Genomic DNA, 56,872 nt, shown 5'->3' with positions numbered 1-56,872 from the left:
GATCTTCTCTGGAAATCAGTATTTTGGTGTTTTTGTTTACTACCAGGGCCCAGGTCAGGCAGTACTGCTCTAGAAGATCCAGGCTCTGCTCTAGGCCATGTGCTGTGGGTGACAGCAGGCACAGGTCATCTGCGATAAGAAGGCATTTAACCTCTGAATTGTTCAGATTAATACCAGTGGCTCAGGATTTTTCTAGAAAAGTGGCCAATTAATTTATGTAAATGTTGTAGAGCACAGGGCTGACTGAGATTGCAACCCTGGCGATGGACCCACTCCTGGTTAAATAATTCTGTTATTTTCTTGCCCATTTTGATGCTGCACCTATTGATTTAATTATGTAATATGTCTTACCCCCTTCACCACTTTCAATAACCTCTCTCTTTCTGGGGGATTTGGTTGGAGCTAGTTTTACAATCTTCTCTACAACGTCCTCTCACTGTCAACTGTTTTTATTTTCAGAAAACTTAAATGTGTAAATATAAATATTTGTATGAACATGACAAGATTCAACAACTGAGACATAAACTGAACAAGCTCCTCAGAAGTGTGACAAACATAAATTGAATAATGTGTCCATTAACAAAGGGGGGGGGGGTCAAAATCAAAAGTAACAGTCAGTATCTGGTGTCGCCACCAGCTGCATTAAGTACTGCAGTGCATCTCCTCCTCATGGACTGCACCAGATGTGCCAGTTCTTGCTGTAAGATGTTACCCCACTCTTCCACCAAGTCACCTGCAAGTTCCCAGACATTTCTGGGGGGAATGGCCCTAGCCCTCACCCTCCGATACAACAGTTCCCAGACGTGCTCAATGGGATTGAGATTGCCTGCAATGACAACAAGCTCAGTCCGATGATGCTGTGACACACCGCCCCAGTCCATGACGGACCCTCCACCTCCAAATCGATCCCGCTTCAGAGTACAGGCCTCGGTGTAACGCTCATTCCTTCGGCGATAAATGCGAATCCGACCCCTGGTGAGACAAAACCGCGACTCGTCAGTGAAGAGCACTTTTTGCCAGTCCTGTCTGGTCCAAAGACGGTTGGTTTGTGCCCATAGGCGATGTCGTTGCCGGTGATGTCTGGTGATGACCTGCCTTACAACAGGCCTACAAGCCCTCAGTCCAGCCTCTCTCAGCCTATTGCGGACAGTCTGAGCACTGATGGAGGGATTGTGCGTTCCCGGTGTAACTCGGGCAGTTGTTGTTGCCATCCTGTACCTGTCCCGCAGTTGTGATATTCGGATGTACCGATCCTGTTCAGGTGTTGTTACACGTGGTCTGCCACTGCGAGGACGATCAGCTGTTCGTTCTGTCTCCCTGTAGCGCTGTCTTAGGCGTCTCACAGTACGGACATTACAATTTATTGCCATGTCCACATCTGCAGTCTTCATGTCTCCTTGCAGCATGCCTAAGGAAAGTTCCCTCAGATGAGTAGGGACCCAGGGTATCTTTCTTTTGGTGTTTTTCAGAGTCAGTAGAAAGGCCTCTTTAGTGTCCTAAGTTTTCATAACTTGTGATCTTAATTGCCTACCGTTTGTAAGCTGTTAGTGTTAGTGGTCCTTCTGTAGCTCAGTTGGTAGAGCATGGCGCTTGTAACGCCAGGGTAGTGGGTTCGATTCCCGGGACCACCCATACGTAGAATGTATGCACACATGACTGTAAGTCGCTTTGGATAAAAGCGTCTGCTAAATGGCATATATTATTATTTATTATTATTAACGATCGTTCCACAGGTGCATCTTCATTAACTGTTTATGGTTCATTGAACAAGCATGGGAAACAGTGTTTAAACCCTTTACAATGAAGATCTGTGAAGTTTTTTTTAATTTTTACAAATTATCTTTGAAAGACAAGGTCCTGAAAAAGGGACGTTTCTTTTTTTTCTGCGTTTAGTTCTCATAAGGTTCTCCAACTGTTCAACTAATGAATCGTTTTCGTCACAATTTGATGTACACTGTGACATGCTTTTATTGTATTATTTCAAATTATTGGTATTTCATTCACTTATTATTTTTGTTGTGTCAAAAGTAATAATTTGTATCAATTTCACTACTTTCTGTTCAAAAAGTAAGTGCTTCCGAAAAGACGTTTATTTTGAAATGCATGGAAAAAACCGTTGACGCCAGGTCCCGCGGTGATCTCGCGATAGACTTGGAACACGGCTTAAATCAAGGAAGTCGCGAGGTGGGTAGTTTACTTCATTCATGAACGTTGACATGTTGTCTGTAGTTATTAATATCACGATTATCTATTAAATAATATGTTTATGGTCTTTGAAAAATGCCTGCAATTTACATGTCATGTAAATCGCGCACAATTTGAAACATCAGGGATGGGCTAACGTTAATGCTTGGCGAGCTAGCTAGCTCGCACTGGGAAAGAAAACAGTCAGGACAGGCAACGACATCGTTACTAACGTTAGCTAGCGTAGATACTAGCTAGCTAGTCATGTTCGCTAGCTAGCTTTGCCTGAATTTGCTTTGAGAACCCAGTTATTTTCACCTGTCCGTGTGGTTCTTGTTTGTCGAACTGACAGTTGTTGTTGTCTTTTCCTGGACACGGACTGCTGGCATATTCAAAATATTTATGTTGATTTATGAGCAGGGAGGCACTTTAACGATGTTAGCCGACTGTCTGCCCAAATTAGTCAGATAGCTAGCTAATTACCATGAGCTAGCTAATCGGGGCCATCGTCTCGGTCTGCTCATTTTAAGTTTACTAGCTAGCTACCTATATGTCAGTAAAGTAATGACAAAAGCAAAAGGCTCAGGCCATGTTCAGTGTGAGCTTTTAGCAGGTCACAGGTGCTTTGGTTAAATTGAGCAAAACCATAGGGTGCCTTATTGTAAAATAAGTTGGCATAACTATAACGTTGTCACACTCAAAATAGTGTGACACATAACTTCCCCCTTGTTGACAATAAGTAGCTTTGTAGTTGGTCATTATATTTGGGAGACCTTAAACAACTTTGCTAGCTAGTGTTGCTATGCCAAACAACTGTTTTAAACTAAAGTATACGGTGTCAATCTTTCAAACAGTCAATTCCCTATCAGTGTCACTCACAATGTGGTCATATTTATGTCCTTCTCTCAGATGGAGAACTTTCATCTCTCACAGGGATAGTGCAGTCTCCCGTGCTGTCAAAGGATGCCGCTCATCGCCAGGAACACAAAGAACTCTGGGACACGGACTGCCTCTGTAACTTGCAACCCAGCCGGTTGCTGGGTGTTCAGAAGACGAGAGAAAAGATGCCCGTTGTCTTCATTGTCTGTGCCAGATAGTAGAGAGAAGCAGTGCGTCTAACCTCTGTGTTCGACGAACTCCCCAACCACAACGCCTTTAAAAACTAAACACACACACACACGCAAAAACAACCAAAAAAAACTATGAACTTTCTTACAGCCCTCGTGACGTTCGAGAACCTCCATGAGGTCCGGAGGTTGTGTCACTGGGGCCCAGTGATAGCCCTGACAGTCATCGGCGTGTGCTCCTCCATGGCCATATTAGACTCCATTATCTGGTACTGGCCATTGGACACCACGGGGGGGAGCTTCAACTTCATCATGCTCATCAACTGGTCCGTGCTCATTCTCTACAACTACTTCAACGCTATGTTCGTGGGCCCTGGTTACATCCCCCTTGGCTGGAAACCAGTAAGGAGCTAAGCTGAGAAATACATCTTTATTAATTACCCATTATACAGAGACAAGGGAAACGGATCATTTTGCTGCTACACAACAATGTGTTGATGAACAGAGTGGTCACTTAGCCTTATACCCTGGTCCTCCTGGAGAGCCAATTGGGTGCAGCCAGGCATTTGTTCCAGGCCAACACTAGGCCTTGATTGGTTCAATCCGGAGTGTGGGTGTTGGGTTAGAACAAAAGCCTGCTCATTCTGTGGGACCAAGGTAGGGATGGGCACGGTTAATTGAATATCCAAACGGACATTAGTGTTATATTATTTGAGTGAGTGTTCATTTTTGGAGAGAACATTTTAACAATGAAAAGCTTTGTCTAAATTAAATCATTCTTGTGGCATTTTTAATTTTTTAATTTAATAAAATGACAAACTTTTGAATGTAGTTTTTATAACGGTGCGTTGAGCTACTGCTGAGCATTTATCCCTCCAGGATGCCTTGACATTGGTATGATATATCCCCCACTTCAAATAGCATTACAGGCACTCACCTAATGGACTTTCCATTATACCCGACAAAGACAACCTTTTTGTAACAGAAACACTTCTATCATGGTGAAAATCGAACTTATTTTTCTCTGTTGCTTTTAGCTAAACTACCGGAGGAAAGCAGCATATCCCGTTTACCTCTGTCATGTGTATTTGCGTCATTCTGATTGGTCTAGAGTCAATAGCATTTAAAAAAGAAATACAATTTGTCTATCCGGATATCCGATAGAGTAGAAATTGAATGCATCAGGCCCTTGACGTGTGTTTTCTCCTCTTAAACAGGAGAAGGAAGAAGACACCAAGTACCTTCAGTTCTGCAGAATGTGCCAAGGCTACAAGGCCCCGAGATCCCACCATTGCCGCAAGTGCAACAGGTAGACTTGGCAACCCTGACTCTGTCTTGTCACTGCTACAAATGTGCTCTAGTTGTGCTTCTTTATAGCGTATGCTTACTTTTTTTTTTCAGGCAAGTCTCCCATTGACGTAAATGAATGATTTACTTGAACATTTTATTTGCCCACACTTAGCTCACCTATAATTCGGTCCCAAAATGATTGAATAGCACATGTTGGGCTTTAAAGCAAAAGGGTTTATTCACTTGGAAGCAAACCGGACGAAACAGGGAGGGACTAACTGGATCTTGGCCAGTAAGTTGCAAAACATTTTGCTACTGTTTGCTACGGTGTGCACTAATGAATAAACACCAGTATAGTTTAAGCCAATTTACTGAAATGTATGCACCCATCCATAAGTTCTTTATCTCTTAGTAGCGGTCTAAGCCTGAGCTCTACTAACTCACTTAAATATGGGGTGTGCTCAGCTGGGTGAAACAAAGGAGATTGCAGTTAGAGATTAAACACAGAATGGGCTCTGATTTTTACTACTCATACTTTCTACTAATGCTACGATTCATAATAAGGACATTGCTCTGTAACATCACATTTCTTCCTGCCAGTGCCATCAGCATGTCAATCATTCAAGCCTGTGTTTCACAATGCTGATATTCCACCCCTTCCACTTTTTCCTCCGCCTTTCTCCTCTTCCTTCTCGCCTCCACCCCTTTTTTAAGATCCACAATGAAAATAAGTCTGACTTTATTGTTTTTAATCCTCAATTACTTTTAATGTGTGTGTTGTATTCACATGGCTGAGACAGGTTCATATGCTTTTTAAAATTGATAAATCATTTCATTAATTTATTCATCCTCAGGTGTGTGATGAAGATGGATCACCACTGCCCGTGGATCAACAACTGCTGCGGCCACCAGAACCACGCCTACTTCACCAGTTTCCTGCTGTTGGCGCCTCTCGGCTGCTCGCACGCCGCTTTCATCTTCGTCATGACCATGTACACACAGCTCTACGAGAGGGTGAGGAGTCAGTGGCACACTTGCATTTGACCTCTTATCAATTCATCATTGTAGGCTGGTTTCCCAGACCCATAACCTCACCTTATTGCTGACTCGAACCATACTGTTTCGTTTGGATATATTACAGTACTTTTTATGCTTCCAGCAACTATGGTGGATATGTAACCAGGCCAGCACAGTACACTTTGGCTCAGTTTGACTTGACTCAGTAGTGTGAAAAGGGTACCAGATTAAGCCTACTCCTGGACTGAAAAGCATGCTCAATGGAGATTCTAAATTGTTAGTGTATTTTTGTCTAGTATTCTTTGGGTCCTAGAAAAGCTCAATATAAATACATTCTTATTAATTGTTATTATAGATATCCTTTGGTTGGAGTACCGTGAAGATCGACATGAGCGCCGTCAGACGGTTTCAACCCATCATGCCGTTCAGCGTACCCGCCTTCGCTGCCACTCTCTTTGCCTTAGGGCTGGCACTGGGCACCACCATAGCCGTTGGCATGTTGTTCTTCATACAGGTAACATGCTCATTGGGGCTAATAGAATACTGATGGTAATAGTATGCCCATTGTCCATATTCAGCTATTTTCCAGGTGCAGGGTAGACCCATATGAATGTCTAGTGGATTCACCTCTTGTAGATGACACTGTATACTTGAGTGTGTATTTAATTAAAGACATTCTCCGGAACTTTGGCGACTACTATGTATTTTTTGAAACTTTACTGTCTTACCTCAATTAGCCACGCAATCCCTAGTTTGAACTGTTTTTCTGGAAGCTATGCTGTGCCATTTTCCCTACATGTGCCATGGGCCAGCCCCCTAGAAATGTACGTTTTATCCAATGAGCTTCAGCCCCTCGCCATTGGAGTGACAGCTAGCAAGATGCACACACAGCAGATATAGGGAGAGAGAGAGCGATGACATGGTGCACATGTGAAGTAGTAGCAATTTACGAGGACCTTTTTTTTTGCTCGTGAGCGCTACTTTCAGAGCTGCTGGCTAAAAATGATACAAAATCTCTTTTAAGAGATGATGGTAGTACTTTTTGATAGGTGTTACACATGTTGCCCATGTTTCCCTCAAATAATTCCCACCAAACCTTTATTCTTCTCTCCACCCAAGATGAAAGTCATCCTTCGAAACAAGACCTCCGTTGAGGCCTGGATCGAGGAAAAGGTGAGTGTTTGTCATGGAATAAGCAGTTTGATTAGGTTTTGTACAACCACTGTACAACCTTACCTTGTTTGAAAATTACAACCTCATTACTCCTCGTCTCCTTTTTCTTCTGGACAAGTTTTTTTCCACCTGCTAGGCCATAACCTTCATGATCCCTGGTGCGAGTGTATTTGTCAACAGCCGTGCCACTTGTCCAAAAGGCAGGATAATCCAGGAGATCTCAGCTAATCTAATAGACTAGACATCAGTGTTATTCTAGTGGCCTCTTCGCCTGTCAAGGGCTTAGTACAGAAGAACTTAGCTAATGTGACACTAGGATTTTAAGATGGTAGGTAAACCCTAAGACAAACATTGGAGCCAGAAAGAACCATGTGAACTATTTCACTCTCTTTCTGTGTGTGTGTGTGTGTCTCATTATCAATTACTTGATTTATCTTACTCTTTTGCTCTCCCTCACTCTTTTTCACTCTTGTCTCACTCCCTTTCTCTTATCTCTTTCTCTCTTACTTTTTTAAATGTATTTTCTCTCACTCTATCATGCTCACTCACTAACTAAATGTTTCTCTCTCTCATGCTTTCTGTCGTTCCTGCCTCGTTTCTCTTTTTCCCATTCCGTCCCCTCCATCCTCAGGCCAAAGACAGAATTCAGTACTACCAAACGGGGGAAGAGTTTATCTTCCCCTACGACCTGGGCCGGCGCTGGGAGAACTTCAAACAGGTGTTCACCTGGTCAGGGAGCCCAGAGGGCGACGGCATTCAATGGCCCATCCACGCCAAGTGTCACCAGCACACCTTAACCGTAAGCGATAATGATGTTGATGTAATGTTGTCAATTAGCATTAGCGGACATTGGAATCCAATGTGACTGACAGACAGATGTGTGTGTAAATATACAGTGCAAGTCAAAAGTTTGGAGACACCGACTCATTCAAGGGTTTTTCTTTATTTTGACTGTTTTCTACATTGTAGAATAATAGTGAAGACATCAAAACTATGAAATAACACATATGGAATCATGTAGTAACCAAAAAAAGTGTTAAACAAATCAAAATATATTTTATATTTGAGACTCGTCATAGTAGCCACCCTTTGCCTTGATGACAGCTTTGCACACTGACTTGTTGGAAAGGTGGCATCCTATGACGTTGCCACGTTGAAAGTCACCGAGCTCTTCAGTAAGGTCATTCTACTGCCAATGTTTGTCTATGGAGATTGCATGGCTGTGTGCTCGATTTTATACACCTATCCACAATGGGTGTGGCTGAAATAAATATAGATAGATATAATACATTTTGTTGTTGTAAGTATGTGTGTGGTCCATCTGGTAATGAAATCCACCCTTCTGGTATTGCTAGCGCCATGCTCCAACCCAACTGATCCATCAGAACATGGGTTGTCACACTTAACAGACTTGAGATGTTTGGCATTTTCAATGATAAACCTTTATCTTGTGTTTGTTTGCTTTCTAGATTGAGCAACTGAAACAAAAAGCTGACAAGCGGGTGAGAAGTGTAAGTAGCTGACCTGTTCCTGTTCAGACAGCAATGGGTAGCATTGGTTCAAAGACACCTCGTATGTATTGATGGATGGTGAAATATTTGCAACCTCATCTACTTAGGTGAGTGTTTGTTTGCAGTGTCTTCAGTATTCCAGACAATATGTTATTCTATTTTCCCATTAATTCGGAAAACGTGTATAAACAGTGCATTCGGAAAGTATTCAGACCCCTTCCCCTTTTCCACATTTTGTTACGTTACAGCCTTATTCTAAAATGGATTCAATTAATGTTTTTCCTCATCAATCTAAACACGTTACCCCATAATGACAAAGTGAAAACAGGTTTTTAGAACATTTTTCAAATGTATAAAACAATATGTTTAAAAAACGTATTTACATAACTATTCAGACCCTTTGATATGAGACTCAAAATTGAGCTAAGGTGCATCCTGTTTCCATTGATCATCCCTGAGATGTTTCTACAACTTGATTGGAATCCACCTGTGGGAAATTCAATTGATTGGACATAATTTGGAAAGGCACACACCCGTCTATATAAGGTCCCACAGTTGACAGTGCATGTCAGATCAAAAACCAAGCTATGAGGTCGACGGAATTGTCCGTAGAGCTCTGAGACAGGATTGTGTCAAGGCACAGATCTGGGGAAGGGTACCAAAACATTTCTACAGCATTGTAGGTCCCCAAGAAGTTTGGAACCATCAAGACTCTTCCTAGAGCTGGCCACCCAGCCAAACTGAGCAATCGGAGGAGGAGGCCCTTGTTCAGGGAGGTGACCAAGAACTTGATGGTCACTCTTACAGAGCTTCAGAGTTCCTCCGTGGAGATGAGAGAAATGTTCAGAAGGACAACCATCTCTGCAGCACTCCACCAATCAGGCCTTAATGGTGGAGTGGCCAGACGGAAGCCACTCCTCAGTTAAAGGCACATGACAAATGTTTCGGGTAGCCTTCCACAAGCTTCCCACAATAAATTGGGTGAATTTAGGCCCATTCCTCCGGACCGAGCTGGTGTAACTGAGTCAGGTTTGTTGGCCTCCTTGCTCGCACATGCTTTTTCAGTTCTGCCCACAAATATTCTATAGGATTGAGGTCAGGGCTTTGTGATGGCCACTCCAATACCTTGACTTTGTTGTCCTGAAGCCATTTTGCCACAGATTTGGATGTATGCTTGGACTCATTGTCCATTTGGAAGACCCATTTGCGACCAAGCTTTAACTTCCTGACTGATGTCTCCTGACTGATGTCTTGAGATGTTGCTTCAATATATCCACCAAATTTTCCTTGCCTCATGATGCCATCTATTCTGTGAAGTGCACCAGTCCCTCCTGTAGCAAAGCATCCCCACAACAATATGCTGCTACCAACGTGCTTCACGGTTGGGATGGTGTTTTTCGGCTTGCAAGCCTCCCCATTTTCTTCCAAACATAATGATGGTCATTATGGCCAAACAGTTCTATTTATGTTTCATCAGACCAGAGGAGATTTCTCCAAAAGGTACGATCTTTGTCCCTATGTACAGTTGCAAATCGTATGTCTGGCTTTTTTATGGGGGTTTTGAAGCAGTGGCTTCTTCCTTGCTGAGTGGCCTTTCAGGTTATGTCAATATAGGACTCGTTTTACTGTGGATATAGATACTTTTGTGCCTGTTTCCTCCAGCATCTTCACAAGGTCCTTTTGCTGTTGTTTGGAATTGATTTGCACTTTTCACACCATGACGGCTGTGTGGTCCCATGGTGTTTATGCTGGCATACTATTATTTGTACAGATAAACGTGGTACCTTCAAGCATTTTGGAAATTGCTCCCAAGGATGAATCAGACTTGTGAAGGTCTACAATTTTTTTCTGAGGTCTTGGCTGATTTCTTTTGATTTTCCTATGATGTTAAGCAAAGAGGCACTGAGTTTGAAGGTAGGCCTTGAAATACATCCACAGGTACACCTCCAATTGACTCAAATTATGTCTATTAGCCTATCAGAAGCTTCTAAAGCCATGACATCATTGTCTGGAATTTTCCACGCTGTTTAAAGGCACAGTCAACCTAGTGTATGTAAACTTCTGACCCACTGGAATTGTGATACAGTGAAATAATCTGTCTGTAAACAATTGTTGGAAAAATTACTTGTGTCATGCACAAAGTAGATGTCCTAACCGACTTGCCAAAACTATAGTTTGTTAACAAGACATTTGTGGAGTGGTTGAAACACTTAGGTTGAAGTCATTAAAACTAGTTTATGTAAACTTCCGACTTCAGCTGTAAATGTAATATTTCTGTAGATTAAAAAAAAAAAATATATATAAATGTCTAAGAACCTGTTTTTGCTTTGTCATTATGTGGTATTGTGTGTGGATTGATGAGTGATTTTTTTTTCTCCCCCCAATCCATTTTAGAATAAGGCAGTAACGTAACAAAATGTGGAGAAAGGGAAGGGGTTTGAATAATTTCCGAATGCACTGTACCTTCCAAACGCCGACTACATTGGCATCCCTTTCTGAAGCTGCGTCTGCATCATATTTCTTTACAAATATGTCACTATAATCCACTTTTAAATGTTGACGTTGTTATGGATGTTATGGTCATGATGGTATAATAACCATATTATACCCTGTGGCTCGGCCAGCAGATTCAGTATCGGGTAGTGGAGGACTACAACGGAGCCTGCTGCCCACTGAGCAAGGGCCTCAACACCTTCTTCAGGACTCCCTGCACCGAGGAGCCCCGCATCGGCCTCCACAGGGGGGAGACCATCCTTGCCACCCGGGGGACCAAGTGAGTTTCTTTTGAGAACTATTCTGCTAGCATTTGGGTGGGGGATCAGTCTGCAGACTTTTTTTTTTGGGGTGGACAAATCTGCAAGTTTATTGCTGGAAACAATCTGCAGTTTGTTTGTGGGGAATGTATTTTCAGGCTTTGGGGGTTCCAATCTGCAGGGGTTTTGGGGAACCAATCTGCAGATTTTGAGGCGAACCACTAAAGTGAACTCCATGACCTCCATGGTCATACACATGTCTCTTCTGATTGGGGAAAACTAGTCTGATAGTTACCGTAGTCATGGTATTACTCATTGCCATAGCGATAGTACCATTTGGAAAAGTCCTGAGTGCCTCAATAGAGAAGAGAAATGGCAATTTTTTACGCCTTGGGGGTTATTAGCCTGTCCCTATAATTTAGTTATTTTTGAAGTTGGTTCTTACAGGCTCCATTTGCTGCCAAGTATTATGTTCGGGCTATTCCGAGCTTCTTTTTTTCAGCTGAGTGCTTTCCCACATGCCTGCCAGGTTGTCAGTTGATAAATTACTGTACCTGAATGGCCGGAGAATGTCAGAGAACTAATTGATTTCTCACTAATTGATTTTCAGAGAATTTCAGAACCATTAATTATTTTCTGTGCTTCTTCAGATGGTGGATGTATGGGGACAAAGTGCTGGATGACGAGCAGACTAAAGGTATGGCTCCGAACATGGAAGAATACCAGGTTTACTCCAAGCTTTCTCACCTGTGCACATTTTTTCAGCCATTTTGCAGAAGAGAATGGAAACTTCCAAACAGAGTTGTTACATAATCAAGATTTACTATCACACACTTTTTTAATGTGTGTGGTTCTGTATTTGCCCTTTTCTGGTTTCATCTTCCAGAGAGAAAAAAAATATAGCAAAAATGCAAGCGAATGACGTGAATCTGGCCCTCCCGACACTGCAGAATGACAATAATTACTGTTACTGTATATTTCTAACGTGATCTCTTTGGTTCTTCCTTCAGCTGGAGCTCGCCTGCGGGGTTGGTTTCCCCGCCGGTGTGTAGAGAAGTGCCATTACGACACAGCAGTGACTAGTGCAATGACCAGTGAGACCAGCAGTGAGGAGAAGAAAGTGAAATAAGTTTATGACATGAAGATTTGCCACAGGGCAGGTAGTGGTATGACGCCCAATTCCTGGAGGTCTGCATTGTCTCTTGTCTTTCTCCTTGGTAATACATAATACCATATGCCACTAAACAGATTATTTTTAATTCAAGCGAAGTACAGTGAGTGATGTGTATGTGATCCCTGTGGAAAGTGAACCCGCTACCTCGGTGCCACCAGCGCCATGCCCTTACCAACTGAGCCACCGAGGTCTTTGTGTGTCTTTCAATGGGTGAATCGTAATTGTATTTTTGCGCTCTGGGCTTTGAATACTGTTGAGACTCTCCCCCAGTCGCTCACCAACTAAGGAGTTCACAATTCCGGGATGTGTTATGATAGTCAATTACTTGGCAAAGTGACTTTCACCCTTCGTCTGTACTGATCTGGAAACGTAGGATCAATGAGAGCAATATGGTAAATGCTTACGGACTTTTTTCATTCACCTGTCAAAATCACATCAGTGCAGATAAGGAGAGGAAGCCACTTTAGCCTATTGAAATACATCCCTGCTTTCCCAGGTCAAAATCAGATACTAGTTACAAGGAAACATTTTCATTTTAGCAGACACTATAATCCAGAGCGATTTACAGGAGCAGTTAGGGTCAAGTGCATTGCTTAAAGGCACTGACAGTTTTCACCTAGTCAGCTCGGCGATTCAAACCAGCGACCTTTGGGTGACTGGCCCAACACTCTGAACCGCCAGGCTACCTGCATACGCCCCTGGCCTCCAGGAGTTTAGTTTGATACCGCTGCCATAGAAAGAGACAACTATAGTCTTAAACAATAGGGATTTCATTTGTTTAGGAGTTGGGCCTTTTACTTGAATCCTCTGTTTTATCATTTTTCCTGATGTCCTTTGCCGATTATACAATTATGCAAATTCCTCTGCCCAGCTTTAACCCAGGGCTTCGTCATGCACTTTCTTCTCTGTATTCTTTGTACAGCCAAAAGAAAATGCTAACTTTTGTTTTAATTTTTTGAATTGTTCTTATTATTTTTGTAAAACACTGTCACCCTCAAAGTGAATAAAAAAATGAAACATGTCCTTCCCTATAACAGCAGAGTGTCAGTTATCTTTTGAATTTCACACTCCATCATGAATGACCTTTGACTTTATTGTGTGAAACTGTTATTTTTAGGTATATTTACTGCTGTGTCGTGTGTGTGTGTGTGTGTGTGTGTGATGCAAACCTTCAGGGCCCCTAATAACAAAGCGTCTCAGCACAGGTCTAGTATCAGGACCCCTCTGTCCATATAATCGTATACATTATAGTTTGAAAGACTGATCATAGATCAAGATGTACTTTATTGTCCATTAATTTACAGATAATCATAATGTGTCTTCAGGCTCACAACCTAACCTTTAGGACACACGTATATCCGAAGGGGCTGGAAGCAATGAGCCTTATTGCAGGGCCCTTGAAGCAAATCTTTATTGCATCTGCATTGCTTGCTGTTTGAGGTTCAGGCTGGGTTTCTGTTTAAGCATTTAGTGACATCTGAGGTAAAAAAGGGCTTTATAAATAATACATTTGGGGGTTAAGTGTCTTGCTCAAGGGCACTTGTTGGTATCTAAGATGATGCCAGCTTACTCTGCACCAGATTTCCCTGTCTGAGCTGGGATTCAAACCAGTAACCCTCCAGTGGTTGAGATATTGTTGAACTGGTGACTTGGGCCCGTATTCCCAAAGTGTTTCAGTGTAGGAGTGCTGGAGGGGACGGCAGACTTTAGGAATACGGGCCCAGGTCACCATAATGGCATATCCATTATCAATTACATTTGCAGGGCTATTTATTATTGATAAATGGTTCTTTTGAGGACCCATAAAAATAGAATGATGTTTCTAGGAATTATATTTATATGGGAGTACCAGCTGCCCTTGAGGTGTATACAGTTCACAATGTTGCTTCATTCTGGAGTCAATATAAAAATCATCATTTCATTCCATGGATTCAATGTGAATGTCATTGAGAAATTCTCATTCCGAGCATATTCTTTGATGTAACTTTTTCCACTGTTACAGTAATTATCTGGTGTTTATTAAATTATGTGCTAACAATGGGTACTCTGATAGTGGTGGTGCGTGTTTTAATGAAACAAAAGTAATTACACATTTCCCATGTAAATTCTCTCTTCCATAAAATGTACAGTATTTATCGACTGAAAGGTCAACAGGAAGTGAAGCTGTTGCCCATCGGGCCCTACTTCATCCTCCTTCTACCCCTCAGACCAGTCACTCCATGCTAGCATAGAGACTGTCGATCTGCGGCTGGAAGAGCTTCTTGAGGTCGACCCTTTTGGCCTTCAGCGTAGGAGTGAGAAGGCCGTTCTCTATGCTGAACAACTCTGGGTGCATGTACAGGTCTTTCACCTGCACAACAAATAGAAACCGCATTAGGACACAATAGGAAAACATTTCAAAACATGTTGCAACAGATTCTTTAAGGTAGTCCCTCCCTGTTTTAAATGATTGTTCCTCCAATTGGTGCCTAATGAACATGACCCATGTTGTTGGGTCATTTCACTGTAAGAACTGAAATAATCCCTGTGTACAGTATTACTGCTCCAACAAGTGAATTTATTGATTACATGGAGACCACCGGCCATAAGGGTTTTTGTCCTTTGTCCCTAGTCTCCTCTAGTCTTGTCCTAATCTAGCCATAACTTTTTCTGCAACCTAGCTGGTCAACATACAATATGGCTGTTTGCTTAAAAATGTCTAACCAAGACTTCAAACAAATATGGGCAACAAAGTTTCATGGTTTGGCTCTTCTCAAACCCAATTCACATTGACATCAATCATATTTGTCTGTCTTTGCTCAGTAGTTCACCACCACCTTTAGCTAGTTCACACAGCAAATCCACAGCATTGACTGTTGCTGAGAGAATCTGAGAAAATCAGCTCAACACATTTAGGATGAACTGCAGTAAAGAGTATACAGTATGTTTAAAGTGGCATGTCGAGTGAAATAAAATCAAGAAGGGCAGGGAGCTTCTGAGTTAATGACAAGATTAATAAAGTGTCTAAGAGTAGGAGTGCTGATCTAGGATCAGTGGTTCTCAAACCTCTCCTCTGGGACCCCTACTCGTTTCACAATTGTGTTGTTGCTCTGAACTAGCTCACCTGATTCAGGTGTGCTAGCTCTGGAATAGCTCAAATGCATGGAACGGCAGGGGGGTGGGGGGGGAGAGAGGAGAGGTCTGAGAACCACTGTTTTTAGATCATCATGAAAAAGATGACATAGACAGGGGGGACTGATCTTAGATCAGCACACCTACTTTGCGCTTTATGAATATGGGCCCAGGTCTTAATGGGGATCGGTGAAAGCATGTTGAAGAGAAACGCTCACCTGTTCGAATGACTTCAGCCCTGCTTGCCGGCCCAGCTTGACCAGGTCAGCGATAATGGCCTTTTTGATTTTCTGCCGCAGGAAAAAAGGAGAGGTCAAACTTAGGCCATCATTCAGTGGTACGAAATAGATTTGCTTCAGTCAGGAGTGCATTGGAAAAATGTTCTTGTGAAGTACTTGGACTGTAGTAGCAGTTTTGTGTTTAGTGGCACCCAATGTATGGACAAGCATTTATACAATATTTGTATGTCCTTTGTATCTGTGCAAATGTATGAAGAGCATTATGGACAATCACACTTTTGTTTGATGAATGAATCCCAAGGTCATGTTCATTAGGGCACGCAACGGACAGTGTTTTAAAACATTTTGGAACAGAAAATGAAAATAAGTCTTATTGATTATTATAGGTAGTCCATCTCTGTTTCAGTCCATTTGCTTCCGTTTGGTGGCTAAGTAATGAACACGATGCTGGTGTGTTCAAATATTCTGACAACGTTATTAGTGGAAAGGTTCTGATAGAGCACTCACTTGGCTTTTGCACAGCTCCTCATGAGAACCCTGGACTCCTAGTTTTTGGGCGAAACCTGGCAGGACCTCTGGGTCAGGGACCACAATGGCTACCAAGCTGGCCTAGACAGACAGACACACACACACACACACACACACACACACACACACACACACACACACACACACACACACACACACACACACACACACACACACAGTCTAAGTATTGTATGCTGCTGAAATGTTTGTGCTTGGCATGTGTGCTTAAATGTGTGTATGTTTTTATGCTGTGCGTGTGTGTTGTACCTGAAGACTGTCTCCATGGACAAACACCTGGGCTACAGGTGCACTGCGGATGTACACGTTCTCTATCCTCTCCGGGGCGATGTACTCTCCCTGAGCCAGCTTGAAGATATTCTTCTTGCGGTCAACGATCTTCAAGGCTCCACTCTGCCATCATTTTGATCATTAGTATTTTCAACAAGATATACATTATCCTAACTTGTCAATCGGAAATCGCCAAGGAACTAGATTGTATCTTGAGTAATACAGTATGTCATCATGATTGCTCATATTATATTGTGAGCCTTATAAACAAAATATGCCTCTAGGATATAAGTATAGAGAGAGAACGAGAAAAGATCATTAATGAGTTACGTAAAAGTGTGTGTGTGCACATATATGTGTGTTTACCAGAGGAGGCTGGTGGGAGGAGCTGTAGGAGAACGGGCACATTGTAATGGCTGCAATGGAATATGTGCAATGGAGTCAAACAAATCAAACATGGAAACCACATGACTCCATTCCATTAATTCCATTCCAGTTGTTACAATGAGACCGTTCTCCTGTAGCTCCTACCACCAGCTTCCTCTGGTAAACAGACATACATATGCACACACACACATTCAGACACACGCATGCGTGTGTAATTACTGAAACCTAAGAGCAAGCTTAGACAGGTCCCTAATGGACATGCCATCTGTCTGTGTTGAGAAAGAAAGGGTCCCCTGGAGAAATTAAAAAGGGCCTACATTATGACAGAGCGAATCAATTAACTCAATTATCTTTATCTTACCCCCCCGACCCCCCCACCACCACCCTCTCTCTCTCTCCCCCTTCTTTTCTCAGATAATGAACGTCCCATGTTGAGGCTGGTGAGGCCACGGAGTGCAGAGGGAGAGATCGTTAACTAGGCTAATGGCCTTAGGGGGTTAGGACAGGTCCAACATCTGACGTCTGTAACATCTGTGACACAGCCCTCACAGGTGATAAAACTGACCCTGGGCCTATGTCAAGTCATGCAGCATTCATGTGCTACTCAGAATTGGGAAACTCACGATCCAACTGGGAAACTGAGTCTCCTACTCGTATTTCCCACTTGGAAGCTCATTAAGACCCGTTTTTGGCGTCAACAGCTCTGAGTTATGATGCGTTTTGGTGCATAACTCTCCAAGTTTCAGAGTTACCAATCATTTCGGTAGCACATGAATGCATCATCATTCACTGTTCTATATAGACCGGATTCCGACTTAGGAAATGACACCTTTCCCATGCCCTTCTGAGTAGTTTGTATTCAGACTTACCTTGTGAAGGTGCATAACGGGCTTTGTAGGAGTGGTTCCCTGGCGCGCACTGAATAAATTGAATTAACCCTTCGACATGCTGGCCAACAGATTTTTCTCATGGATTTTTCAATTCAGTACATTTATCTTAAACCGTCTCTTTAGATACGCTGTATCTTTTAGTTCGAATTCTATTGACAGACTCAATAGAATATATAGAAAGAATGGGTTCAGAAAATTAGGGATCAATGAAAGAAAGTCATCTAAATATATGCATATTCGTCTGTTTCAGCACCAATTGATAGATTTAAAAAATATTCTGAAAATAATAAAGGAAAATATATTAAAATATATTAAAATATGTTCTCAGGCACGACTCATCACAGAGTGCCTGGATACAGCCCTTAGCCGTGGTATATTGGCCATATACCACAAACCCCCGAGGTGCCTTATTGCTATTATAAACTGGTTACCAATGTAATTAGAGCACTAAAAATAAGTGTTTTGTCAAACCCGCGGTATAAAGTCTGATATACCACGCCTGTCAGCCAATCAGCATTCAGGGCTCGAACCACTCAGTTTATAATTAGGGTTAGGAAAGTATTTATGAATTATATAAAACAGGTTTGGGGAGCCTTTACACACAAAAGAAAGAAAACGGTGAGTTGATTAATGAAAAAATGATCCCATGATAATGTTGGAAGATTGGTGTACATAGAATTATAGTGTACAATAGCAGGCTATACCCTCGCCTATTGCCTGCACTAACCATGGAATTGTGTGATGACACAGTCATGGCACAGTGGCTGGTTCAAACTGTTATGGCTTGGTCTGCGCTTAGCTCCATTACAATTTAATTAGCCTACATGTCTTTAAAAAAAAATATCATTATCCACTGTTACTAATGATCCTCATCAACATTCACATGGCCGTTTACAGAGGAAGCAAATGAAGGTAAACAAAACAATGTAATGATGTTAATGTACAGTAGGCAATACCACCTGAAGGGATCAAACAGTACACAGGAAGCGGCGCAGGTCCTAATCCAGGCACTTGTCATCTCCCGTCTTGATTACTGCAACTCGCTGTTGGCTGGGCTCCCTGCCTGTGCCATTAAACCCCTACAACTCATCCAGAACGCCGCAGCCCGTCTGGTGTTCAACCTTCCCAAGTTCTCTCACGTCACCCCGCTCCTCCGCTCTCTCCACTGGCTTCCAGTTGAAGCTCGCATCCGCTACAAGACCATGGTGCTCGCCTACGGAGCTGTGAGGGGAACGGCACCTCACTACCTCCAGGCTCTGATCAGGCCCTACACCCAAACAAGGGCACTGCGTTCATCCACCTCTGGCCTGCTCGCCTCCCTACCACTGAGGAAGTACAGTTCCCGCTCAGCCCAGTCAAAACTGTTCGCTGCTCTGGCCCCCCAATGGTGGAACAAACTCCCTCACGACGCCAGGACAGCGGAGTCAATCACCACCTTCCGGAGACACCTGAAACCCCACCTCTTCAAGGAATACCTAGGATAGGGTAAGTAAGGGTAGGTAATCCTTCTCCCCCCCAACAAGATTTAGATGCAAGTGGCTGTTCCACTGGTTGTCATAAGGTGTATGCACCAATTTGTAAGTCGCTCTGGATAAGAGCGTCTGCTAAATGACTTAAATGTAATGTAATGTAAATGTTATTAGGCCTACTGACAGTCAGTACTGATAGTGGCTAATATTTAACATGATAGAAATAGGAAACGTGGTAGCTTATAAATACGACATTCAAGAGCGCCCCTCCTTGCAAGTTAAAAGGCCATACAACTGACATTTTTCGGAATGTTACAGCATTTAATAAACATTACTGTGGGAAAGTTGATATGTTTCAGTTTGCTGCCGTGTGACTGGATTCACATTTGTCTCCAGCGTTTACTAGGTCAAATATATCTAAAACAAGTGTCATTTATATTTACAATTTCCTTTTCCAAATGGATTACTCATATACCTGGCTCTTATCAATGGCACTTATCAAGTTGTAAATGACAGTGCATGGAGAATGGTGTTATTTCTATCTGAAAAAATCCACTTGGAACCACTTGGAACTGGTTTGTTTGCTAGACGTTATTCATGGTTTTCTTGCGTGTACAGGTGGTGGAATTTTTAAGGAATTACAGTGAGTGTAAAGTACTTGGTATTTTTTGGGGTATCGGTAATTTACTTTACTATTTATATTTTTGACAACTTTTACTTCACTACATTCTTAAAGACAATGATGTACTTTTTACTCCGTACATTTTCCTTGACTCCCAAAAGTACTCGTTACATTTGAATGCTTAGCAAGACAGGAAAATTGTCTGATTCACACACTTATCAAGAGAACATCCCTGGTCACCCCTACAGCCTCTGATCTGGTAGACTCACTCAACACATGCTTTTGTTTGTAAATTATGTCTGAGTGTTAGAGCATGCCCCTGGCTAACTGTTTGGTTTGGTTTATAAAAGGAATTGTTATTTATTTATACTTGTACTTTTACTTTTGATACTTAAGTATAATTTAGCGATTACATTTACTTTTGATACATAAGTATATTTAAAACCAAATACTTTTAGAATTTACCTTAAGAAGTATGTTACTGGGCGACTTTCATTTTCTACTTAATTTTCTAATAAGGTATCTTTACTTTTACTCAAGTAGGAAATTACTTTTTCCACCACTAGGGAATTAAGTCAAGATCAGAGACACTAGACACACCTCTGCCACACCTTCAATTATTCTCCACCCAAAAAGCCAGATTCTGACCAGAGTTATTCCCTTTTTATGCACTTTACTCTCTATGCGTATTCTGACCTTGAACTTAAGTATGTTTGAGTGGCAATCGAATAAATGAAGTGTGTGGCGGATTATATATTTTGATTTGTTTAACATTTTTTTGTTACTATATGATTCCATATTTGTTATTTCATAGCTGTGATGTCTTCACTATTATTCTACACTGTAGAAAATAGTAAAAATAATGAAAACCCTTGAATGAGTAGGTGTGTCCAATTTTTGACTGGTACTGTATAGGCTATAGCCTGTCATGTCTACCCCGCTCCAGTGCTCGATGTCTCCATTCTACTCACCACCGGGCCTGGCAACCCTCATTACGCACACCTGCGCTTCGTTATGAGCCACACCTGGACTCCATCACTACCCTGATTACTTCTCTTTATATAGCACTCCTTTTTTTTTTTATCACCCACCAGGCAATATTGTTTATGTTTTCCATGTTCGACAGTGTCTTTGGTTTGCATCCATCAATGTTCTTTGTAATTAACTCACTAACTGCACTTGTTTCCTGACTCCCTGCGATTACATTACAGAATCTTGCCTCTCAAAATGGAAGCAGCAGCCAACCGAGACATCTCCCAGATGGTCGACGAACAGGGAGACCTACTTCGCCGGCAGCACAATCAGCTAGCGCAACTAGGGAGGGTGGTGGATGAGGTCCTCTTAAGAGGCGTCACCCCCAACGAGCGGAGGATCCTCTACCATGAGTCGAGCCAGCCCATTCAGCAGTCTGCTCTGGTCAGTGATGCCCGTTTTTCCCTTCATGACAAATATGACGAGACTCCATTCAAATATCGTGGCTTCCTTCTCCAGTGCTCTCTCTATTTTCCTCAGCAAAAGGGTGCCCCCACTACCGAGCGGTCCAAGGTTGCCAAGGTTATTTCCCTGTTGACAGGGCATGCGTTTGGATCGAATACGGCCATCTGGGAGAGGGGAGAAGCTGGGTTCTTATGGGAGGTTCATGGTGCTGTTCAGAGGAGGCTTCGATTATCCACCGGAGGGCAGAGAGGGGGGATGAGCACCTACTCCAACTACGGCAGGAGGTCCAGACTGTTGCGGAGTTCGCACTCACCTTTCGTACATTGGCAGCATCCAGCAGATGGAATGACCCGTCGCTCCACACCTTATTCCGAAGAGGATTTGCGTGAAGAGGTCCAGACAAAGCTGGCATGCCGAGACGACACCCTCTCATTGGATGCACTCATCGCGATGACCATCCGTCTGGATAACCTCCTTTGGGAGCATTGGCACTCCATCGCCTCTCTCCCTCTTTCGTTGACGGATATGAGTTTAAGCCTGACCCCTTGGAGGTAGGGGCTACAACGCCTCCCCGCGGCTGAGTGACGCCGCCGGAAACAACTGGGGCTCTGTCCCTATTATGGCCAGGAGGGACACCAGCTTCAACGATGTCCGCTACATACTAACCCGTTCCATCAGGTTTCCGTCTTGGGATATGGGATCAGCCCACAGGGAGTGGTTATGGAGGAGAGGAAGGAAGATGGGTGGTCAGATCATGCATGGCCAGTCCCAACCACCATAAAGGGACAACACAGGTTTTTGGGGGTTGCCAACTTTTATTACCGCTTCATCAGGAACTTTAGCTCCATCGCCTCTCAACTCTCTCCTCAAAGGTGTTCCCCCGTAAGTTGGCATGGAATGCTGCAGACGGTGCTGAAACACCCAGACCCCTCGCTGCCCTTTGTAGTGGAGGTGGGCGTGGGGGCCATCCTGTCACAACGTCAAGGTAATCCACAAACTGTATCCATGTGCATGCTACTCTAAACTGTGTCGTCACACAGTTCCATGGTTAGTGCACGCAAGACGCGGATACAGCCTACTATTGTACATTTAATTTAATTATTTTTTAAATACACATTTTGTATCTACCAATTGCTGCTGAAAAGATGACGAATATGCATATATTTAGAGGTATTTCTTTGATTTATCCCTAATATTCTGAGTCTGTCAGCTAAAAGGTGCACTGTATTTAAAGATGGCTTAATATAAATGTACTGAAATTAAAAATCCATGAGAAAATCTGTTGGCCAGAACATAGGAGTGTTCTGGTTAATTGGTTGGTGGTTAATTAGTGGTTAATTACATTTATTCAGCGCATGCAAGGGATCCACACCTACAAAGCCCATTACGCACCTTCATAAGGTAAGTCTGAATACCAACTACAGAGAAGTGCATACTGTAGGAAAGGTTCTATTTACTAAGTCTGAATCAGGACCAAAACAAATAGCAGGTGAATAGCACACTATTACAGTACTCATAGAGAAAAGTGCACAAAAGGGAAATTACAGTACGTTCCATTTACCCTTCACTCCTGTCGGAATCGGGCCCCATGTCAGCCTGCAAAGCCAGTTCTGCTTACAAATAATGACAGTCTTGGGGTCTTGTTTTATAATGTCCTTAGACACAATTGTATGATCCAATCTGTGTATGTCCATGTTTTGGTTCATAACCATTGCACTTGAAAATGTGATTTATTGTTTTTAAAAAAATGCATTTAGACATTTTTGTAACTGAAATGTTGTATAAAAACGGTGTACATTTTATAAATCAAGACACTGTATATGACCTTGTACAACTACGACAATAAAATGGCCCTGCTGATGATGATGCAGACCCCAGTATAGAAATAGTGAAATCTTGACTCAGGTAATTCAATTCAGATGAATCTGCACTGCCCTTTGTCCTGCTTGTAATAATAGAATAGTTGGGTTTGGAAAGTATAATGATGCTGCACACAACCCCAGTAATTCACCCCACTGATTGCTTGTCTGGCTTTGAGTTGAATGAACAGGAGAGAGCCGGAAAGCTATTCTACTCGGTCCTGATATTAAACTCCTCTACCACTGTCATGGAAATTGATGTCGGATTGATTGTATGCGGAGATAAATTCAGGTTATTTTATTGTTCCTACGGTTCAGTTTGTATCTACGAGTATCTCACCGGTAGCCATTTGCCAATGTCTCCGGTGTGTAGCCAGCCATCTTTGTCCAGGGCCTCTGCTGTCTTCTCAGGGTCTTTTAGATATCCGATGAACACGTTTTTACCTTTGATACAGACCTGAGGAAATAGAAAAGTATGCATCAGTAAGTGAAGTGTTCTCCTTGTGTTCTAAGTACGGCCGGGGACCATGTGACCTGATCAGGCCATGTGACCTGACCAGGAAAAACTCCAGCTCCTAGTTCTAAGGCGGGCAAACCATAGCAACCAATTCAATCAAAAGGTTAAACTAAGAGAATATACATGTATAAAAATGAAAGTTAAAGCTGCAAAATGCAGAAATCACTCCCCCATTTACATGGATGCAATTAAAAAAATGTTTTTTCATAATTTCATTTGTTTGTGACTGAACAAACAATGTGTAGAGAATCATTGCAGAGGATCATCATAACATCTAAACTTCTTTTGAAATCTATTTTCAATAACCAAAAATATATCAGTTATTTGAGGCTGGTGTGCAAAACTGACAGTAAAAAGAAGCAACTTAACTCTTGTGTAGTCTTAACATTCTGTATACTCCCCTTGTCCTAAGGGTAAAAATTGACCCGCCTTCACTGAACCCCTAAAATAAAGCAGCGTCATTTTCATTTTTAACCCCAAATCAATTTTGCGTGAAGAAACAACCTGTCATTCATCACAAACTTTGTGACTATCTGAGTTTTCCCTCTTCACAATGCAGAAAGACTGCATTTGATCAGTGGACACCACTCGTTTGTATTACGACACACCTGTCATAATTGTTTTCTTTACTAAAGTAGAGGTTTATTATTATTGCTAAAGGTACTGCATAGGTGTAAACATACATGTTTTTTTAGCAAGAGATAGCATTTGTGTAGCAGAAATGTGCAGAAAGTCGTTTTGAATGCATTTTTATTGAAGGGAAACAAGTCTTGAACTTTTTTGGCAACATAGTGATATATTCTTATATACTGTGCAATGAGGAATACTAGTATTCTCCCATTTTTTTAACCATTGCCCCCACCCAAAAGGTGTATAAACAACAAAAATAAATAAGAATAAAATAAGACAATAGATACAAATAAAAAATGTGAAGAACATAAATCAATCAACTCTAATTAGCACATGCAGGACAGTATGCAAGTGGGTGTGCATGGACTTTGCAGATGTATTTCTCACATGTGAAGCACATAGTATTTGTTTTACTGTCCTTCTTTGGGGGGCTGAATTGGCATCTCCTCCTCTTGCCTGCCCCAGCTGCAGTGTCAGGTGGATCAGGACAAGATTCAGCCCCGTGAACAGCTTTCACAAGTGCTGCAGAGGCTTCTGTGCTTTGGAGGTGCTCCCTTCTTTGAATGTGTGGGGTTACAAGTGCCTTTCCCAGCTGTTCCAGGAACACCATCTTGTTCCGCTTATCAGGCATCCGGATAGGGTTGATCTTGTTCCATATCACGAAGGCATTGTATGAGGACACATCAATGATGTTATGGAAGATGACCAGGGGCCAGCAGGCAGTCATCCTCCTGCAGCTGTAAGTTCCAATCACCTTGTCCAGATTATCCATGCCTTCTTTTTTGTGGTTGCAGTCCAGGATGATGGCTGGCTTCCTGTCCTCGTGATCACTGATCTCAGCCGTTTTGTGCAGTGTGCTCACAAGGACCACATTCTTGTTCCTCTTTGGGAGGTAAGAAACTAGAGTGGTGGTGGGTGTGAAGGCAAACTTTGTTGAGAAGGCCTCTTTCCCCCTTGTTGCGAGGTGTGCAGGGGGAGCTCAGGCTTGTTCTTTCTAACTGTGCCAACCATGGCGATCTTCCTCTTCAGGAGCTGCTGGCTGAATTCAATCAGTAGCACACATATTCAAAATTTCTCGTGTGTGTATACAGTGCCTTGCGAAAGTATTCGGCCCCCTTGAACTTTGCGACCTTTTGCCACATTTCAGGCTTCAAACATAAAGATATAAAACTGTATTTTTTTGTGAAGAATCAACAACAAGTGGGACACAATCATGAAGTGGAACAACATTTATTGGATATTTCAAACTTTTTTAACATATCAAAAACTGAAAAATTGGGTGTGCAAAATTATTCAGCCCCTTTACTTTCAGTGCAGCAAACTCTCTCCAGAAGTTCAGTGAGGATCTCTGAATGATCCAATGTTGACCTAAATGACTAATGATGATAAATACAATCCACCTGTGTGTAATCAAGTCTCCGTATAAATGCACCTGCACTGTGATAGTCTCAGAGGTCCGTTAAAAGCGCAGAGAGCATCATGAAGAACAAGGAACACACCAGGCAGGTCCGAGATACTGTTGTGAAGAAGTTTAAAGCCGGATTTGGATACAAAAAGATTTCCCAAGCTTTAAACATCCCGAGGAGCACTGTGCAAGCGATGATATTGAAATGGAAGGAGTATCAGACCACTGCAAATCTACCAAGACCTGGCCGTCCCTCTAAACTTTCAGCTCATACAAGGAGAAGACTGATCAGAGATGCAGCCAAGAGGCCCATGATCACTCTGGATGAACTGCAGAGATCTACAGCTGAGGTGGGACACTCTGTCCATAGGACAACAATCAGTCGGATATTGCACAAATCTGGCCTTTATGGAAGAGTGGCAAGAAGAAAGCCATTTCTTAACCTCTTCAACCTATGGGGGCGCTATGTCATTATTGGATAAAAAAAACGTGCCCGTTTTAAGCGCAATATTTTGTCACAAAAAGATGCTCGAATATGCATAATTGCCAGCTTTGGAAAGTAAACACTGACGTTTTCAAAACTGCAAAGATATTATCTGTGAGTGCCCCAGAACTGATCTTTCAGGCGAAACCAAGATGAAACTTCAAACAGGAAATGAGCAGGATCTGACACTCTGTTTTACGATCGTCTCCTTATAAGGCTGTGAATATGCTGTGAATGAGCTTTTGCGCTCTGCCGTTCGTCCAAGATGTCTGCAGCATTGTGACGTGTTTGTAGGCATATCATTGGAAGATTGACCATAAGAGACTACATTTACCTGGTGTCCCGCCCGGTGTCCTGTGTCGAAATTATTGCGTAATCTGTAGGTCCATGCGCGTTCCATTTCTTCAGAAGAGAAAGTCAACTGCCACGAAGGATTTATCGTCGATAGATATGTGAAAAACACCTTGAGAATTGATTCTAAACATCGGTTTGCCATGTTTCTGTCGATATTATGGAGTTAATTTGGAAAAAAGTTTTAATGACTTAATTTTTTTCTTCTTTTTTTTTCTTACCCAAATGTGATGAACAAAACGGAGCGATTAGTCGACACAAATAATATTTTTTGTAAAAACGGAACATTTGCTATCTAACTGAGAGTCTCCTCATTGAAAACATCTGAAGTTCGTCAAAGGTAAATTATTTTATTTGAATCCTTTTCTGGTTTTTGTGAAAATGTTGCGTGCTGAAAGACAGGCATAATCCTATGCTAGGCTATCAATACTGTTACACAAATGCTTGTTTAGCTATGGTTCAAAAGCATATTTTGAAAATCTGAGATGACAGTGTTGTTAACAAAAGGCTAAGCTTGAGAGCAAATAGATTAATTTCATTTCATTTGCGATTTTCATGAATAGTTAACGTTGTGTTATGCTAATGAGCTTGCGGATAGATTTACACAGTCCTGGATACAGGTTTTTTTCGTAGCTAAACGTGACGCAGAAAACGGAGCGATTTGTCCTAAACAAATAATCTTTCAGGAAAAACGGAACATTTGCTATCTGAGAGTGTCCTCATTGAAAACATCCAAAGTTCTTAAAAGGTAAATGATTTTATTTGAATGCTTTTCTGGTTTTTGTGAAAATGTTGCCTGCTGAATGCTAACGCTAAATGCTACGCTAAATGCTATGCTAAATGCTACGCTAGCTATCAATACTGTTACACAAATGCTTGTTTTGCAATGGTTGAGAAGCATATTTTGAAAATCTGAGAGGACAGTGTTGTTAACAAAAGGCTAAGCTTGAGAGCAAATAGATGAATTTCATTTCATTTGCGATTTTCATGAATAGTTATGGTAATGATCTTGAGGTTGTAGTCACGATACCGGATCCGGGATGGCTCGACGCAAGAAGTTAAAGATATCCATAAAAAGTGTTGTTTAAAGTTTGCCACAAGCCACCTGGGAGACACACCAAACATGTGGAAGAAGGTGCTCTGGTCAGATGTAACCAAAATCGAACTTTTTGGCAACAATGCAAAATGTTATGTTTGGCGTAAAAGCAACACAGCTCATCACCCTGAACACACCATCCCCAATGTCAAACATGGTGGTGGCAGCATCATGGTTTGGGCCTGCTTTTCTTCAGCAGGGACAGGGAAGATGGTTAAAATTGATGGTAAGATGGATGGAGCCAAATACAGGACCATTCTGGAAGAACCTGATGGAGTCTGCAAAAGACCTGAGACTGGGACGGAGATTTGTCTTCCAACAAGACAATGATCCAAAACATAAAGCAAAATCTACAATGGAATGGTTCAAAAATAAACATATCCAGGTGTTAGAATGGCCAAGTCAAAGTCCAGACCTGAATCCAATCGAGAATCTGTGGAAAGAACTGAAAACTGCTGTTCACAAATGCTCTCCATCCAACCTCACTGAGCTCAAGCTGTTTTGCAAGGAGGAATGGGAAAAATTGTAGTCTCTCGATGTGCAAAACTGATAGAGACATACCCCAAGCGACTTACAGCTGTAATCGCAGCAAAAGGTGGCGCTACAAAGTATTAACTTAAGGGGGCTGAATAATTTTGCACGCCCAATTTTTCAGTTTTTGATTTGTTAAAAAAGTTTGAAATATCCAATAAATGTCGTTCCACTTCATGATTGTGTCCCACTTGTTGTTGATTCTTCACAAAAAAATACAGTTTTATATCTTTGTTTGAAGCCTGAAATGTGGCAAAAGGTCGCAAAGTTCAAGGGGGCCGAATACTTTCGCAAGGCACTGTATGTATAGTTTTTGTGGTGTGTAAATGATTTTATAACCACCAGGTCAAAAATGACCCTAAGACAATCTTTGTACCCTGGTGGTGTGCAGCTTTCATGGAAATATGAACAAAGGCGATGTTTCACTTTTTCTAATGTTTGGGTCACTTTTGGAAAAGTCATTACATTTCAAGTTTAAAAAATATATTTTAGGGGGTTTTCGCCGCTGTTAAACATAGTGGCAGGTCATTTTTGACCCTTAAGACAACACAAGGGTTAAGAACAGTAAGTAAAGACATAGCGCACAAAGAACAGACCTGCCACTTTTCAGACTTGCTTTCAAAGAGAATGACAGATCTATAACTCACATGTGTATGCAAATTTGGTCGCGTCGCCCAAAAAGCTACAGATTGTGCCTTTGAGCTAATTTTCTACAAATTAAAAAGTCTGGGGAAATCAGGGAAAGACCATGCGCCCCCCCCATGCTTTTGAATGACCCCTGACATTGCTACATTCTCCAAAAATGATAGCCAGATTATTCTGGACATTTACTAAATAACCAGATTGTTTTATGGTTTGAAGAAAACAACACCCAAGGCAAGTTGAAAAATTTGCTTTGACATTTTTTTGGTTTTTCCATACATTGCAGCATGGCTAGGTAGTGACAACCACTTACCTCCCCTTCACCATTGGAAGCAAAGTAGTTCATCTCTTCAACATCAACCAGTTTCACAATGTTACAAGGTATAGGAGCTCCAACATGCCCTGAGGAAAAAAACACCTGTTTTATAATTTGGGTGATTATATAAGGTCAACTATTTTGAGAAGGAAGTAAGAAGAAAGGATGCAAGTGTTCTCAACTTAAAGGGATAGTTCAACCAAATTACAAATTTACATTGGGGTTGGTACAAGTGGCGAGGTAAACAAACATAAAGAATGGATTGCAGTCTCTCCTTGTCCATAGACTGCTTTTAGTGTAAGGAAACAAAAGACTAGACATTTCGGTGAACTATTCTTTTAATTTAGCATCCTCTGTGAGGTTGTAAATATTTGTAGTGACATACCAGAAGTGGCGTCTCCCGGCATAGTGAAGGAGCAGGCGGCAGTACACTCTGTTTGGCCGTACGCCTCGAAAATCTGGAGAACCAATCAGAACCGAGAGATCAGTAGGGTCAATGAGATCTGGTTGTCACAGCGACACGGACAGATCAATACATTTGAGGCCATCTCTGCTCTCCAAACAAAAGCACACAGCCTCAGTTGCTCAGTGCTATTACAAGATCCACAATGGCACAGGATTGGTTTTGTTATATAATAATGACAAACTTATGGTCTTTACAGAAAATATAATGGAAGTCGCACACTTCTCTCCTTGCAGGGATTCCGATGAAGACATCAAAAGTTCAAGGTGTGCAACGGTGATTTCTATTTTACAAATGTATCCTTGTTTGGTCAAGGGTATGTTCTTTTTTTCATTGATTCTTTATAATACGGTCTTGTTATTATCCAAAGTGACCTACCTCAGCATGTTAATTCAATAGAAATTACCCATATATGTAGGAATCAAACTGGCAACTCGGGTATTGTTAACACCTTCCAGTGGCATGTGTACACAGTAATAAAATAAAATAAAATAAAATTGTACTTTGTAGCAGATGTTAGTGCGAGTGTAGCGAAATGCTTGTGCTTCTAGTTCCGACAATGCAGTAATAACCAACAAGTAATCTAGCTAACAATTCCAAAACGACTACCTTATAGACACAAGTGTAAGGGGATAAAGAATATGTACATAAAGATATATGAATGAGTGATAGTACAGAGCGGCATAGGCAAGATACAGTAGATGGTATTGAGTGCAGTATATACATATGAGATGAGTATGTAAACAAAGTGGCATAGTTAAAGTGGCTAGTGATACATGTATTACATAAGGATGCAGTAGATGATAGAGAGTACAGTATATACGTATACATATGAGATGAATAATGTAGGGTATGTAAACATTATATTAGGTAGCATTGTTTAAAGTGGCTTGTGATATATTTTACATCATTTCCCATCAATTCCCATTATTAAAGTGGCTGGAGTTGAGTCAGTGTGTTGGCAGCAGCCACTCAATGTTAGTGGTGGCTGTTTAACAGTCTGATGGCCTTGAGATAGAAGCTGTTTTTCAGTCTCTCGGTCCCAGCTTTGATGCACCTGTACTGACCTCGCCTTCTGGATGATAGCGGGGTGAACAGGCAGTGGCTCGGGTGGTTGTTGTCCTTGATGATCTTTATGGCCTTCCTGTGACATCGGGTGGTGTAGGTGTCCTGGAGGGCAGGCAGTTTGCCCCCCGTGATGCGTTGTGCAGACCTCACTACCCTCTGAAGAGCCTTACGGTTGTGGGCAGAGCAGTTGCCGTACCAGGCGATGATACAGCCCGACAGGATGCTCTCGATTGTGCATCTGTAGAAGTTTGTGAGTGCTTTTGGTGACAAGCCAAATTTCTTCAGCCTCCTGAGGTTGAAGAGGCGCTGCTGCGCCTTCTTCACGATGCTGTCTGTGTGGGTGGACCAATTCAGTTTGTCTGTGATGTGTACGCAGAGGACCATAATACTTACTACCCTCTCCACTACTGTTCCATCGATGTGGATAGGGGGGTGTTCCCTCTGCTGTTTCCTGAAGTCCACAATCATCTCCTTAGTTTTGTTGACGTTGAGTGTGAGGTTATTTTCCTGACACCACACTCCGAGGGCCCTCACCTCCTCCCTGTAGGCCGTCTCGTCGTTGTTGGTAATCAAGCCTACCACTGTTGTGTCGTCCGCAACAATATGATCATTGACGGAGGTGTCTCACTAAAGAGTTTTGGAAACCCATAAGTCCTGTTCACACCGCACTTCAATCACAATCACAGAGCTCCAATGTCATCTAATATGAATATTCTACTCCAAAAAGTGACCCCTGGGTTTCAGTTAGCCCAGGGTTAACACATGCTTGTTTAAAAAGAGCGCAAGCTAGGGTAAAGGATAGCCATGGGCCAAGAACATGCAGTGTGAAAAGCCCTTTTGAGTGGTAGAAAAATAATGGATGGGTAGATGGTAGCTCTATGGTAGATAATAGATGGGTAGATGGTGCTAAAGTACCTGACACCCCAGAGATGCCCGTAGGAAGTTGAGAACGGAGGGAGAGATGGGCGCTGCTCCCGTCACCATCACTCGCACACGTCCCCCCAACGACTCCTGCAGAGAACCGACACGACACGTTCTAGATTGTCGAGCATTCTGTACCATAACAACCTCCCAATTCACAGCCCCTGCAGTGGAACATTCTTTTTCTCCCCTGTTGCCTTTTTAGGCACAGGAAATGGTTTACATGAAGCCTCCAAGGATTGTTGGCACAACATTGGCAATAGCATTATTGACCTCCTTGAACACGATGACTCACTCCTACTTGGAGAGTACAATACCTGAACTTTGTGGAAGATAAGCTTGTCCCATATACTGTCTTTTCTGATGACACCCTCCTTAACTTCGGCAAGCTTTCTGTCAATGGCAAAATTCAGGAGCCATTTTTTGAAGGGGGTCTGGGCTCCACTTTGGACCTACAGTAGAAAGAGAAAGGATACTCATTTTGGTCTCATATTATATAGATAGTCCTCTTTGGTATTTTATTTGGATCCCCATTAGCTTATTCAAAAGCAGCCGTTAATCTTCCCGGGGTCCACATGAAACATGACATAATACAGAACATTAATAGTCAAGAACAGCTCAAGGACAGAACGACATCAATTTTGAATGGTCTGTAGATGTTCAAACTATCTATTACAGCTCTCAACTGTAACTCTGTAACTGTAACTGTAACTCTGTAACTGTAACTCTGTAACTCTATTGACATGCAACAATTTGCTGTGGGTAAGGTTTAGGTAAAGCGCTGAGATTAGTGGTGGGGTTAGTGTACAGTATGAGTGCACACTTCAGGAGAAGGACCGCAGACTAATAACTCACTTTGTCATATACGCGGTTCAGAAGTCGCGGCACCACGGGGAAGACGGTGGGCTGCAGGTTCTTCATGTCGTCTGGCAGTAGTTTAATGTCTCCCTGAAAGAATCCAACCCTGGCCCCAGCACCATACATCACTGTCTGGGACAGAACACAAGCACTTCTAGACTAGCACCCATCAGTCTCAATACTCAACTCAGAGAACTCAATGTCCTCTGCTCCCATAAGTGAAAAATGTAAGAGATACATGTCACTTGTCAATAGAAAACATTTCTTTTGTAACAAGAAAGAAGAATTTGTTCCTCATTGACTTGCCTGGATAAAATACTAAATAAATACATTGAAAAAAGCAATTATTTGTCATAAAGTATTTGTCATGGATTCCATGCTAAAGCTGGAGGTACTCAAAGATAATGTTGAGTTAATGCAATACCAGTTTTCAGTTAGACTGTGAACTCACCTGTACAACCCTCTCAAACATGTGTGCCAGAGGCAGGAAGGAGATGGACACATCCTGAGTAGTAGGAACCACGGAAATCTGTGAGGGACACAAGTTGATTCAGAAGGTTATGATTACATGACTACAAATCTCGGCAATCCAGAACCAAATCCCGTGTGAATGCTTGCCTCTCTTTTTGCCATTCACAAGAAGCTACATTATTATAAGATCTCGCTCTTTCTCTTTTTCTCCCACACACATATGCAACCAATCCAGAGAGGTTAGAAAAAGTATCTAGATAGTATCTAGATCCTCTATGAGGCTGTGGAGGGATCCATCTTGTGGATTTAAAAGAAAACATGAATCATCAGCGTACAATGACGGCTTTGTTTTTAAGCCCTGGATTTGTAGCCCCTTGATATTATTGCTAGATCTGATTTTAATAACCAACCTTGTTTTGAGTGAGAAAGTTACAGACTCACAAATATAAAAGAGATGCTAACCTCTCACCTTTACAATTACAGGGTAAGCATTTTTTGGGGGGGGGACTAAAACTTTTGTGCAAAAAGTGCTGTTATTTCTAAACTGTTCACTCGATATGGATGAAAATACCCTCAAATTAAAGCTGACAGTCTGCACTTTAAACTCATAGTCATTGTATCATTTCAAATCCAGTGCTGATGTACAGGGCCAAAATAACAACATGTGCCACTGTCCCAATACTTTTGGAGCTCACTGTATATGTTATTGAATTACTTTATGGGATTCTAGATTTTATTCTATGGGTAAGATACCGTTCCTACAGGGTAAAACCTGGACCTAGGCAGTGTTTATATGTCAGTTCCTGATGGAGTATGCATACCTCAAAGGTTTTAATCACACCTGCTGCATCTGAGACCACATTTTCATGAGTCAGCATGGCTCCCTTAGGGTCACCTGAAACCAATAACTAATATTTGGAGGGTGTTCACATGATATACAAGAGAGAGAGACACACACACACACACACACACACACACACACACACACACACACACACACACACACACACACACACACACACACACACACACACACACACACACACACACACACACACACACACACACACACACACACACACACACACACACACACACAAAGTACAGTATGGTCAACCTGTAGTTCCACTGGTAAAACATATGATGCTGAGGTCCTCTGGCTTTGGTGGCTGTAGGAGAGGCAAAAACACACATTTATTGTAGTATTTATTCATACAATGTTGGCAGAAAATAACTATTTTGAAATCAAAAGCAGGTGGCTTAAATACAGCTAAATATTTCTAAGATTTTCTTTTTAGACTGGATAAAAAATATACAAGTAACATATTGTATGAATTTGACTTACAACTGGCTTGTGTAGATGGTCCTTCCCCAGAGCCTAGAAAATATTTAGGATTCAATTGATTTATCTAAAACAGTTTTTCGGCAATGTTTGAAAAGAGGACAGCATTTGCTCTCCATTGGGCATGGCCACTGAAATACTAGGGACTAATACTTGATTAACTACCCGTGAGCATTGTTTACCAAACCTCTTCTTGAGTACTCCCAGACAGTTCCACAAATTGTATGCATTTCAGCATGGTCTTGCATTGCGCTGGTATAAGACTATGGAATTTCAGTACCAGCACACTTGATTCAACTCATCAACTAATAACCATGCACTTCATTAGTTGAGGTGTGCTTGAACTGGAACAGGTCAAATAAGAGGAACTGAGTAGAAGGATGTGAGGAGGGATTTACAAAACACTGCCCTAGAGAGTAGCGATTACCACTATAACTTTCTTGACCCATTACAGTTGGGACCTCATTAAGAAAATACAGGATTAGAGATAAGACAGCTTAAGTTGGCAATGTAAGTCCTGCAGTATTATCCCCCAAATGGTTGTTAGGATCAGCTTTACATTCCCAACTCCTATCTATGATTAAGGTCAATTTGTTCTCTGAGCATGGGTAAAATACAGCTGGACTTATCATAGACCCTTGAGGAACCCCTGGGGAGAAACAAAAAATAATAATAATACAAATTCTGTAGGAAAATAGTCAGTTGTGCATTTGAAGCCTCAGTCACTGTCAGAGCCAGAGCCGTGGTTGGAGGCACCTGATGAAGACCCCAAGGGTCGAAAAGCTTCGAAGCATAGATTAAAGTGTGCAATCTTTACTTGACAAATATTTTGTTCCCGAGCACCTGCTCAATGCCAATGTGTGTAAATGTTTATTTTCTTATACATCCCTATATACTGTCATACAGTGCAGTACCTCCACTTCCTTCAGGGACAGAATGTCCACCCCACACTTTGCGCCCCGTGCGGTCAGCTCGGTGTCAAAGGCATCCATGAGGATAATGGTTTTGAGCTCAGGCGTCTCTCCCTTCTCACAGTTTTCCAGCAGTGTCTCGGCTTTGTTCTGTTTGTCACACAGCACTGTGGAGATGTCCGCTGAAATCACAAACAATCAGTTGAAAATGTGGCAGCTGGAACATGTATGTACAGTGGGTATCATAAGTATTCACCCCCCTTGGATGTTTATACATTTTGTTGCGTTACAAAGTGGGATTGAAATGAATTTAATTTTTTTTTTTTTGTCATTGACCATACAAAACACTATGTAATGTCAAAAATTATAATAAAAATAAAACACTAATATAGCTTGATTAGTATATTCATCCCCTGAGTTAATATACTGTTGTTAGATACATCGTTGGTAGCGATTACAGCTTTGGGTCTTTTGGGGTAAGTCTCTAAGAGCTCTGCACACCTGGACTGTGCAATATTTGCCCATTATTATTTTCAAAATTCTTCAAGCTCTGTTAGTCTTGCAAGCAGATTTAAGTCACAACTTTAATTTGGCCACTCAAGAACAGTCACTGTCTTCTTGGTAAGCAACTCCAGTGTAGATGTGGCCTTGCATTATAAGTTATTGTCCTACTCAAAGGTGAATTCCTCTCCCAGTATCTGGTGTAAAGCAGTCTGAAGCAAGTTTTCCTCTAGGATTTTGCCTGTGCTTAGCTAAATCCCATTTAGTTTCATCCTGAAAAACTCCCCAGGTTTTGCTAATGTCAAGCATACCCATACCATGATGCAGCCACCACTATTCTTGAAAATATGGAGAGTGTTGTATTGGATTTGACAAAAACATTTTGTATTCAGGACAAAGTTTAGGTTCAAAAGGCTTCTTAACAGCTTCTACCCTCAAGCCATAAGATTCCTGAACAGCTAATCAAATGGCTACCTGGACTTTTTGCATTGTCCACCCTGCTGCTGCTACTCTCTGTTTATTATCCATGCATAGTCAATTTACCTCTACCTACATGTGCATATTACCTCAATTACAGTGACTAACCTGTGCCCCCGCAGATTGACTCTCTACCGGTACCCCCTGTATATAGCTTTTCTACTGTTATTTTATTGTTGCTCCTTAATTATTTGTTATTTTCTATTTTTTAAATGTTATATTATTATTATTTTTTACTTCAGTTTATTTGAGTAAATACTTTAACACTTCTTTTTCTTAAAACTGCATTGTTGGTTAAGGGTAACATGTGTGCTGAGAGTCAGGAAGTAAGTTCAGGGAGTGAGTGTTTTAATAAATAAACATAACATAATACCAAACACAAACAATGCACAGACATGACATTGGAACAGAAACAATAATGCCTGGGGGAGGAACCAAAGGGAGTGACATATATAGGGAAGGTAATCAGGGAGGTGATGGAGTTCAGGTGAGTCTGATGACGCGCAGGTGCGTGTAACGATGGTGACAGGTGTGCTCCATAATGAGCAGCCTGGTGACCTAAAGGCCGGAGCATACATGACAGTAAGCATTTCACTGTAAGGTCTACTACACCTGTTGTATTCGGCGCATGTGACAAATACAATTTGGTTTGACATTTAATGTCTGCATTTTTACCCATCTACCAATAGGTGTCGTTCTTTGTGAGGATTTGGGAAAACCTCCCTGGTCTTTGTGGTTGAATCTGTGTTAGAAATTCAGTGCGCGACTGAGGGACCTTGCAGATAATTGTATGTGTGGGCATAAAGAGGAGGTAGTCATTCACAAATCTTTGTGGTTGAATCTGTGTTAGAAATTCCGTGCTCGACTGAGGGACCGTGCAGATAATTGTATGTGTGGGGCATAAAGAGGAGGTAGTCATTCACAAATCATGTTAAACACTATTATTGCCCACAAAGGGAGTCCATGAAACTTATGTGACTTGTGTAGCACATTTTTACTTATTTAGACTTGCCACAATGAAGGGGTTGAATACTTATTGAATCAAGACATTTCAGTTTTTTTCTTTTTTCTTAATTTGTACGCATGCATGCATGTATGTATTCATACTGGGTTGCAACAGGTCCATGGATCTTGAGTTTGCCAAATGTGGCACAACCCTTTTGCCACATTTTTTATAGCATTACATTTGTTTATAAATGATTTCTAAAGCATCTATGTGAGAGTTATAAATGGTTTATGAAGGCTTGCACTATACTAGCAGTGGCATAGAGGGAGGAGGTGGAGTTAACAAGTGAGAGAGGAAAAATAAGAAGAAGATTAGTCAAGTAAAATATAGTGGACTTGGGAACAAGCCTTGTGGAACCCCTAGGGAATGACAGGCCTAAACCTGTCCTCATTAACACTGTTAATGAAGTGCAGTACATGGTGGAGAAGGCCCAATTACCTTTCTTAATAATGAACTCCAGTGCCTCATGTCCCAGGGTGTCGTACAGGGGCACCGCCACCATGGAATAGGTGTAGCAGGCCAGCTCACTGATAATCCACTGGACCAAAGAACAAGCAGGGAGCAATAATAAGCCGCAAAGGGTCAATGTTCAATGGATCAACACTCATGTGCACAGCTCATGTCTTGCCCATTTCTTTTTGTTGTTAAAATTTTACCCCGTTTTCGTGGTATCCAATTGTTTTAGTAGCTACTATCTTGTCTCATCGCTACAACTCCTGTACGGGCGAGACGAAGGATGAAAGTCATGCGTCCTCTGATACACAACCCAACCAAGCCGCACTGCTTCTTAACACAGCGCGCATCCAACCCGGAAGCCAGCCGCACCAATGTGTCGGAGGAAACACCGTGCACCTGGCAACCCTGGTTAGCGCACACTGCGCCCGGCCCACCACAGGAGTCGCTGGTGCGCGATGAGACAAGGATATCCCTACCAGCCAACCCCTCCCTAACCCGGACGATGCTAGGCCAATCTGGTGGCACAGCTGGCACTGCAGTACAGCGCCCTTAACCACTGCGCCACCTGGGAGGCCTTGTCTTGCCCATTTCGAATACAATACCAATTCGGATTTTTCAAACAGTTCAATAACTGCAACTTCTGTATGCATCAATATGACAGTGATAGATGAAATATACTAAACCTAGAAAAAATGTCTCACCTCTGGTCTGTTCTGAGCAAAGATACCAATGAAGGTATCAGGGGTCGGCTTCAGGCCCCTATGGATCAGCCCTGACCCAAGGTGCTCAGCCCGATTGGACACCTGTGGTGGAAGGCATTACATTAAAGGTCAAAGTCAAGGATGTTACGGTGTCTATACATACAGAGCTTGATCAAATGCACGAAGAATGCACTACGCATCCGTCTGTCCATCAAAAGTTCTAATTACGGACAAGTCACTGTCATGACTACCTCTGATAAAGCAATAACAAGTCTCCCAGGAAAGCAATAACAACAATCAAACAACCCAGATAAGCACTACAAATGAACATATGTATTATTAACATTAACATATGTAGCCTAAAAAACAAGGTTAATGAAAACGATAACTTGCTAGAAACAGAACGCATTCATATACTGGCTCTCTCTGAAATTCAGTTAGATAATTATTTTGATGATACAGTGGTAGCAATATATGGTTATAACATCAACAGTTGAGACAGGGATGACAATGGGGGAGGTGTTGCCTGTTCAGGGGCAGAACAACAGATTTGTACCTTGTCAGCTCAGGGGTTTGAACTTGCAACCTTGCAGTTACTAGTACAACGCTCCAACCACTGCTACCCTGCCGCCCCATGTAGTGATCATAATATTGTAGCCATATCTAGGCTACAATAAAAAAAAAATAGAAAACATGTCCAAAGGCTGGGCCTAATATAGTGTACAGTGGGGCAAAAAAGTATTTAGTCAGCCACCAATTGTGCAAGTTCTCCCACTTAAAAAGATGAGAAAGGCCTGTAATTTTCATCATAGGTACACTTCAACTGTGACAGACAAAATGAGAAAACAAATCCTGAAAATCACATTGTAGGATTTTTTATGAATTTATTTGCAAATTATGGTGGAAAATAAGTATCTGGTCACCTACAAATAAGCAAGATGTCTGTCTCTCACAGACCTGTAACTTCTTCTTTAAGAGGCTCCTCTGTCCTCCACTCATTACTGCCACCTGTTAATGCCACCTGTTTGAACTTGTTATCAGTATAAAAGACACCTGTCCACAACCTTAACAAATACTTTGTTATATACCCTTTGTTAGCAATGACAGAGGTCAAACGTTTTCTGTAAGTCTTCACAAGGTTTTCACACACTGTTGCTGGTATTTTGGCCCATTCCTACAATCAGATCTCCTCTAGAGCAGTGATATTTTGGGGCTGTTGCTGGGCAACACAGACTTTCAACTGCCTCCAAAGATTTTCTATGGGGTTGAGATCTGGAGACAGGCTAGGCCACTCCAGGACATTGAAATGTTTCTTACGAAGCCACTCCTCGTTGCCCGGGCGGTGTGTTTGGGATCATTGTCATGCTGAAAGACCCAGCCACGTTTCATCTTCAATGCCCTTGCTGATGGAAGGAGGTTTTCACTCAAAATCTCACGATACATGGCTCCATTCATTCTTTCCTTTACACGGATCAGTCGTCCTGGTCCCTTTGCAGAAAAACAGCCCCAAAGCATGATGTTTCCACCTGCCATGCTTCACAGTAGGTATGGTGTTCTTTGGATGCAACTCAGCATTCTTTGTCCTCCAAACACAGAGAGTTGAGTTTTTACCAAAATGTTATATTTTGGTTTCATCTGACCATATGGCATTCTCCCAATCTTCTTCTGGATCATCCAAATGCTCTCTAGCAAACTTCAGATGGGCCTGGACATGTACTGGCTTAAGCAGGGGGACACGTCTGGCACTGCAGGATTTGAGTCCCTGGCGGAGTAGTGTGCTACTGATGGTAGGCTTTGTTACTTTGGTCCCAGCTCTCTGCAGGTCATTCACTAGGCCCCCCCGTGTGGTTCTGGGATTTTTGCTCACCGTTCTTGTGATCATTTTGACCCCACGGGGTGAGATCTTGCGTGGAGCCCCAGATCGAGGGAGATTATCAGTGGTCTTGTATGTCTTCCATTTCCTAATAATTGCTCCCACAGTTGATTTCTTCAAACCAAGCTGCTTACCTATTGCAGATGCAGTCTTCCCAGCCTGGTGCAGGTCTACAATTTTGTTTCTGGTGTCCTTTGACAGCTATTTGGTCTTGGCCATAGTGGAGTTTGGAGTATGACTGTTTGAGGTTGTGGACAGGTTTCTTTTATACTGATTACAAGTTCAAACAGGTGGCGTTAATACAGGTAATGAGTGGAGGACAGAGGAGCCTCTTAAAGAAGAAGTTACAGGTCTGTGAGAGACAGACATCTTGCTTGTTTGTAGGTGACCAAATACTTATTTTCCACCATAATTTGCAAATAAATTCATTAAAAATCCTACAATGTGATTTCTGGATATTTTTTCTCATTTTGTCTGTCATAGTTGAAGTGTACCTATCATGAAAATTATACAGGCCTCTCTTATATTTTTAAGTGGGAGAACTTGCACAATTGGTGGCTGACTAAATACTTTTTTGCCCCACTGTATAAGATATCATACAAGAGGCTTTGTACTGATTCCTTTGTTGAAGACGCTGCACTTAACACATTTATGAAATTGCTTACTACAGTTACTAATAAGCGTGTACCCATTAAGAACATTACTGTAAAAACTGTTAAATCCCGGGTGAATCGATGAGAAATTTAGAAAATGTGTAGTTAAGAGGGATGAGGCAAAATGATTGGCAAATCAGTCTGGCTGCACAGCTGATCGATGAACATGCTGTAAATTGAAAAATCATTTAACTAAACTATACGTTTTGTAGCACCTTAAAATACATTTTGGCCAAGAAAGGCAACCTCAGCTCCATCCTTTATTGAATCAGATGGTTCATTCACCACAAAACCCAATGATATTGGCAACTACTTTAATGATTTTTTTCATTGGCAAGATTTGCAAATTTAGGTTTGACATGCCAATAACAAACTCTGAACCTATACATCCATTCATAATTGACCAAATTATGAAAGACAAGCACTGTAATTTTGAATTCTGTAAAGTGAGTGTGGAATAGGTGAAGAAGTTATATTGTTGTCTATCAACAATGACAAGCCACCTGGGTCTCACAACTTGGATGGAAAAGTACTGAGAATGATAGCGGACTATATTGCCACTCCTATCTCTTCAATCTAAGCCTACAGGAAAGTGTGTGCCCTCAGGCCTGGAAGGAAACAAAAGTAATTCCGCTACCCAAGAATAGCTAAGCACCCTTTACAGCCGACCAATCAGCCAGCTACCAACCTTTACTAAACCTTTGGAAAGAATTGTGTTTGACCAGATATAATGCTATTTTACAGTAAACTAATTCACAATGGACTTTCGCAATGCTTATAAGGAAGGGCACTCAACATGTACGGCACTTACACAAATAACTGATGATTGGCTGAAAGAAATTGATAAGAAGAAGCTTGTGGGAGCTGTGTTAGCATTTGACATTATCGATCATAATCTGCTGCTGTAAAAACATATTATTATGGCTTTATATCCCCTGCTGTATCGTGGATCAAGAATGACCCATCGAACAGAAAAGTTAGTGTTCTTTAATGGAAGCTTTTCCAACATAATCAAGGTAGAGTATGGCATTCCCCAAGGAAGTTTTCTAGGCCCCTCACTTTTTTCAATCTTTACTAATGACCGGCCACAGTGAGTAAAGGCTGTGTATATATGTATGCTGATAGCACAACATTATACACATCAGCTACAACAGCAAGTGAAATCACTGCAATCCTTAACAAAGACATGTAGTCAGTTTTTAGAAAAGATGGCAAGTAACAAGCTACTACTAAATATTTAAAAAACTAAATGTTTTGTATTTTGGACAGACATTTCACTAAACTCTAACCCTCATCTAAATCTTGTAATGAATAATGTGGAATTTCAGCAAGTTGAGGAGACTAAATGGCTTGGTGTCATCCTGAATTGTAAACTGTCATTTTCAAAACATATTGATGCAACGTTAGCTAAGATGGGGAGAGGTCTGTCCACAATAAAGCACTGCTCTGCTTTCTGTGACATTGCTATCATCAAAACAAGTCCTACAGGCCCGAGTTTTGTCGCACTTGGACTACTGCTCAGTCATATTGGCAAGTGCCACAAAGAGAGACATAGGCAAACTACAGTTGGCCCAGAACAGAGCAGCAAGACTGCCCCTTAAATGTATGCAGAGAGCTAATATCAATGCCATGGATGTCAAAATGCTCAAAGTAGAGGAAAGATTGACTGCATCACTAGTCGTTTTTGTCTCTTTTACGCTGCTGCTACTGTCTGTTGTTATCTATGCATTGTCACTTTAATAACTACCTACAAGTACATATTACCTCAATTACCTCGACTAACGGGTGCCCCCACACATTTACTCTGTACCAGTAACCTCTGTACATTGCCTCGCTATTGCGATTTTACTGCTGCTGTTTAATTATTTGTTCTTTTTATTGGCCAGTCTGAGATATGGCTTTTTCTTTGCAACTCTGCCTAGAAGGCCAGCATCCCAGAGTCACTGCATCCCAGAGTCACCTCTTCACTGTTGTGGGTACTATTTAATGAAGCTGCCAGTTGAGTACATGTGAGGCATCTGTTTCTCAAACTAGACACTCTAATGTACTTGTCCTCTTGCTCAGTTGTGCGCCGGGGCCTCCCACTCCTCTTTCTATTCTGGTTAGAGCCAGTATGCACTGTTCTGTGAAGGGAGTAGTACACAGCGTTGTACCAGATCTCCAGTTTCTTGGCAATTTCTCACATGGAATAGCCTTAATTTCTCAGAACAAGAATAGTCTGACGAGTTTTAGAAGAAAGTGCTTTATTTCTAGCCATTTTGAGCCTGTAATTTTTTTAATTTAAATTTTACCTTTATTTAACCAGGCAAGTCAGTTAAGAACACATTCTTATTTTCAATGACGGCCTGGGAACAGTGGGTTAACTGCCTGTTCAGGGGCAGAACGACTGATTTGTACCTTGTCAGCTCGGGGGTTTGAACTCGCAACCTTCCGGTTACTAGTCCAACGCTCTAACCACTAGACTACGCTGTCGTAATAGAACACACAAATGCTGATGCTCCAGATACTAGTCTAAAGGCCAGTTTAACTGCTGCTTTAATCAGCACAATAGTGTTGTGCTAACATAATTGCTTCTAATGATCAACTAGCCTTTTAAAATCATAAACTTTGATTAGCTTACACAACGTGCTATTGGAACACAGGAGTGATGGTTGCTGATAATGGGCCTCTGTACACCTATGTAGATATTCCATAACAAATCTGCCGTTTCCAGCTACAATAGTCATTTACAACATTAACAATGTCTACACTGTATTTCTGATCAATTTGTTGTTATTTTAATGGACCAAAAATGGCTTTTCTTTCAAAAACAAGGAAGTTTCTAAGTGACCCCAAACGTTTGAACGGTAGTGTACATTGTAATATTGTTGTATGGTGGTATTATAAATGTTGTATTGTAGATATGTAGTGGTGTAATAATGTTATATGATGTAAGGTTTTTGTGTGATGTAAGTGCCTTAATGTGTTAGGATAGGACCTAACACATTGGGATACCAAATAAATACACATACAAACACAAATTGATGTAAAAGCATGAACCACTTAGAAAAGCCATTGGCTCGTTCAATATTTTTTCCAAAATGTTGTATACAAAATCTTTTCTGAATTCAGACCCAGAGAAACGCTGGCCTATGTAAGTAATATCAGTGATAGTGTCATACCTGTTTGTATTTCAGCCACTGGTACGGTTGCCCTGGTTTCCTGTAGCCTAGACAGGGTCCATTACCTGTAAAGGAGATATGGATTTGATCTCCTCATTATGATAACCACACAATCTCACTGACCTTGCTACACTCAGTCAGACAGGAATACTACTATGTATTCTAATGTTGATTCCAAAAACCTCTTTTTTATTCTTAGTGCAGACACAAGATATATGTGACAGAAGGAGATATGGTGGTGACCTGAGACTTGTAGTCCCCTCTGGAAAACTTCGTACAGTGTTCTGGCGTCGTCATGAAAATACGACATCAGGTTGTCATCTTCTTGCAGGGCACTTTTCCTCGCTCCATCCTGGACATGAGGGAGAGCAATGACATATAAGGGAAGACACATTGAAAAGCAATGAGGAAAATTGCAATTGGAATCTGTTTATGACTTCCTGATTTGACTGAAATTAAATGGAATTGACCCTCAACCATGTGATCCCAATCCTCTCAGATACAGGAATGCCTAGGGTGTAGGTAGAGGCTAGGGGTCAATTTGGAATTCAGCCGGAGAGTGTCCTTACCTTGACTCCTACGGTCTGGCAGTTGAGGTCTGCAGGCATAGTGAGGGGTTTAGGCCTGGTGTTGAGGTAGACCAGGGCAGCCCCCATCAAGGCAAACAGGGAGACGATGGCCGAGGTGGGCAGAGGGCTAAACAGGAAGTTGAGGAGGAAGTCCATGTTCAAATCTGACGAGAGAAAGGAAGTGCTGTTACCAATACACAATATTAACACTATAACTTGTATACACTTATATTGGCAGTAGGTAGCCTAGCGGTTAAGAGCGTCGGGCCAGTAACTGAAATATTGTGGGTTCGAATCCTGAGCCGACTATGTGAAATGTGTCCAAATAAATGGGGATACTGTCACGTTCACTGTCTTCATAGATGAGCCAAGGTGCAGCGTGCATGTAATTCCACATATTTTAATAAAGTGAAACTTTCACAAAAAAAACAGGTAAACAGAAACCGAACTTGACGCAACCGTGGCGCACACACACACACACACACGCGCACACGCGCACACGCACACACGCACGCACATGCACATGCACGCAACCAAACAAAGACAAGATCCCACAACTGAAGGTGGGAAAAAGGGCTGCCTAAGTATGATTCCCAATCAGAGACAACGATAGACAGCTGCCTCTGATTGGGAATCATAGTAGGCCAACAAGGAAAAAGAAAACATAGATATACAAAAACTAGAGTACCCACCCTAGTCACACCCTGACCTAACGAAAATATAGAGAATAAACAAGGATTTCTAAAATCAGATCGTGACAGATACTTCATAAATGCACATACAAACACATACAAAAAGTGAAGGCACTTAACCCTAATTGCTCCTGTCTGCTAAATGACTCAAATGTACACATTGTATTGTCTAGCTGAGATATGTAGTGATTTCATTGGAATATGACAAATGTATTTTGTGCAGGGTACATGTACATGTATTACATCATGTATGATGTTCAGTATCAGTCAAAAGTTTGGACACACCGACTCATTCAAGAGTTTCTTTATTTTTACTATTTTCTACATTGTGGAATAATAGTGAAGACATCAAAACTATGAAATTGTCACGAGTCCGACCGAGGGTGGTTTCCCTTCCCGGTCGGGTGGCGCTTGGCGGTCATCGTCACCGGCCTATTAGCTGCCACTGATTGTCTTTCCTCCCCCTCCTTGTATGTTTATTGGTAGCACCTGTTTGTGATGATTAGTTTGTCTTTATTAGACAGCCGGCCCGCCTGGTTGTTGTGCGGGATTATTCATTGTAACCTTCGGCTCTGTAGTAGAGGAACGTGTTAGTTCCTGGTCGTGCATTTTTTCAGTAGAGGAACGTGTTAGTTCCTGGTCGTGCATTTTTTCAGTAGTCATTTTTCATTCCCTGTGTTTTGGGGCCGTTATTATTGTGAGCACCCTGTGGTGCATTGGTGCAATTTAAGAGCACAGCATTGTACTCTCTGTCTCCTGCGTTTGACTCCACACCCACGACACCCAGAGTATTATAGAAATAATACATATGGACTCACGTAGTAACCAAAAAAGTGTTAAACAAATCAAAATATATTTTATATTTCAGATTATTCAAAGTAGCCACCCTTTGCCTTAATGAGTAGTTTTGTTAGTTTTGCACACTCATGCCATTCTGTCAACCAGCTTCACCTGGAATGATTAGTTCCCACATATGCTGAGCACTTGTTGGCTGCTTTTCCTTCACTCTGCGGTCCAACTCATCCCAAACCATCATAATTGGGTTGAGGTCGGGTGATTGTGGAGTCCAGGTCATCTGATGCAGCACTCCATCACTCTCCATCTTGGTCAAATAGCCCTTACACAGCCTGGAGATGTGTTAGGTCATTGTCCTGTTGAAAAACAAATGATAATCCCACTAAACTCAAACCAGATTGGATGGCGTATCGCTGCAGAATGCTGTGGTAGCCATGCTGGTTAAGTATGCCTTGAATTCTACAGACAGTGTCACCAGCAAAGCACCATCACAATCATCCGTTCACCTACTCTGTGTCTCACAAAGACACCAAAAATATCAAATTTGGACTCATCAGTCCAAAGGACAGATTTCCACCAGTCTAATGTCCTTTGCCCATGCTTCTTGGCCCAAGCAAGTCTCTTCTTATTATTGGTGTCCTTTAGTAGTGGTTTCTTTGCAGCAATTCAACCATGAAGGCCTGATTCACACAGTCTCCTGTGAACAGTTGATGTTGAGTTGTGTCTGTTACTTGAACTCTGTGAAGCACTTATTTTGGATGCAATTTCTGAGGCTGGTAACTCTAATAAACGTATATTCTGCAGCAGAGGTAACTGGGTCTTCCTTTCCTGTGGTGGTCCTCATGAGAGCCAGTTTCATCATAGTGCTTGATGGTTTTTCCGATTGCACTTGAAGAAACGTAAAAAGTTCTTGAAATTTCAGCATTGACTGACCTTCATGTCTTAAAGTAATAATGGACTGTTGTTTCTTTTTGATTATTTGAGCTGTTCTTGACATAATATGGACTTTAACCAAATAGGGCTATCTTCTGTATACCACCCCTACCTTGTCACAACACAACTGATTGGCTCAAACGCCTTAAAAACCTCTTATGGATAGGGGAAATGTAGAGCGCCAGATTCAAATAAAATGCTATAAAATTCAAACTTTCATTAAATCACACATGTAAGATACTCAATTAAAGCTACACTCATTCTGAATCCAGCCAACATGTCATATTTCAAAAATGCTTTTCGGCGAAAGCATAAGAAGCTATTATCTGATATCTGCACAAGCAGCAAACAAAGGAGCTAGCGTAGCAGGCGCTACACAAAACGCTGAAATAAAATATTAAATATGCATTACCTTTGACGAGCTTCTTTTGTTGGCACTCCAATATGTCCCATAAACATCACAATTGGTCCTTTTGTACGATTAATTCCGTCCATATATTTCGAAAATGTCCATTTATAAAGCGTGTTTGATCCAGAAAAAAACAGCTTACAAAAACACAACGTCACTACAAAATATTTCAAAAGTTGCCTATAAACTTTGCCAAAATATTTCAAACCGCTTTTGTAATACAACGTTCTGTATTTTTAAACGTTAATAATCGATCAAATTGTAGACAGGGCAATCTGTATTCAATACATGAACGAAAAGAAACCAGCTCTGCTTTTCACGTCTTGCGCAACTCACAAAAGTGTCCCTAGTTCCGAGTTGGCCTACTTCTTCATAGAACAAAGGAATAACCTCAACTATATTCCAAAGACTGGCGACATCGTGTGGAAGCGATTGGAACTGAAAATGGGTTCCTATTAAATATCCAATAGCAAAGACAATATAGTGAACAGAGGGGGGAATCTGAACAGTTAGTCCTCGGGGTTTTGCCTGCTACATATGTTCTGTTATACTCACAGACATGATTCAAACAGTTTTAAAAACTTCAGTGTTTTCTATCCAAATCTACGAATAATATGCATATCTTATATTATTGGCATGAGTAGCAGAAAGTTGACATTGGGCACGCTATTTATCCAAAAGTGAAAATTCTGCCCCCTAGCTTTAAGAGGTTATTAAGAAGGAAATACATTAAACAAGGCACACCTGTTAATTGAAATGCTTTTCAGGTGACTACCAGGTGACTACCTCATGAAGCTGGTTGAGAGAATGACAAGAGTGGACAAAGCTGTCATCAAGGCAAAGGGTGGCTACTATGAAGAATCTCAAATATAAAATGTATTTTGATTTGTTTAACACTTTTTTGGTTACTACATGATTCCATATGTATTATATCATAGTTTTGATGCCTTCACTATTATTCTACAATGTAGAAAATAGTACAAATAAAGAAAAACCCATGAATGAGTAGATGTGTCCACACTTTTTGACTGGATAAATGTGTGTGTGTTACCATTAAATGAGGTCAAAGTCAGTGTATATTACTGTAGCGTTATCTGCAATGACATTTGCCCCATATACATTTACTGTTAGAGTAATTCTCAACGTAGTGGTCTACTCGGTACATTGTAGAATGTTGTTTACCTAGGTTTACCCATTTCCGCAATCTCCTTCAATTCAATGCTTGCCTCTAACAATTCTCAATGTCAATATTTGTCTTTGTGGGTGTGTTTGTGTGCACGCTTGTGTGTGTATTCAACACTGACTGTATTTCAGTAAGAGGAGAAACGAAGGAAGAATTAAGCGATTTATGCTAACAGATTGGCCCTCTGAAACGCCTGCATAGGGAACAGTGAAGGACATTGATAAGACTTTATGGTCATCTACAGTCCAAAGTCAGAACTTCAAAGGCACTTGGGAGGTCGGACCCACTGGACGCATAAAGATTTGGATTTTGATAAGATTTTGATACTGTTGATAATACCATTGACCATATATATCTCCAGGAGTATACTCCCCCTCTTGAGATCAAATGTAGAGGGTGTACCACAGGGATTCTGTTTACCTGATGATACGTGGATTTTCTACGTTTTCACATAGCATGCCATTTTGTTTGACTCTATTTCCATCTATTCTCTCTCTCTATTTGGTCCTTTTACGCATACTACGATTACAATAATGCATCACTTGATATCACAGTTTTTCTTAATCTGATCAATGGTCAAAATGGTGCATTGTGGTTAATACTATCCATCTGACATGCCGTTTATGCAAATAAAGGGGCAAATACAAAGACTCGATTAGCCCATCAACATCACTAGCCAATAGAGTACACCCAGTTTTTAACAGTTTTAACTGTGCAAAACCATAGTCAGGACTACATATATGTATACTCAAACAGTCTAAAACCATTTAGCGAGGCTAACTCTGCTAACATGTTTTCTTTAAACTTAGTTGAAGCATGTTGCAGTTGAATTCATCATACTAACAGTGTGTCAATACTTAGTCGAACATCTTCAGATCACCTGAGAGGGGTTATGCAAATAAAATGTTAACGACATGCTTGTTTGACCAATGACAACAGTCTAACCCCTACACCTAACAAGCACACAAAACATGACATGAAGCACTGCCACCCTACCTGTCTTTCTCCCAGGTATCTCTCAGTTTCTCTGCCGTCCTTTACAATTTCACCGTCTGGTCTTTGGGGGCTCCACTCACTGATGACAGGTGTGTGTTTATGTGTGTGTCTGGGACCAAGCCTCGTCCACTGGTCTGCTTGCTGACACTCGGGCGAGTGAGGAAGTCATAACCAAAGCTCCAATAAACCTGAGCTGAAAGCAAGTGACCTTTGAACCTTGGCCACTATCTTTCAAACTGATAACTGAAAATGAGCAAAGACATCAACGTATGGCGCTACAGAGGGTAGTGCGTACGGCCCAATACATCACTGGGGCCAAGCTTCCTACTATCCAGGACCTATATACTAGGCGATGTCAGAGGAAGGCAAAAAAATGTGTCAACGACTCCAGTCACCCAAGTCATAGACTGTTCTCTCTACTACCGCACGGAAAGCGGTACCGGAGTGCCAAGTCTAGGTCCGAAAGGCTCCTTAACAGCTTCAAACCCCAAACCATAAGACTGTTGAACAATTAATCAAATGACCACCCGGACTATTTGCATTGACACCACCCCCTTTGTTTTTACACTGCTGCTACTCGCTATTTATAGTCACTTAGTCACTTTACATGTACAAATTACCTTGACTGAATTACCTTTACCCCTGCACATTGACTCGGTACTGGTACCCCCTGTACATAGCCTCATTATTGTTATAGATTTTTTAAAAACTTTAGTTAATATTTTCTCAACTCTATTTTCTTAAAACTGCCTTGTTGGTTAAGGGCTTGTGAGTAAGCATTTCACTGTAAGGTCTAATACCTGTTGTATTCGGCGCATGTGACAAATAAAAATGGATTTGATTTGATTTGAATTGGTCATTGGGTGAAAGGTTGTCATCTAGGTGCAGCTTCTAGCCAAGATCTTATCATCTGGCTCCTCTCCTTCTCATTCAATTTTTGGTACCATTGCTAATACATTTTATACAATATGTCGGCCTAATGTATAAAATATGCTTTCCAATAACAGATAACTTACTGGATTGGTCACTAGGTTAAAGGTTGCACAGGCTTCTAGCCAAGTTCATAAAATCTCCTCCTCTGTATCCTGCTCCTCACCTAACCTTTCCATACCAATATCTCAAATAACCCAAAAAATCCATACCTTACTTAATACTCTGTATAGGCAACACATGTCTTTATCGACTGGGGAAGCAAGGTCATGTACATGTGTTATTGACTTGAAAAAAACTTGATAATCTGTTGCGATTGAGCTAATCTTGATACAGTACTGCACTGCCTATGTGTGTTGTGTTTTTGACCTCAAAGGTCAAACTACTGTAAAATGAAATTCTATGATAAACTAACAACAATCATGTGATTTAGTATGAAAATCTTTTGTATTTGGCCAAATTCTGTGGGTTTACCACATGGTGTAAGCATTCAATACACATACCCAGGCTACCTCTTTTGATTTAATTATTTATGCTAGCCAGACAGCAATGATGCTATCAATGCATAGCTAGGTGGATCAGGGTTTCTCCAGAAGGACACTAGAATGACTGGGGTTATGGTAGTATTGTTTTGAAATGCTAGCTTATCAGAAGATCCAAGGCAATATGTTCACATATACAATGCCATCAAAAAGTATTCACACCCCTTGACTTTTTCCACATTTTGTTGTGTTACAAAGTGGGATTAAAATGTATTTAATTGTCATTTTTGGTCAACGATCTACACAGCTGCCAAAGGGGTAAATCTCTAATAGCTTTGCGCACCTGGATTGTACAATTTTGGCCATTATTCTTTAAAAATTGGCTTCAAGCTCTGGCAAGTTGGTTGTTGATCGTAGCTAGAAAGCCATTTTCAAGTCTTGGCATCCATTTTCAAGCCGATTTAAGTCAGAACTTTAAACAGGCCACTCAGGAACATTCAATGTCACCTTGGTAAGCAACTTTAGTGTAGATTTACCCTTGTGTTTTAGGTTATTGTCCTGCTGAAAGATGAATTCGTATCCCAGTGTATGTTGGAAAGAAGACTGAACCAGGTTTTCCTCTAGGATTTTGCCTGTTCTTAGCTGTTTTCTGTTTATTTTTACCCCCAAAAACTCCCTAGTCCTTGAAGATGACAAGCATACTCATAACATGATACAGCCACCACCATGATAGATAATATGAAGAGTGGTACTCAGTGATTTGCCCAGAACATAACTTTTTGTATTCAGGACAAAAAGTTAATTTCTTTGCCACATTTTTTACAGTATTACTTAATAAGTGCCTAGTTAAAAACAGGATGCATGTTTTTGAATATTTTTATTCTGGACATAACTACAATGTTGTTGATCCATCCTCAGTTTTCTCATATCACAACCACTAAACCCTGTAACTGTTTTAAAATCACAATTGTGCTCATGGTGAAATCCCTAAGCAGTTTCCTTCTTCTTCGGTTACTGAGTTAGGAAGGACGCCTGTATCTTTGTAGTGATTGGGTGTACTGATACACCATCCAAAGCCTAATTAAGAACTTAACCATGCTCAAAGGGATTTTTAAAATATTTTTTACACATCTACCAATCGGTGTCCTTCTTTGCGAGGCGTTGAAAAACCTCCCTGGTCTTTGTAGTTGAATCTATTTTAGAAATGCATTACTCGATTGAGGGTCCTTACAGATAATTGTATGTGTAGGGTAGAGAGATGGGGTTGTCAGCCAAAAATCATGTTTAACACTTGTTATGTGATTTGTTTAAGGACTTTCTTACTCCTGAACTTATTTAGGCTTGCCATAACAAAGGGGTTGAATACTTATTGACTCTTAATTTTTTTAATTTTTAATTAATTTCAAACATTTTATACAAACAAAATTACATTTTGACATTATGAGTTATTGTGTATAAATCATTGACTCTAAATCTCAATTAATACATTTTAAATCCAGGCTGTGACACAACACAAAGTAAAGTGGTATGAATACTTTCTGAAGGCGCTGTATAAGCTACTTGCCAGCATCAACACTAGGAAATTCTCGATTCTAGTGTTAGCTAAACAGGATAGTGTTCATGGTGGGGCTAACGAGGGGGAATCTGTGGGGATTAAGGCACACCAACTTCAATCAGCATCACCTGTATTCTGTTCTATTCACCTTTGGTCATTAGCACATGGTTAACACATTGTTAGTGCGACACAGCATGACCCTGGAAACACAATAGTTGTCACCTTAGTCATCAGCACAGGAAGTGCCACCATGATAATTGATTCCTAGGTCAATTAAAAGGCGGAGGCTGCACTACCTGATTGAGCTGTCCCATCCCACGCCTCTTCCCTATAGCTAAAAATCCTTCAGATTCAGAGTGTTTAATAGTCACATGCACAGGGTTGCAGTTGTGATTTCAGGGTACAGTGGAAGTCTTTGGCGCCGAGCCCCAACATTATTTAAGTGAAATAAAATAATGAAAATAGAAAGAGAACAACAATATAAATATCACTATATACACTGAACAAAAATATAATTCTTAATTTGAATATGCACAGAGATGTCTCAAGTTTTGAGGGAGCGTGCAATTAGCATGCTGACTGAAGGTATGTCCACCAGAGCTGTTGCCAGAGAATGAGAATGCTAATTTCTCTACCATAAGCTGCTTCCAACGTTGTTGAAGATAATATGGCAGTACGTCCAACTGGCCTCACAAACGCAGGCCACATGTATAGTGTTGCGTGGGCGAGCGGTTTGATGATGTCAACGTTGTGAACAGAGGTGCCCCATGGTGGGGTTATGGTATATGCAGGCATAAGCTATGGACAACGAACACAAATGCATTTTATTGATATCAATTTGAATTCACAGAGATACCATGACGAGATCCTGAGGCTCATTGCCGTGCCATTCATCTGCCGCCATCACCTCATGTTTCAGCATGATGATGCACATCTGAAAATGTCCCAGTTCTTCTGTGGCCTGCATACTCACCAGACATGCCACCCATTGAGCATGTTTGGGATGCTCTGGATTGACATGTACAACAGCGTGTTCCTGTTCCCGCCAATATCCAGTAACTTCGCACAGCCATTGAAGAGGAGTGGGACAACATTAAACTGGCCACAATCAACAGCCTGATGAACTCTATGTAAAGGAGATATGTCGCGCTGCATGAGGCAAATGGTGGTTACACCAGATACTGACTGGTTTTCTGATACACACCTCTAATTTTTATTTTATTTTATTTTTTTACATATCTGTGTGACCAACAGATGCACGTCTGTATTCGAGGTCATGTGAAATCCATAGATTAGGGCCTAATGAATTTATTTCTATTGACTGATTTCCTTATATGAACTGTAACTCAGTAAAATCTTTGAAATTGTTGCATGTTGTGTTCATGTGTTTGCTCAGTATGCATCATAACTGTACAGTGATAAATAATTGTCCATTGGGGTGGAGGCTGAGTAAAGACTGTTTAGGGCAGGGCAAAGGCTGGCCCGAGGCCGTATGTGGCCTGTGACCTGATTCAATATGGCCCACGGAATCATGCTCAGATCACATAAAGAATTTGTGATAGTAAGGTTTAGAAAAACGTAAATGTTATTCAAATGAAAAGCCCAATGAATACTCACCGTTGTGTAATGATTTAACTCCCACCACTTGTGGGACATTTATTTTGAAGGCACGTATAAATAACAACTGCATGAGGACAGACAGTGACTGACAGGCTGACACACACATGTCACAGTTACGAAAAGTATCTAGCTCGAAATTGCGCAAAAATTGGTTTTTCAAAGATTTCAAAGAAAAGGAAAGTAGACAATGAATGTAGGGTGTTCCAGCAAGAGTGGACATCGAAATATTTCTTTATTGAAATATCAGGGAAAGCTGTGTGCTTAGTGTGCAAAGAGAGCATTGCTGTCTTGAAAGACTACAACTTGTCTTGACACTTCCAGATGAAGCATGCAGAGAAATATATGAATATGCCTTCTGAGCAGAGGGCAAGTGCATCGAAAGAGTTGCTTTCTCAGTTGCAAAAGCAGCAAGGACTTTTCACAAAACTGTATTCATCAAACGACGGAATTGCGAGAGCTAGCTATGTACTGTCCCACAAAATTGCTAAACATGGCAAGCCATTCGCTGAGGGCGAATTCATAAAATAATGTTTAATTGACTATGCAGCAATACTTTGCCCCGACAAGAAAGAGTTTGAAAATGAAAATGTTTCCCTGTCAAGATGAACATCGCAGAGAATCTGGAACAACAGTTGAAAGACAAGGTATTCACCTATTTCTCCTTGGCCTTGGATGAGATTAGTGATGCACGTGACATGGCGCAGTTGTTGATATTCTTACGAGACATAACCCCAGATTTTAAAATGACAGAGGAGCTTGCTTCAGTGCAGTCGATTGAAGAGCACAACCACAGATTTATTGGAGGAGGTTACTTAGTGTGTTGCGAAGCTGGGACTGAGTTTTGAAAAGTTATCCAGTGTGCCCACTGATGGGTGCCCAAACTTGACAGGAAAACACATTGGCCTTTTAAAAAGGATACAAGATCAAGTAGCTGAGCTGAACCCAGATCAGAAAATTATATTCCTGCATTGCATTATGCATCAGGAGGTGCTTTGTAAATGTGTTCTGAAAATGAGCCATGTTGTGGACACAGTCACTAAAGTGATACATTTCATAAGAGCAAAATCTTTAAACCACAGTCAGTTTGTCTCACTGTTGGGAGAGACAGAGTGCAGATCTCCCCTACCACACAAACGTGAAATGGCTGAGTTTGGGGAAGGTGCTTAAAAGGGTGTGGGACCTGAAGTCGAAGAAGCTGTGTTTTTGCAAATGAAAGGAAAGTGTGGATTTCCCTCAACTGCAAGATAAAAAACGGTTGGCTGATTTTGCATTCACCGTGGACATCATGGTCCTCATGAATGAACTGATTTCCAAACTACAAGAGAAGGGCCTTTTTGCACATCAGATGTACAGCCTTGTCAAAGCCTTCAAAGGAAAATGACTCCTCCTGACCCACCAAGTAGAAGCCAACAATCTCATCCAAATTCCGACACTACTAGTCTGTTCCCTATAAGATGACCAGCGGGAGAAGTATACATCGCTGCTGCGTGCTTTGAACTGTGAGGATTTTAAAGTGTTGGAAAATGACATGCTGTTGGTTTCCTCTCCTTTCACCTTCAATGTGGATGCAGTGATTGGAGAACTATTCAGAACAATGTCACTGACAAGATTCTATGCATCACTCGATGAACAAAACATTCCAAAGATGAGGAGTCATGCTCAGAAGGTGTTTACACTGTATCTGTCAACCTATATACGTGAACAGACATTTTCAGTGATGAAATATAACAAGTCAAGGCACAGATCATCTCTTACTGACTCTCACCTCTCAGCAATCCTGAGCATAGTTTCAGAAACTATACCTGACTTCACTGCTCTAGGCAATGCCCATCAGAGACTTCACTCCTCACACTGATTGAGTAGTTTAAATGATAAAAGATAGCATTTGTAGATAATTGGCCCTCTTTCTGGGACTCACCCACAAACAGGACCAAGCCTGACCTGCTGAGGAGTGACAGACTCCATCCTAGCTGGAGGGGTGCTCTCATCTTATCTACCAACATAGACAGGGCTCTAACTCCTCTAGCTCCACAACGAAATAGGGTGCAGGCCAGGCAGCAGGCTGTTAGCCAGCCTGCCAGCATAGTGGAGTCTGCCACTAGCACAGTCAGTGTAGTCAGCTCAGCCATCACCATTTAGACCGTGTCTGTGCCTCTCCCTAGGTTGTGCAAAACTAAACATGGCAGTGTTCGCCTTAGCAATCTCACTAGGATAAAGACCTCCTCCATTCCTGTCAATATTGAAAGTGATCATGATACCTCACATCTCAAAATAGGGCTACTTAATGTTAGATCCCTTACTTCAAAGGCAATTATAGTCAATGAACTAATCACTGATCATAATCTTGATGTGATTGGCCTGACAGAAACATGGCTTAAGCCTGATGAATTTACTGTGTTAAATGAGGCCTCACCTCCTGGCTACACTAGTGACCATATCCCCCGTGCATCCCGCAAAGGCGGAGGTGTTGCTAACATTTACGATAGCAAATTTCAATTTACAAAAAAAATTACGTTTTCATCTTTTGAGCTTCTAGTCATGAAATCTATGCAGCCTACTCAATCACTTTTTATAGCTACTGTTTACAGGCCTCCTGGGCCATAAACAGCGTTCCTCACTGAGTTCCCTGAATTCCTATCGGACCTTGTAGTCATAGCAGATAATATTCTAATCTTTGGTGACTTTAATATTCACATGGAAAAGTCCACAGACCCACTCCAAAAGGCTTTCGGAGCAATCATCGACTCAGTGGGTTTTGTCCAACATGTCTCTGGACCCACTCACTGTCACAGTCATACGCTGGACCTCGTTTTATACCATGGAATAAATGTTGTGGATCTTAATGTTTTTCCTCATAATCCTGGACTATCCGACC

General features: G+C 41.4%; 3 protein-coding genes across 4 annotated transcripts; 2 read left to right on the top strand and 1 right to left on the bottom strand.

Annotated features, from left to right (window-relative positions):
- The first annotated feature begins 2,052 nt into the window (after nucleotides 1-2,052).
- zdhhc6 (zinc finger DHHC-type palmitoyltransferase 6) lies at nucleotides 2,053-13,205 on the top strand. 2 transcript variants are annotated; one of them, XM_035747460.1, is made up of 11 exons: nucleotides 2,053-2,184; nucleotides 3,094-3,653; nucleotides 4,469-4,560; nucleotides 5,396-5,555; nucleotides 5,914-6,072; nucleotides 6,678-6,731; nucleotides 7,363-7,530; nucleotides 8,201-8,242; nucleotides 10,870-11,015; nucleotides 11,646-11,692; nucleotides 12,006-13,205. In XM_035747460.1, exons 2-11 carry the CDS (start codon nucleotides 3,387-3,389, stop codon nucleotides 12,122-12,124), a joined length of 1,254 nt encoding a protein of 417 aa, XP_035603353.1. In that variant the 5' UTR covers nucleotides 2,053-2,184; nucleotides 3,094-3,386; the 3' UTR covers nucleotides 12,125-13,205. The 2 variants fall into 2 exon arrangements, with proteins under 2 accessions (XP_035603353.1, XP_035603343.1); XM_035747450.2 differs by having other exon boundaries at nucleotides 10,867-11,015.
- Nucleotides 13,206-13,433: 228 nt separating this feature from the next.
- acsl5 (acyl-CoA synthetase long chain family member 5) lies at nucleotides 13,434-49,731 on the bottom strand. The gene is made up of 21 exons (XM_035747102.2): nucleotides 49,411-49,731; nucleotides 44,403-44,566; nucleotides 44,077-44,185; nucleotides 43,834-43,898; nucleotides 38,147-38,248; nucleotides 37,428-37,527; nucleotides 35,009-35,187; nucleotides 34,098-34,130; nucleotides 33,870-33,921; nucleotides 33,574-33,647; nucleotides 32,733-32,810; nucleotides 32,279-32,413; nucleotides 31,741-31,875; nucleotides 31,418-31,513; nucleotides 29,357-29,429; nucleotides 28,969-29,057; nucleotides 23,340-23,456; nucleotides 16,315-16,458; nucleotides 16,027-16,128; nucleotides 15,499-15,570; nucleotides 13,434-14,519 (listed from the first exon to the last, which is right to left on the bottom strand). Exons 2-21 carry the CDS (start codon nucleotides 44,556-44,558, stop codon nucleotides 14,382-14,384), a joined length of 2,049 nt encoding a protein of 682 aa, XP_035602995.1. The 5' UTR covers nucleotides 44,559-44,566; nucleotides 49,411-49,731; the 3' UTR covers nucleotides 13,434-14,381.
- On the top strand, nucleotides 19,164-23,316 carry LOC118365398 (uncharacterized). Its single transcript, XM_035747576.2, has 2 exons — nucleotides 19,164-21,119; nucleotides 21,195-23,316. The coding sequence occupies exons 1-2, from the start codon at nucleotides 20,931-20,933 to the stop codon at nucleotides 21,693-21,695; spliced, it is 690 nt and encodes a 229-aa protein (XP_035603469.1). The 5' UTR covers nucleotides 19,164-20,930; the 3' UTR covers nucleotides 21,696-23,316.
- Nucleotides 49,732-56,872: the final 7,141 nt, after the last annotated feature.

This window comes from Oncorhynchus keta, chromosome 3 (assembly GCF_023373465.1).
Source record: "Oncorhynchus keta strain PuntledgeMale-10-30-2019 chromosome 3, Oket_V2, whole genome shotgun sequence".
Taxonomy (NCBI): Eukaryota; Metazoa; Chordata; class Actinopteri; order Salmoniformes; family Salmonidae; genus Oncorhynchus; species Oncorhynchus keta.
This window is presented reverse-complemented; position numbering and strand designations above follow the sequence as displayed.

Coding starts and splice junctions, on each gene's coding strand:
- acsl5 (XM_035747102.2), bottom strand. CDS start 44,558: ATGGACTTCCTCCTCAACTTCCTGTTTAGCCCTCTGCCCACCTCGGCC. Junction 38,249..43,833: donor AGTGGCTGAAATACAAACAG/GTATGACACTAT, acceptor CTTCCACCACAG/GTGTCCAATCGGGCTGAGCA. Junction 31,876..32,278: donor TGAACCGCGTATATGACAAA/GTGAGTTATTAG, acceptor TTTCTACTGTAG/GTCCAAAGTGGAGCCCAGAC.
- LOC118365398 (XM_035747576.2), top strand. CDS start 20,931: ATGGAAGCAGCAGCCAACCGAGACATCTCCCAGATGGTCGACGAACAG. Junction 21,120..21,194: donor CCATTCAGCAGTCTGCTCTG/GTCAGTGATGCC, acceptor TTCCTTCTCCAG/TGCTCTCTCTATTTTCCTCA.
- zdhhc6 (XM_035747450.2), top strand. CDS start 3,387: ATGAACTTTCTTACAGCCCTCGTGACGTTCGAGAACCTCCATGAGGTC. Junction 3,654..4,468: donor TCCCCCTTGGCTGGAAACCA/GTAAGGAGCTAA, acceptor CCTCTTAAACAG/GAGAAGGAAGAAGACACCAA. Junction 11,693..12,005: donor GGATGACGAGCAGACTAAAG/GTATGGCTCCGA, acceptor TTCTTCCTTCAG/CTGGAGCTCGCCTGCGGGGT.